The 58,948-nt window shown below is 40.1% G+C and overlaps 5 protein-coding genes, 2 long non-coding RNA genes and 9 other non-coding genes across 21 annotated transcripts; 14 read left to right on the forward strand and 2 right to left on the reverse strand.

Annotated features, from left to right (window-relative positions):
- Positions 1-4,408: 4,408 nt before the first annotated feature.
- Positions 4,409-4,490, forward strand: trnal-aag (transfer RNA leucine (anticodon AAG)). Its single transcript has one exon. It is a non-coding gene; the product is annotated as a tRNA-Leu (tRNA).
- A 1,037-nt stretch (positions 4,491-5,527) lies between these two features.
- On the forward strand, positions 5,528-16,890 carry naa40 (N-alpha-acetyltransferase 40, NatD catalytic subunit). 2 transcript variants are annotated; one of them, XM_028564673.1, is made up of 8 exons: positions 5,528-5,902; positions 8,003-8,098; positions 10,140-10,192; positions 10,450-10,545; positions 10,991-11,149; positions 11,277-11,360; positions 11,976-12,053; positions 13,139-16,890. In XM_028564673.1, the coding sequence occupies exons 1-8, from the start codon at positions 5,897-5,899 to the stop codon at positions 13,284-13,286; spliced, it is 720 nt and encodes a 239-aa protein (XP_028420474.1). In that variant the 5' UTR covers positions 5,528-5,896; the 3' UTR covers positions 13,287-16,890. The 2 variants fall into 2 exon arrangements, with proteins under 2 accessions (XP_028420474.1, XP_028420475.1); XM_028564674.1 differs by lacking the exon at positions 5,528-5,902 and adding an exon at positions 6,056-6,139.
- A 375-nt stretch (positions 16,891-17,265) lies between these two features.
- b3gat3 (beta-1,3-glucuronyltransferase 3 (glucuronosyltransferase I)) lies at positions 17,266-28,431 on the forward strand. Of its 3 annotated transcripts, XM_028564004.1 has the most exons (11): positions 17,266-17,486; positions 17,580-17,648; positions 17,991-18,090; positions 19,871-20,042; positions 20,186-20,369; positions 20,927-21,088; positions 21,212-21,298; positions 21,484-21,687; positions 21,934-22,026; positions 24,421-24,702; positions 28,380-28,431. In XM_028564004.1, exons 3-10 carry the CDS (start codon positions 17,997-17,999, stop codon positions 24,688-24,690), a joined length of 1,266 nt encoding a protein of 421 aa, XP_028419805.1. In that variant the 5' UTR covers positions 17,266-17,486; positions 17,580-17,648; positions 17,991-17,996; the 3' UTR covers positions 24,691-24,702; positions 28,380-28,431. The 3 variants fall into 3 exon arrangements, with proteins under 3 accessions (XP_028419805.1, XP_028419804.1, XP_028419806.1); XM_028564003.1 differs by lacking the exon at positions 17,580-17,648; XM_028564005.1 differs by lacking the exons at positions 17,580-17,648; positions 24,421-24,702; positions 28,380-28,431 and having other exon boundaries at positions 17,271-17,486; positions 21,934-23,174.
- Positions 28,432-28,455: 24 nt separating this feature from the next.
- sb:cb1058 (cilia- and flagella-associated protein 251) lies at positions 28,456-31,931 on the forward strand. Its single transcript, XM_028563689.1, has 2 exons — positions 28,456-29,133; positions 30,487-31,931. The coding sequence occupies exons 1-2, from the start codon at positions 28,456-28,458 to the stop codon at positions 30,640-30,642; spliced, it is 834 nt and encodes a 277-aa protein (XP_028419490.1). The 3' UTR covers positions 30,643-31,931.
- Positions 31,932-32,746: 815 nt separating this feature from the next.
- Positions 32,747-38,863, forward strand: LOC114546037 (uncharacterized). 3 transcript variants are annotated; one of them, XR_003690977.1, is made up of 18 exons: positions 32,748-32,811; positions 33,401-33,434; positions 33,618-33,645; positions 33,953-34,002; positions 34,178-34,229; positions 34,407-34,460; positions 34,658-34,705; positions 34,879-34,917; positions 35,099-35,148; positions 35,379-35,418; positions 35,788-35,828; positions 36,154-36,217; positions 36,392-36,442; positions 37,362-37,397; positions 37,601-37,652; positions 38,204-38,251; positions 38,435-38,467; positions 38,640-38,863. It is a non-coding gene; the product is annotated as an uncharacterized LOC114546037 (long non-coding RNA). The 3 variants fall into 3 exon arrangements; XR_003690979.1 differs by lacking the exon at positions 36,154-36,217 and having other exon boundaries at positions 32,747-32,811; positions 35,788-35,820; XR_003690978.1 differs by lacking the exon at positions 38,435-38,467.
- On the forward strand, positions 34,743-34,806 carry LOC114546252 (small nucleolar RNA SNORD29). Its single transcript, XR_003690998.1, has one exon. It is a non-coding gene; the product is annotated as a small nucleolar RNA SNORD29 (small nucleolar RNA).
- Positions 34,966-35,035, forward strand: LOC114546254 (small nucleolar RNA SNORD30). The gene has a single exon (XR_003691000.1). It is a non-coding gene; the product is annotated as a small nucleolar RNA SNORD30 (small nucleolar RNA).
- LOC114546253 (small nucleolar RNA SNORD30) lies at positions 35,242-35,311 on the forward strand. The gene has a single exon (XR_003690999.1). It is a non-coding gene; the product is annotated as a small nucleolar RNA SNORD30 (small nucleolar RNA).
- On the forward strand, positions 35,516-35,642 carry LOC114546261 (small nucleolar RNA SNORD22). The gene has a single exon (XR_003691006.1). It is a non-coding gene; the product is annotated as a small nucleolar RNA SNORD22 (small nucleolar RNA).
- LOC114546260 (small nucleolar RNA SNORD31) lies at positions 36,255-36,328 on the forward strand. The gene has a single exon (XR_003691005.1). It is a non-coding gene; the product is annotated as a small nucleolar RNA SNORD31 (small nucleolar RNA).
- Positions 37,465-37,538, forward strand: LOC114546258 (small nucleolar RNA SNORD31). Its single transcript, XR_003691003.1, has one exon. It is a non-coding gene; the product is annotated as a small nucleolar RNA SNORD31 (small nucleolar RNA).
- On the forward strand, positions 38,298-38,370 carry LOC114546257 (small nucleolar RNA SNORD31). The gene has a single exon (XR_003691002.1). It is a non-coding gene; the product is annotated as a small nucleolar RNA SNORD31 (small nucleolar RNA).
- LOC114546256 (small nucleolar RNA SNORD31) lies at positions 38,502-38,575 on the forward strand. Its single transcript, XR_003691001.1, has one exon. It is a non-coding gene; the product is annotated as a small nucleolar RNA SNORD31 (small nucleolar RNA).
- Positions 38,864-39,456: 593 nt separating the features above from the next.
- arl2 (ADP-ribosylation factor-like 2) lies at positions 39,457-42,121 on the reverse strand. The gene is made up of 5 exons (XM_028564122.1): positions 41,872-42,121; positions 41,417-41,527; positions 40,436-40,598; positions 40,159-40,239; positions 39,457-39,998 (listed from the first exon to the last, which is right to left on the reverse strand). The coding sequence occupies exons 1-5, from the start codon at positions 41,934-41,936 to the stop codon at positions 39,864-39,866; spliced, it is 555 nt and encodes a 184-aa protein (XP_028419923.1). The 5' UTR covers positions 41,937-42,121; the 3' UTR covers positions 39,457-39,863.
- Positions 42,122-44,643: 2,522 nt separating this feature from the next.
- batf2 (basic leucine zipper ATF-like transcription factor 2) lies at positions 44,644-51,838 on the forward strand. Its single transcript, XM_028564383.1, has 3 exons — positions 44,644-45,692; positions 47,193-47,312; positions 50,690-51,838. Exons 1-3 carry the CDS (start codon positions 45,609-45,611, stop codon positions 51,806-51,808), a joined length of 1,323 nt encoding a protein of 440 aa, XP_028420184.1. The 5' UTR covers positions 44,644-45,608; the 3' UTR covers positions 51,809-51,838.
- LOC114545836 (uncharacterized) lies at positions 45,406-58,646 on the reverse strand. Its single transcript, XR_003690934.1, has 3 exons — positions 58,566-58,646; positions 46,037-46,146; positions 45,406-45,593 (listed from the first exon to the last, which is right to left on the reverse strand). It is a non-coding gene; the product is annotated as an uncharacterized LOC114545836 (long non-coding RNA).
- Positions 58,647-58,948: the final 302 nt, after the last annotated feature.

Below are 58,948 nucleotides of genomic sequence, written 5' to 3' on the forward strand. Positions count from 1 at the left end.
GTGTAGTTCTGGGCTGATTTCTCACCTTTCTTAGGATCATTGAGACCCCACGAGGTGAGATCTTGCATGGAGCCCCAGTCCGAGGGAGATTGACAGTCATGTTTAGCTTCTTCCATTTTCTAATAATTGCTCCAACATTGGACCTTTTTTCACCAAACTGCTTGGCAATTTCCCCGTAGCCCTTTCCAGCCTTGTGGAGGTGTACAATTTTGTCTCTAGTGTCTTTGGACAGCTCTTTGGTCTTGGTCATGTTAGTAGTTGGATTCTTACTGATTGTATGGGGTGGACAGGTGTCTTTATGCAGCTAACTACCTCAAACAGGTGCATCTAATTTAGGATAATAAATGGAGTGGAGGTGGACATTTTAAAGGCAGACTAACAGGTCTTTAAGGGTCAGAATTCTAGCTGATAGACAGGTGTTCAAATACGTATTTGCAGCTGTATCATACAAATAAATAGTTAAAAAATCATATTGTGATTTCTGGATTTGTTTTTTAGATTATGTCTCTCACAGTGGACATGCTCCTACGATGACAATTTCAGACCCCTCAATGATTTCCAAGTGGGAGAACTTGCAGAATAGCAGGGTGTTCAAATACTTATTTCCCTCACTGTATATATATATATATATATATATATATATATATATATATATATATATATATATATATATATATATATATATATTAATAGAAATAAATATGCCCATAGGCCTACATTTAAAAAAAAACATAATAAAACTGTAAAATTATCAAACAATGTCCTACTATCCAAGCATCTTCCCAGTTTTAACATGTGGGTAAAGGTGACTGGTGGTAGGCTACATGTGCTTTACAAAGAGTAGAGCATCTAAAAGAAATTATATTGAAATAAGATTATAGTGAAATATGATAAATATCCGACAGATAGCAGTCTGTAATGGGTTCCAGCATCTCATTGAGTTTTATCAAATGTCTGTAGCGGAGCGCTTCCCGGACTCAAAAAATTAGCTTGAGGTGCTCTTTGGAAGGGATAATCATAATGTAGAAACCAAAAAGGAAACTCCAAGGCACTCTCTTTTAGAAAAATACAAAGCCTTTATTTATGGCTTAGTCATCATAAATCTTAAAGTACTCCGACGCGTTTCGGCATACAAGCCTTCGTCAGGGAGTCAATCAATTTCCCAAACAGGAAGAGACCTTCTTATACGCTTTCAAACAGACCAATCAAGAAACACAGCCAATGAAAAGCCTAAATTTTGGTAGAGGAGAGTTCAAAGGTGTAGGGTTATAGAATGACCAATAGATGTCCTCATTGGTCATAAATAGACCAGTGTATTTGACTACAAATCAAGGTAAAATTCAAAATTCAAAACATGTACAACACAAATACAAATAGAAATGGACCCAATTGAAAAATAAACAATATGGTTTTAAAGAAAAACACTGAGATCAAGTTCTTCATTTAAGCCTGGATAACTAGTAGCCTACAGTTTATCAATCCAGAAACTTTCTCTCTGGTTTAGTTGTTTTTGTCTGTCCCCTTTCCTCAGTGACAATGGAATATGATCAATTCCACAGATCTGTACGGTCGATGGATCACTATTATGGTGTTCCCTGTAGTGCCTTGCCATAGGATAGTTCATGTTGTCCGTGCGAATTGCATATTTATGTTCTGCCAAACGGTCCTGTAAACGCCTCTTAGTCCTTCCTATATAAAACACTTTGCACTCAGGGCATTCCAGTCTGTATATAACAAATACTGTTTTACAGCTTATGAAGTGGTTGATAGTAAACTGTTTTAGGGATACAGTATCAACAAAGGTTTTAGACTGTAATACATTTGTACAATGATTACAGTGTTGACATTTATATGACCCTTTGGGTTTAGATCCCAACCAAGTTTGTTGGCCTTCTGGTTTCAAATGGCTGCGGACCAGTTTGTCTCGAATTGTAGGACATCTCCTGAAAGTGACCAAAGGTGGCTCAGGAAACACCTGGCCAAGCACCTCATCACTTTCAATAACACCCCAATTTTTTCTTATTATTCTCTTAATCTGGTCTGCCTCTGTACTATATGTGGTAACAAAAATGGGTCTCTCTTTTGTTGGCTTAGGTGGATTTCTTTGTAGAAGTGATATCCTATTTGCAGACTTGGCCCGGCCGTATGCTTCCTGGATGGTTGTGTTTTTATAACCCCGTTCCTTAAAGCGTGACGTCATCTCTTTTGCTTTACACTCAAAAGAATTGTCTAGGTCACAAATTCTCCTGACTCGCTGGAATTGTCCGTATGGAACATTTTCCTTCAACCACTTAGGGTGGAAGCTTCTAGCATGGAGAATAGTGTGTCAGTAGGTTTTCTAAACACTGAAGTGCACCATGATCGTCTTTGAATATGGTAAGGTCAGGAAAATTAATATAATCTTTACTCCAAAGATAGTTTAATGTTGCGTTAATGTTATTCAAATAAATATGGAACTCTTTCAAATCTGACTCTGAACCAGACCAAAACAGACAAACATCATCAATGTAACGTCCCCACCAGATAATGTTTTTAAAGAAGGCATTCTTTTCCTGATTTAAGACAAAATCTTCCTCCCATTTTCCCAGAAATAGACCTGCATATGATGGGCTATAACAGGCCCCATAGCACAGCCTTTTATCTGTTTAAATGTCTTATCCTGGAAGATGACGATATTATTATTCAATGTCCATTTAGTTAATGACAATAAAAAATCAGTTGGTGGTATTTCCGATTCAGGTCTCCTACTTAAAAAATGTGTCAGAGCTGCAAGACCTTGTGTGTGTTCAATGTTTGTATACAATGCTTCTACATCCATAGTGACTAGATATGTATCAGAGCCTATGTTTTGTAGTTGTGTGATCTTGTTCAGCACATCTGTGGTGTCTTGGACAAATGCTGGGAGTGAAGACAGACAGGGTTTAATAAAATAGTCAATAAACTTAGAGACTGGTTCAGTCAAATTACAACAAGCTCATTGAGCTTGTTGTAATCAAATTATTTTAATTGTGTTAACAAAATGTTTCCGAAATGTCAGAGGCATTGACTTCCATTGATCCTTCCTGCTAGGCCAAAATATGAATTGTTTCAGCCTTTCATACGTGACAAGTATTCAAAATGTCTTGGACACAGTTGATTGTGAAACATGGAACCTGTATGCCAAGTCCTGCTCAGGAAAGATGTGTCTTGATTTCATCAAGACTAATTATGAATTTCTGAAATCTTGTCATCACAATCTTTGAACTCTCTGGAATAGCATCTTGGATGAATGTAAATAAAACCATCAAAGTTTTGAACGTAGGAAGACATGTGTAGTAGTTCACTTTTTTATCATCTCTAAAAGAGTCCACTGTTATTTTAGTATGGTCACACTTTTCTTTTAAATGCATGTTTTTAGTTAGTAATCTTTGATATTCAGGCTGCAAGGCTCTGCAGGTCTTAGACTGGCATGAAGCATCTGTCTCCCCACTGTCTTGGTCCTCTGTAGTGCCGAGGAGTTGCTGGCACTGCTCTGATGGAGTCTGTGCTGCTAACTCAAGAAGGGCCTCTGCTGCACTGCTCTCATCTTGACTAGTTGGGGCTCTTCTAGACCTTGCTCTCTTCAGGGAGATTCTGGTCCTTCTGTATCTAGGCTTGCTAGGGCTTGGAGTGTCAGGCCCCAGCTTGACACAGGGGGCCCAGTCAGGGTGTGTTTTATCATGAAGGTAAGCAGGTTTGCCTGGGGAGGGAGGCGAGTCACAGTGTCTGAGTTAAGATACATGTAAGATACATTGTAGTTTTAAACTGTAAAGTTTGTTAAACTAACTGTGTTATTTAATGTTCATAAAAGTCAAGTCAAGCCTACCTGTAGACCAGTGATTCGCACATAGATTACACAAGTAGTGAGTGACCATTTCCTCCTTAAAATCACTCATTATTAACCTAGACGCTGCCGTGCAGTTGCTTGGGCTTAACGGACGGTGGCGCTCTATCCATACCATTGATATATCTATGTATCCATACAATATGGCGGATCGCGTTTGCGTGACGTCATCGGAATACTACTTATAATATTACTCTCAACTCCCTGCATTTCTGTCGGTCATTATGATGGGTACATGATAATGTTTCAAAAAATATTCTGAGAAATCTCTTCATAGAATGTTAAGGCCAAAGGTTATGCTTCAACAACGTGAAGTAGGCCTATGGCGTGCTTCTTGGCCACAGACTATATGTTCTTGACCCTGTCCATATTATATATTCTGACTCCAGCCCAAAACATCCAACATCCATGATCCAGCCCTCTGAGGGTCTGTCGTCACTTTCTAAACAAGGAAACCATATTCGCGCTAAAGTAATGCTGCCTTCAAATGCTGTCGGAATAATGACGATCAGATCGAAGTCATATGAAATAAAAAACTTACTACACGGTAGCGTGGCCGAGCGGTCTAAGGCGCTGGATTAAGGCTCCAGTCTCTTCGGGGGCGTGGGTTCGAATCCCACCGCTGCCATGAACATTTTCTATGAAATTACTGTAGGCTAGTTTCTACAATTGTAAATATGACAGTTGACATACCGGTGGGAAGTAATCATATCTTGGGTGGCATGGCTTTGTTGCTGATACGCAGCTCGCATGTTGTTGCAAGGTGGTTTGGATAATAATGTAATTGCAAAGATGGGGAATTCCAAGATGGTTTGTTTTAATGCAACCCTAGGGAAGTCCTCTCAACATCAAGTGGAAGATTTTTAGGTTTATGTAATGGTATATGGTTATGATTTGGAATCGATTGACTTATATATATTTGTTTCTGTTTTTACTGGGACGTATTGTTTATAAAATAGTATAGTGAACAGTTGTACATTTTTGCTCCCCAACTTGCACATTAAGTTTATCAATATCTATTGAAACAGTTATACATTTTATTTCCAAATTGTATATAGGTTATTTTAAATATTGCTTGTGTAGTATTCAATTATTATTTCATGTATATTGTTCCCTATTATTTAATGTATACTCTGTATGTGTGCTGTGTGTCTGATATTTTGCTGCTGCAACACCGTTATTTTCCATTTTTTTATCTTATCAAAATCTATCTATCTATCTATCTATCTATCTATCTATCTATCTATCTATCTATCTATCTATCTATCTATGAACTATTATAGACTAGATTTAAAAATTTAAGTATTTGTAAAACTAGAAGCCTTTTGGGGGAAAAAATAATCTTTATTTTAATATATATCATGATAATGATTACGAATGAATCAAATCTAATAAAAGTTTTCACGGACCCCCTGGAAGAGTTTCACGGACCCCACTCTGTGAATCGCTGCTCTAAACAACATTCAGGAAACAGCTTTAACTTGCTTTGTAAAATATAAAATTGAAAAGCTCATCACAAATATTACAAATAATGTTAAACGTAAAATAAACAAGGTCTGTGTTTCTCAAAAATACTACTTTCCCCATAGTTTTGTAGTTTTGTAGTAGGCTAGATGTTCATTTAAATTCTTTGAGTCCATTTGCGACTCACGAGGGCCTCAGAAATCGGAGCTCGTTGAGAGCACGTGAATGTATCATAGTTGGACGCGACGGAGAGGAGAGGAGAGGAAAGAAAAGGGCAAGGAAGGGACCTGCAATAAATTCAGCCTTGTACTCTTGGCGCCAATCTGATTTAAAGAGAACAAAAAGAGCTATTTTTTCATTTGATGTTTTATCCAATTTGCGCCTACCTGCTGCTTCTCTTGCAGCCGTCAGTCGGTGCTGTAGCCAGCTAGCCTCGTTAGCACACTATCTATCATTGTCATATTAATCTGCCCCCTTCTGTAGTGAAGATACTAATAACTCAGCAACAGCAAAGGACAGGCACAATAGAGGTGTGTTTCTCCAGGGGATTGATAAAACACCGCTGCAAAAATGGGGGTGAGTTATATGTGTTTTGCTTTATGTCTCGATGCGAGGTAACGAAATGAAAGGTAGATGTTTTGGGCTCGCAAATGCGTGATGGTGAGAGGCGAGAAAGAAAGAAAGAAGGAAGGAAGGAGGGAGGAAGGGAAAGGAAGAGAGACCATGGTGGATGCATGTAACGTGTTAGTCAAAGGTGCTGGTCGGACTCGGCACAGGGGCTTATTTGGCTGTTAGCCGTTTAGCTGCCTCCAGGTAGCTTAGATAGCATTGTATCGTTAGCCCAAGCGTACACATAGCTTCATATGGCATTTTCAGCATTATTACGGCATTGTCCTTGCCGCTGTGCACCGTTAACTTCTGATGTGTGTTGTGCCATTGTTAGCGTGCTAGCTGTGTTAGCCACTTAGGAATGCCATATTAATGACGAGTGCTTTACTAGCTAGCTATCAGTGCTAACGTTACTCGTGTGTGTATATATTTTATTGCCAACAAACCAGAGTGGGTGTCTTAGCCCACTTGGTTATAACGCATTCAGACTTGTTGGATGTAAATAATGTACTCCTCAGCACCAGTCGGGCCTGCACTCATGCTGTAAAGCTAAGTTAGTTTAAATAACTAGAGCTCATCTCTTTAAACAGACTTGAGTTTATCCTCCACGGCACTTTCACTCCAGATAAACCAATCCACGTGTTTCCACAGTCTCAGCTCAGTCTGCAAGCCTCTCTGTGCTTGGTACAGAGTTAATGCTGTGAGCTATAGTTGGCAATGCAGTGCATTCCTTCCCATAATTGTTGCCTCTTCTGTTCAGGTCTGGATCTAATAAGGAGGAATGTAGCTTATTCCTACTTGTTTGTCTATGGTCATAGTTTGTTCATGAACCATCAACGCACTGTAAATGTCACTGAAAACTTGATTAACATATAAATGGATGGGGCGTCCCAAGATGGGTAGTGCATTTTAGCGGCATACAAAATGTCATACTGACAGTGATCGTTTTCCGTTATTCATTCATCTATAAAATGTCAGAAAATAATAAAAAATCTCCAATACTTTTTCCAAAGCCCAGGGTAATGTCAAACAGCTTTTTATATGACTCCCAGTCCAAAACCCAAATATATCTCATTTAGAAGTGTCAAGCTACTTCTACTGTGAGCATTACTTTTCTATATTAATTGCAGGTGTCAATGATTATAGACAGCTAATAACCACTATATATGGTAGTGCACCTGGTAGAGACATATTTATAGCAGCTTTTAAAGTGTGTGTTCTCATTTGCCAGCCATATATGCAATTAGAGTATTTTGTGTGAATTACGGCTGCACCAATTGCTGATCCTAGCGTTGGACATCAAGCCAAGAGCAGGAAGAAATATAGTATCAGAATTTTCTCCAATACTATTAGTCCCACACTGAGGGCAATATGCAACATCAGCGATATTAACACTCCCGTTTTACACAGCATTGACACATGGTGATCATGAAAGCTACTGATATCAATATGAATGCTATTTTTATTTTTTACTCACTGTTATCTTGTGCTATTGCGGCTTTTAGGATGATTGTGTGTGTGATAGTAATAAGATTTGTCTTATATCTATATTTAAGTGTACCTACTTTTGTTTGTACTACTTGTGATAAAATGTTTCTGCGAATGTTGTCTACTCTGCACACACAGAAACACAGAATCATAGATATATAGGCACAGAATATTACTGGTAATTTATATGGAGAGGTCTTTGTGTACATAGATGAATTACAAAAAAATAAAAACAAAGCTACAAAATCCAGGTGCAACTAATTTCCCATGTTTTTAAATCACTAATAATTAAACGGATGTAATTAATTGTCTGTCAGTGAATGGTGGCCTGACCAGAAAGTGGTTGAATACAGAGTAGTGGGGAAGAAATTATGTATTTCTGATACGCATGTCTTATATATTTTCCCTCCTTTCTTTCTTTTTTCCCCCTGCGTTATCATGTGTTGTGTCTCCTTTCAATCCTCCTCTCTTCCATATTGTCTGTCTCATCTGTTCATCTGTCCCTGCTTGTCTATTCTGCATGTCTGCTGCTAACACATCCCAACACATTCATCCATTTTCCTTATTTACTGTGTCCAGAGAAAGTCCAACAGAGCAAAGGAGAAGAAAGCCCGGCGTCTGGAAGAGAGGGCAGCTATGGATGCCGTGTGTGCCAAGGTGGACGCAGCCAATAAGGTAATTTGGATTGCAGATTAACCAGTGAGGTTGCTGTTGGCAGCCTTGGGAGTGGGCCAAATGGAGGGCTTTTGAGGGGACCTTTGGGGAGATGGGAGTTAAAACTATTAAAGGAATTGGGATCATCTTGTTGAAAAAACCGAGGTGCACTTTTTCCAGTTGTGTAGTTTTGACAGTTTATAATGGCATTGTAACTGATGTTAAAAACAGTTTTCAACTGTAACCAGTGCTTTTACATAAAATCATCCACCACTTGGCCCTTTTACACGCTGTTTCAGGCTACCCTGTGTATCCAGATTGCATCGAGCACAGCACTTAAAACCTCCGTTGTGAGCTAAGATTTGTCTCATTTGTTAACTTGCATTAATTGACATGGTTCCATGCACTGACACCAAAAGATGGGGATGTCCTCCTTACCCAGAATACACCCGTAATTGATTTTCACAAGGCAGGAAAAAAAGAAATGCAGTGCCATATGTTTCTTTATGCATAATTAATCGGCATCATTAAATCCTGGCCATGTAGTAGAACACGCAGCAGACAGTTCCTGAAGCTTGGAGGTGGGCGAGAGATAAACCTTATCGAAGGCCGGAGGAGAACAAAGCTCACCCCCATCACCTCGAGCTTAACCTTAGTTACTTCCTTGACTAAATCCGAACAGGCCTGACTGCGTTTATTACTTTTCTCTGTCACTTTGTCCCAGAATGGGGCACTGTGTGTTGCATGCTGTTCTCTCTCCCGCCCCTTTCCACTGTTGATGTGCCAACAGGGAAGGAATGCAAGAAATTCTCCTGACATAACATTTATTTTCATTTGTGATCTTGCCAACAGTGTTGAATCTTGACTGAGACTATTTTTTCAAATGAACAAATAGTGTATTCACCGCTTAAAATAACATTTTCTGGTAGATTCAGATTCTGTTAGGTTCTTTTTGGCCTTAAAATGGAGGAGAGGCTGAATTACTGAACAGGCCTCCTAGGCCCGGGAGGGTCAGAGGGCCCCCAAACAAGAGCTTCAGCTTGAATTGACTGCTGGATCCATTTGTCACTGGGAAAAAAATCAACTGGCTTATTCAGAAGTAGGGAAGTCCTGGTTTTGCTTTAAAATTCCGATCCTTAAAAATATCTGCTGATACCAAGTCTAAAGTGATTTATTTGTATTGTATGTTTTTTTCATCTTTCCCCTGATGCAGCTGCACAGTTCACATGTCTGTATCCAGGGGCCCAGATTTCTCAATCTGTGCAAGAAGAGGGGTATTCTTAATTTGACATTATGTATACTCTCATGGCCAAGGAAAATATGACTTTGTGGGTGCTTATTATGAGTGACTAATGGGGCAATAACCCTAAGAGCACTTGTAATTTTCCTGCCTGTATGGGCCCCGTTTGGCCTATTTAGGGCCTGTAGTTGTGCCAGAGGGTTGCTTGGATTAGAAGTGCAGTCTCTTTTACTATTTTTGTGGGGTATTTAATGTATTCACCAGTAAGAGTTTAATTTGATAATACAGCAGTGTAGAGCAACTAACATAAGAATCTGCCTTTAGCAAATAATCTGCCTTCTTAATCAATAAAATGTCAAAACAGTCAAAATGCCTACTTAAATTCCCCATAGTGACGTCTTCAAATATCTTGGTTTGTTCAAGCAACCGTTCAAAACCCAAATAGATTTAGTTTACTATCATTTAAGACCAAGAGAAATGGCCAACTTTTAAGGGTATTTGCTAAAAACGGCTAATATTTGTAATTCTTTGCTCGAAAAATGATTAATCGATTATTAAAAGTTGCTGATTTATTTTGATCAACTAACTTCACGATCCACTTACATTTTTAGCTGTACAGGCAAATTAAAAGCCACGGCCCCAGTGTCTTTTGAAATATGTGTTTCAATAAATGTCAAAGCAAAAGAGCCTTTGAACACTGAAATGGCAGTGTTTCAATGGGGGGGGGCAGTGTAGTAAGACTCGGACATGGAAGGGGAAAAGACTTGATTGTTTTGTGTATCTGAAAGGCCTTAAAGCTAATTTTGCCTCTTCTCATCACAGCTTGATGACCCGCTGGCTGCCTTCCCAGCCTTCAAAAAGTACGACAGAAATGGGTATGCAATGCTTTGTACGCCTACAAAGGACTCGCACAGTATTTCCAGAAATACATACTTGTTTCATTTTGGTTGGTCTGCTGGTGGTATTTCTGTCTGGTGTTCATTTAGTCTTTTTTCTCACTTTACTACAGACTCACACAGAGACACACACACACACACACACACACACACACACACACACACACACACACACACACAGAGACACACACACACACACACACTTATTGACCTTGTTTACTTGTCTTTCCATCCAGGCTAAACCTGCAGATAGAGTGTAAGAGAGTGACCACCCTGAACCCGCTGTCTGTGGAGTGGGCCTTCGAACTCACCAGAGCCAACATGCAGACACTGTAAGAAGTCTGTTTTAGTAGTTCAAGGGGTAGTTCAGGAACAGAGTGACCCAGCTTTAATGGGGATGAACAGGTTTGCGTAGATATGAGTGGTAAATCACGGCTGAAAATAGATGGAGGAAGAAGAAGTGCAGACAAGCCAGACATTCTTTGGAGAGTGACATAAAACGTACATTCTGTATAAGAGTATGAATTAAATCATAATGCAGACACATTTGAGGCAGAGAAGTTACAATTTATCTTCTTTCGCTGTGCCAGAATTTGAGTAGTGTTCAATTTAGGAAATGGCAGTCGAAACTAAATTTGTTCCATTTAGAAAACGTGTCCTTTGAGTGGCACTGCCAGGGCAGCCTGATGATGATGATGGGGAGAAATGCGAGTTTAAAATTAGCATGCCCGGTCAAGTTTGAGATGACCCATTTTCGTTTTATTTGCTGTGCTGCAGGTATGAGCAGAGCGAGTGGGGTTGGAAGGAGAGGGAAAAGAGGGATGAGATGAACGACGAGAGGGCGTGGTACCTACTGGCCCGCGACGGGGACTCCGCCCCTGTGGCCTTCTCTCACTTCCGATTCGACGTGGAGTGTGGGGAGGAGGTTTTATATTGGTAAGCACCCTGCCACAAGTTTGTGGATTTAAGTTTTTATTTATTTCCGCGACTGGAGAAAACCCGCATTTCTTTTCTTTCTTTTTATTTTTTTTTCATTCTGGTCTAACTTGTCTTACTTCTCCAGCTATGAGGTGCAGTTAGAGAGCAGAGTGCGGAGGAAAGGACTGGGAAAGTTCCTCATCCAGATACTACAGCTCATCGCTAACAGGTACAATCTACAGCTGCCATCATGGTGATCGTGATGTGTGGAATTCAGATGCTTTGTGGATAAATAACCAAGTGAATCTGGATTAGTGAGAATAGTATTCTAGCATTCTTGCAGCTAATAGCTTTAAAACAATATTTTGTAATGTTGGCTCCTCCATGGCTCAACAATTAGTATTTACATTTTGGTCCTATACTGCAGTTGTTGAGCTTGTTGTCAGACTGGTGACTCCATCAACCTTTGAACCTATTTACTGTAATCAAAATGTTTCATCACAATGAAGCATAATGTGGTATGTAGAATACTATTGGCCTTATTCGGTCTTCCTACTGGTAACAAATCCCATACAAATTCCAAGACTGTAGGCAAGCAAACGTGGATGTAAACAATATATGATTTTAAAATATTTTTTAAAAATCGCCTTCGCACTTTTTTTTATGATGCGGGAATCATTTCTTTTGAGTTTTAGACCTCAAAGATACAGAGAATGTGTTTTGGTGAGAAACACTGAATGCAAATCCATCTTTAGTTTGTTTTCAAGAAGCTCCACAGGCCATATGTCGGTCACATCTGTCAGTGAATATGTTTCCTTTCTGCTCTCTTGCTCTTTCTGTCCAGTACACAGATGAAGAAAGTGATGTTGACAGTTTTCAAACACAACCACGGGGCTTACCAGTTCTTCAGAGAAGCTTTACAGTGAGTATACTGTCTATACAAATGCTTTTTTTTTTTTTTTTTTTTAATTAAGATATAGAGAAATGGGAAGTTTAACGTTAAAGGTACACGCCGACTTATTGGGATTTTATTCACTGTAACCCCCACAGTTAGAGAAGTCCATACATCCCCTTCTCATCTCCGTGCGTGTTGTAACTCTGTCTGACACCCCCACCGCTAGCCTAGCTTAGCACAGATCCTGGAGGTAACCGGTTCCAACTAGCCTACTGCTCCCAATAAGTGACTAAATAACACCAACATGTTCCTATTTACATGTTGTTGTGATTTGTATAGTCACAAGGTGTACAAATAACAAGGTCACATGACACACAGCCATCTTCTAACCGTATACAAACTGGGAACTATATTCTCAGAAAGGTGACGCACTGCTACTTCTGCTACTTGGGCGGAGTGATTCGCTTGCAGCACATGAGAAGCGCCGTGGCGAGGAGCAGAGAATAGCAGTGTTTCGCCTTTCTAAGAATATAGTTCCCAGTTTATATACGGTGAGATAGAAGATGGCTGTGTCTCATGTGACCATGTTATTTGTACACGCTGTGACTATACAAATCACAACATGTAAATAGGAACATGTTGGTGTTATTTAGTCACTTATTGGGAGCAGTAGGCTAGTTGGAGCCGGTTACCTCCAGGATCTGGGCTAAGCGAGGCTAGCGGTGGGGGCGTCAGACAGAGTTACAACACGCACGGAGATGAGAAGGGTATGTATGGACTTGTCTAACTCTGGGGGATACGGTGAATAAGACAAAGTCCCAATAAGTCGGCGTGTTCCTTTTTTAAAGGAAAGACCTGGATTGGTATTAATTAAAAATAAATAACGTTAGTCTTTTGAATCTTTTAAGCTGAGAAATCTTTTGAATCTTAATGCTTTCTGTTGATGGGAAGTAATTGTTCTAGTTATAATTGGGCTAATACATGCAGAAGAAGACGTTTTGGAAATGGTGGCTGCCTTCACACTGTGCAAAAATGACTCTCCTACTTCATACAGAAAATCTTCTCCGACCTCCTTCACCCTTGTTAACTGACCCCTCTCTCCACACATTTAGGTTTGAGATCGATGAGACTTCGCCAAGCATGTCCGGTTGCTGCGGCGACGACTGCTCTTACGAGATCCTCAGCCGGCGGACCAAACACGGCGAGGCCTCGGCCGGACACACCCACGGGGGTGGGCACTGCGGGGGCTGCTGCCACTGATCCGCTCCCCTTCTACTTTTTTTTTTTTTTTTTTTTTTTCTTTCTTTCTGATTGGTTAAAAGCCAGCAACTTACATGGCTGTGTGTGAAAGCTTGAGCTGCCTCCTACTCTGCAAGCGTTTTGAGTTTGACCGGCTGTAGAGTGCCGTTTTAAAAAATGAACCGATTGCGGAATATCTGGCTACAGATGTTGGGTGTCGCATTATGGATTGAGATTTGTTTTATTTTTATTTTTTCTCATGTATTCCAGCTCCAAAAGCAGTATGTAGTGTGAGCTTTCACACATAGCTCCTGTTCTTTCTTTCTTACTTGTTGGTTCAATGTCCAAGCCGTCTTTTCTCATTCTCTTATCCCAGTTAATGATGACAGTTAGTATTCCCCAGTCGAGAAAAAGCTAAGGTATTGCTGACATTCTCTACTCTCCACTGCAATGAACCCCATCCCACCCTGCTCATCTCCTCACGTGCTGTACCGTATTCAAACCTTCTGCAGCGCTTCTTAAACTATGGCTCGGGACCTGGCCTAAAGCTGTATTATAGAAACTTCCTACCTCATGTCAAGATTTCATAGTACCTTTTTTTTTTTCTTTTCCTCAAATAGATCATGCCCTCACTCAAGTGACCATGTATAAGAAGAGCTAGTCAGTTTCTGTTATACAGCCCCTGCTTTCTTTGGGCCCTCACACTGAGACTACCGGCAGTGTCCCAGGATTAGGCTGAATGTACTCCATTTGGGTCCCAGAAAAACAGTATGAGGAGCCCTGCTGTACTGTAAAATCACCTGTCATATGCACGTATGGCTTGCAAGTCATTTTCTAGCAGCAACTGCACTGTTTTTGACCATATTGTCCCATTATACTACCGTTACCATACCCTCATAGCACCATTCATCTTCTCTATTCAGGTGATACAGTTATCTGTAGGCCTCTCCCCCGCTTTTAATTTTGATAACGTATGAGACAAGATGTCCAAGATTGCCCTTTTTCTCCAACTTCCCAGTGAGTGAGACTCATTTCAAGATCTGTTTCTGTCTATCTGCATCCAACCCAGAAAGTAATCCGAGCATGACCCTCTTGCTCATTCAGATGTTCATCTTGCTTTACCTCGGCCATATTTCCTTATCAGAGGTACATGTCATGAGCTGAAACTCTGTTTTCTGCTTCACTGAAGACATGGGGTTTTAACTCCATGAAGTCATTCGCCCGCTTTCTTCCCACCTTCTCTTTCTTGTTTCGATGCTTCACTTCTGTAAAATTTCATCCGCCTTTCCTTTCTCCTGTTCTTTCCGCCTCTGTTCTCCCTCCATGTCCGAAAGGCGGCGAACAATGACCGCATGCCCCTTCATGTCGCTCTCGTCTTTAGTCCTCTTTGTACAATCGCTCACGCCTGCTCGCCTCTTCGTTCGCTTCGTTTCCAAGAGGTACTAATGATAAACAAGTTGATGTTGACGATACCTTTTTTAGCTGTATTTAAAAAAATACTACAACCATCCTCCATCCCTTCTCTTACACATTTTGTTAGCATGAGCAAATCATATTGATTTAACATGGATGAGGATTGGTAGAAGTCACCGTTTCATTAAGTGGCCATCTGAAGCTGATGAATGCTATTAACTTGGAGGAGGGAACATAGATTTGATGGATGGGTGATCAAAAAATAATTGCAGAGCACACTGTTATTCTTCTTTTTCTCCTCCTATATCACAAATTTCCCCAGCCCACTGTCATTAGTTTGTATGTTAAAAAAAAAAAAAAAAAAAACTTTAGACAGGTTAAACAAAACTTGTGATGTAAATCATGATTGATCAACAGCTTCTGAACGTTTGAACGCGCATCTAAGATCCTCATGTTGGTGTAATGGCATTACTTTAATATTTCATACCTTCTCCCATGAACATCAGTGCATGTTAGAAGTATGTGATGGGGGATGTTGTGTGAAATTTTAAAAGGCTTTAGTTTGGTATTCCTTAAAGCGTCTTGGCACCAAGTCAGTACTGTAAGATATGTACTGTACATCTGCTGCCCATTCCCTTAAAGTTGGTCCGGAATAATCTTACTGCCAAGATTCTTGTAGGAGTCCCACTTTGGATTTTAGATACCACATTACTAGTCAATGTAGAAAGGCTTCGATCTGGTTGATTCCATATCTGTTTACAAAACCTTCAGGGTATTATTGGACAGTTTTGAGTGCCAGTCGGCTATAGCCCTAATCTAGAAACCACCATAAAACCCTTTAATTCCAGGACTGTAGTCAGTTTGTACATATTTTACTTGCGGGCTGGAGGTGTCAAAAGATATTACTTCACACTGCTGTGGATGTAAATATTCCTCTATCGAGTGGCTGTGAAGGGCTTCAATTAGTACGTTTTGAAATGTTCTTTTAAAACCAGTCGTATTAAGGCCCAATTTGAGATTTCCTACAGATTAATGCCTGGTCAAAGTATGTGAAACAGGGGAGACTGAAATGTGAAGTTGACAGACCCTTTCTTACACCTCGATGCTGTAATAATCCCTGTTACAACAGAACAAAATGTTATTTATCACCAAAAAAAGAAAAACCCAAAAATCCCTTTTTGGATGACTAAATCCAGATCCTGGGGTAAAAGTTTCTGGTTGTTTCCAGACTGGGTATAGACAAAAAGAAATCTTCAGCACCTGGAGAGGACATATTGGTGTCTCATGCTTGTTTGATCATGAACAACAAAACCGTTAAACAACTGCTTGTTTTAGTTCTAGACTACCTTCTGATAAGTACAGTAAGTCATGTTTTCGTACTGCACAGGTTACAATACAAAGAGGATGTTGTACATAGTGGTAGTATATCAACCGACTGACAGTCTCTCTCTCAGGTTACTCAAACGGATTCAAACCTCATCTGTTTTATTTAAACAGCCATGCTCGCTGGGTAGGATTGACCACAGCTCTGAACTAGAGCCAGTTTTTGTTTGCGTGTCATGCCATAGTATTTAAATTAACTGGTCTGAAGAATGTGATGACACCACTGTTGAGGAGGTGATTATTTTTTTTATTTTTTACTTTAAAAGGAAAAAGCTCCTCTGTTGCCTTGGAAATGTGAATTTGCATGAAAGTGAATATGACACAAAGTTTGAACTGACCCTAGAGCAGTGCTCAGTTGTTACATACAATCCAGATAGGTGGGCTGTTTTAAAAAAAATAAAAAAACAAAAGCTCACTGAAAGTAAAAAAAAAAAAAAAAAAAAGAAATGCTTTTGTGAAAATATCTTTAATTTAGTAAGTGAGCCTAAACTTAACCCGTTTATTTTAAGTCATTAAGTACTTTTATTTTAGAAAATGGTTACATACTCTCACAAAACCACAGATCCTTCTCTTGGTCTTTTCTCTCTGTGTGTGTGTGTGTATATATACAGTATAAGCTGTTGTGGATCCATCTTCATTTTCATTTCTTGGCCTTTTACAGGTAAAACACTTTTTAAACATGATGCTAAAAGTAAAACTCCATGTTTGAGAGTGAGTGTTACACTCCTGTCCATAAACGACAATGAAAGGGAAAACTAAGTCATTCTGCCTTGTAAGTGTTTTATTTGTATGTTACAAATAAAGGAAAGTTGTTTGACTTTTCAAGACATGCTGTTTTGTTTTATTGTCATTTGTGATTTTTAATTTCGATTTTTGTTGTAATAAACAGAGGAATATATAAGGGCCCATCTTACCCTGGAAAAGGAAATTCAAAATATATAATTTTACCTTAGTATCGCATATTTTGACTTTACCATAGACGTCGGGTTTTTTTGTGCCTACCTAACTTTCTAAAAACAATGTATCTTCTTGGTGGAAGTGGCTTCCTACAGTTTTAAACCCTTATGTTTTCATGATTTTTACAAGGGGAAGCATTAACATTTTTTTAATTTGCCTTCTACAAGGCATATATATTATATTGGCCATCGTTTCTGAAAAACTGGCGATTGTGCAGGATTCCTGTGGAACTACTTGTGATTGCACACGTTCTGAGGGGACTCCTTACTGTGTTGCACTGAAACCGGAAGCTGTTGGTACATTTCTGCAAAAAAAATCAAAATGCCCTAGCTGAGCTGTTAGCTAGCCGAATGAATGGTTGCTCTGATGCACTGAGGTGCCTTTGCTCACATCTTTCCAAGATGACATAAATCTGTAAGGTCATAACTCAACTCTGCCGCTTCTGTCGTTCACGATTTCCCTCCTTTGGTAAGTGCATGGGAATTATAGTCGACATTTTTTCTGTTAAAACCAATTGTCAGGCTAACATACCTTAGCTAACTGTTGTTTTTTTTAATCAAGCATATTCAAATTAGCCGACCTTCTCAGGAATAGCGTACACAAGCCGACCCTCTGCTTCAACGTTTTACAGTAAGCCTCCGAAAATGTATGGTTACAATTGAATGGGAATGCTTTCCCTCTTAGTTAGTTAGCTAAATGTTGACTGCCAGTTGAGAAACTGAATTTTGGTACTTGTTTATTTATTTTTTTATTCATTAAGAACAACCAAGTTACATACTTACATGAAATACATTTGTTTTACTTTTTCATTTCCAAAATAGACGGCCTCCCCCAGTTACAATCTCTACAGTCACGAGACAAAATAACAACTGATAAGAATTAAAAAAATATATATCAAAAAACCCTTATAGTAATGCTTTGTGACAAGTAATGCTTTCTCTGTCTCATATTGTCATCCTTTCGGCTGGTTAGGGTACCATGGCAACAAGGATGAAGCTGAAGCTGAAGACTGTGTTTGTGCTCTACTTCATGGTCTCCCTCCTGGGCCTCGTCTATGCACTGATGCAGCTTGGTAAGTGGTCACCACACAGTCTCAGTGGAGCTTTTTTTGCATAGCAGACATTTTGACCTGTCACGGTAAGGAAAACACAGGTGAAATTTATGTCTCACTGCCATTAAGTGTCCCAGAAAGCTATTCCAGTAAGCAAGCATGCACAATACCAGGTGTAGCATTTATTAAATGTCCACAATGTAGGTTATTTATCTGGACTAGGTTTCAGAAGATTTAGATAAGTAGGAGGTAGTGGACTGAAACAATAACCGTAATGACACAATTATTAAAGAAATAATGAAAATATTTATATATTTGTGGGCATGAATAGTATACAGCATGAATATAAAACCCTAGGGTGCACCCTGTAAGTAGCCTAAGGTGTTTATATTAGAGATGTTCCGATACCGATACTGGTATTGGCTCCGATACTGCCTAAAACGCTGGTATCAGTATCGGGAAGTACTGGAGTTTATGCACCGATCCGATACCAAGTAATAAAGCCCTAAAGAAAATCTACGTTAAAGTGGTTTAGTTATGTTCTTTTTCCGTTATAACTGACTGTCAAACTGGAGAATAAAAGAAAGTTCTACGACATTCATTGTTTGTTAATGTTTCACAAAGAGTTTAACCTGAGCCAGACCGACAACAAAGATAGAGATCATATCACATCCATACAGGGATAGTAGTATACACTTGTTATAACATAATAAAATATATGACACACTGGTATCGGATCGGTACTCGGTATCGGCCGATATGCAAGTTCAGGAATTGGTATCGGGAAGCAAAAAATAGTATCAGGCCATCTCTAGTTTATATAATGTATACAATGAAAATAAAATAAATAAAATACAATATTCAAAAGTGTTTCTTTACAAGGGTCTCGCTCTTGTCTTTAGTCCATGGCATAAAATAAAATAAAATACCGTCCTTTAAGACTTTGTAGCTCTAGTTGGGTGGCTCGCCATCAAACTTCAAATATTTCAAAGGAACCCAAAAAACCTGACCAAGTTTCACGTCGGATAAAACGCAACGAAAATACCACACAACGAAAATCCCTCAGCGGTACAGTTCCCAACGTGTTTAGATGACATATGCATTTATATTTAGATGTTAATCTCCTCGCATCGGCCAGGCTGGCTGTGTGCTGTGTGTGTGGCAGAGAAGCATCCGCTGTCACCTATCAATCAAGGCGGGATCAACTCTTGAACCAATGTTTTAATTGGTGCATAATGACTATACGGCCGCCAACAGACTGGCTGTCTGCGTCGCAGAGAAGCCTCCGCTGTCACCCTATCAATCAAGGCGGGATCAACTCTTGGTTCATAATAACTATATTCATTTATAATAGATTAACTATTATATTATTTTATTATAATAATAATATAATATATTCATATTTATGGAGGAAGCTCTACACAGAGCTTCCTCCAGAATGCAGCTTTTGTAAATGCTATTAACCCCTGGGATTTTCCTACTATGACATGTCATAATGTGCGCTGTGAAATAGGTCTATCAAGACTTGATCCATCAATATAATATGTCTGTTTTAGATCGATAGATTCGACAATAATAAAGGTAAACACTCTGTCCTGACATACAATAAGAAATGCTTAGGATAAAAACGTTGTAAGGGTAAAAGTGTATTTTCATTATGTTCCTCGTTAGGGAGAGTAAATAGTAATATGCCTGATCTTAAAGTTGGGGCAAGAGAGGTTAACAAACACACAAAGTGAAACAAAAATCCCTTTTTTGCTTTTGTACTTTCAAACGGTCATGTCTGTTGAACCCTTTGCAGGTCAGCGCTGCGACTGCTCAGAGCATGACTTGCCTAAAGACCGTACCATATCTCGTCTGCGGGGGGAGCTGCACCGTCTTCAGGAGCAGATGAAGAAGTCCGATGCGACCAAGCAACCACAGAAACAACCAGCCAAGCCCACCGTCTTTGTCATCACCCCAACATACGCAAGGTAGGCCAGGGGAGGCCGGTTTCCTTACCTCACTTCCTGCTCGCATTTGCTTACTTCATCTCCATCGTCCTCTGTTATCCGCTGTCTATTTTGCTTTCACACGCAACCACACGGTTCCTCTGATTTCTGCCTGTCCTTGTCAGGCTGGTGCAGAAGGCCGAGCTGACTCGTCTGTCCCAGACGTTCCTCCATGTTCCTCAGCTCCACTGGATCGTGGTGGAGGACTCACCGCACAAGACACCGCTAGTAACTGACCTCCTGGTGAAGAGTGGCCTGACCTACACACACCTGTACATGCTCACCGCCAAGGACCGTAAACTGCAGGAGGTGGGTAGAGACTAGGGATGCACCGAAATGAAAATTCTTGGCCGAAACCGAAAACCGGAAAAGAGGAAACCAAGACCGAAACACCGAAAGAAATTATGCCAATTATTAGTTCCATAGCATTTATGGCTATGACTGTGTACTAACTTTACTCAAATCAAGGCATTGCAATTGTATAAATTAATATTAAAGTTTAATTAAAAAAATATCTAGCAGAAATATGGCTACAATCTGATAGTCACATAAAGTATATAGTAGCCTAAGAACAGAATAGCTTACCTATTGTTATTATTATTATTATTATTTGAGGCACTTTCTTGCAGGATTTCACTGAACATATCAGACAACGAGGGTGCATGCCCCTCATCTGGTGCAGAGAGAGACGGGTCATTTTTTCTGCGCTATGAAAAATCAAATCAGTCCATCTACATTTTTTGTCTTCTTTGGTTTGAATCAAACACATAGTCTTGGAATGTGTGATTCAATATTTGTCCTCATTTTAGTATGAACAAAAGAGCTGTTTTTAGACGTTGGGTCTGAATGCTCACTCTCCACCTCAGGGTGACCCCAGCTGGCTGAAACCTCGGGGAGTTGAGCAGAGGAACGAGGGTCTACGGTGGCTCCGAGAGGACAGAAGGGCTCAGCCAGGAGGAGACAACCAGCAGGGAGTGGTTTATTTTGCTGACGACGATAACACATACAGCCTGCAGATATTTGAAGAGGTGAGGGTTGGAGTGTGAATGCATTTTTACTGATGTCTGCAAAGTCTCCAGCTGAGGAAGTGTCCATTTTAAATGTGCCATGATTAAAGAAGAAAAACAAATGTCCTCTATGTCTTGTGTCAGATGAGGAGTACCCAGCGAGTGTCCGTGTGGCCGGTGGGACTGGTTGGAGGGATGAAATATGAGAGGCCCGTGGTTGAAGGAGGAAAGGTAGGTGCTTGGGATGAATAATGCTGACAAGCCTGCATTTTGGTTCATTTAAGAAAACCATGAATGTATTGGCCAAATTACAGACAACAAAAATAATAGTTTTTTGTGCCTGTCATCAGAACCACTTCAACTTCATTATTACCAATACACAATATTGTATTTGTGTTTTTGATGATTCTTTGAAGGTGGTTCGCTTCCATACCGGCTGGCGTCCCAGTCGCCCCTTCCCGATGGACATGGCCGGCTTCGCTGTGTCCCTCAAACTTGTCCTGGCCAATCCAGAGGCCTGTTTTGACGGAGAAGCACCAATGGGCTTCCTGGAGAGCAGCTTCCTTCAGGGATTGGTTACCATGGACGAACTGGAGCCTAAAGCGGACAACTGCTCTAAAGTAGGAGTGTGTTATGTGTGTGTCAGAGAGAGAGAATGTGTGTGTGTGTGTGTGTGTGTGTGTGTGTGTGTGTGTGTGTGTGTGTGTGTGTGTGTGTGTGTGTGTGTGTGTGTGTGTGTGTGTGTGTGTGTGCACGCTGAACCAAAGAAGAGCCTTTGTCATATATTATAGTTTAGAGAACATTTTCTAATGTAAATTTCAGATAGACTCTAGTTGCAGTATTTTATTTTTGTGTGTGTTGTCTAGGTGCTGGTGTGGCACACACGGACAGAGAAACCCAAGATGAAGAGAGAGGAGGCTCTGCAGGCTCAGGGACTGGGCTCAGACCGCGCAGTGGAGGTCTGAGGAACACACACACACACACACACACACACACACACACACACACACACACACACATTGTAAAGTGTACTCTGCTGTTTCATGCTGCATATGTAACTCTGCATTGTAAATACTGTAAAACAGAAAAAATATCAGTTTGAGGTCACATTTAAATGTATCTGGTCTTTGTTTTTGTGTCAGGTAGTAAATGTACATGTGTGTATATATTGAGTGAGTGTTGTTACAACAGTGTACGTTAGTGTATGTACTGTATCAGGGTGTTCTCAGTGAGTTAGGTGTGTTTGGCCAGCGGTAAAGTGGAGGAGGAGTCTGGAGTTTAAACAGTTGCCTGACGGGGGCGCCAGTTTTAAATTTTGTAAAGCCATGCTGTTACACCAGCAATATGTTTTCCTTAACGCTGGAGGAAGGAAGGATGCATGTTATTACAGACGTCCATGCTTGCATCATTTGTAGCGATCCACATGTTGACTTGTGCTCAGTTTAAATCCTGCAGTGTGAGCATTCCTAATGGCACTTAGATGTTGTTATTGCTGTGCTCCAGCCGGTCTTGCTCCAGCCTCCTGTCTCTGTTTCCTTTGCTGGTTGGATCTGATCTGTAACCAGTTTCATCAGTGCAGCCGCTAACCTCTTGATACAGATGCAATGGAGCACTTTACTCATGCATGGATTCTATTTTTGCGTGATCAGTGTCCGTAAGTCCATATTCAGCCATATAGATGGTTTTTTTTTTCAGTCACCATCATAGGCATGATAATAATATTTATACAACCTATCAAATCAAAATTTCTGCATTTCGTATCAATGTAATAGTATTGTGGAGTGAAGATTTTTTTTTATTTTTTAAAGTAAACAATATTTATTTATTCATTTATTCACAAAACTAACAAACTTAATTAAGAAAAATGCTCAATATTTGTTGCCTTGTATTTATTATGCTCTCATACACAAACAAGTGGTGCCACTTGGCAACACTGTGCTGCAACACCGACCACAACAAATACAGAGAAGCAATGGTTCCACACCCAGTGTAGCTTTAGTGTTGAAGCTCAGAGTGCAAATGCTGGTTTTCTTTTGAGATAATTTTTTTGGGGCATTTTTAGGCCTTTATTGACAGGACAGCTGAAGAAATGAAAGGGGAGAGAGGGGAGTATGACATGCGGCAAAGGGCCGCAGGTCGGAATCGAACCCGGACCCGCTGCGTCGAGGAGTAAACCCTCTATATATACCAACTGAGCTATCTGGGCGCCCCAAATGCTGGTTTTCAATAGTATCATAACAGCTAGTTCTAGCCAGCATTTTAATATGTACATTTTTAGTGTTGCTTTTTAAAAACATAAGGCTTAGGGAATCCATGTAAAAGTCCTGAATAAGGGAACAACACTACTTAAACTCATAGACATTCCTTATGCAATAAGCAAAGACAAAACACAAAACACACCGTCACGGTTATATTTCCATACGCTGATGACAAGGAAAAGACTTGAATTTGCCTTTAAAAGGCAGAGAATCCCTGGTACTTTACAGTAACCATGTTTCAGTAGTATATTTGGGAGAAAAAAAGCTTCAAATATAAATTGAAGTACTCGAGCTGTGCTTGATTATCTTCCATGACATCCTCAGAAGTTGGAAGAATAAAGAGCAAAGTGAAAGCATAGCTCAAAGGAGCTACTGTTGTATGATACTGTAAAAACAGCTAGTGCCTGCTTAAGTGTAATTAGTGCCTGTAAGTCAATTCTCTACTGGTGTATTATGTATTTATTACTGTAAGAATATTGTTCTTTACATTGTACAATGTGATAATGTCTGTCCTTATCCTTGAAAATAAACCTAGATCATGTAAACTATTTATTGTATTTTGGTCTTTTTTAAACTTCAGTGTTTCATGCTTATCTTTCAATTGTTTTAAACTTTTCTCTCTAACTGTAAAAACAATTATGGGTCTTATATTTGCTACATGTGCTGATATGGGATCATTGTTTAGGAGGAATTTGCTGAATGCCGAAAGAGCCCTCATGCTGTATAGTACGTTTTTCTTCGCTGCAGATGAAATATGACCATGTCCAACCTTTGTTTACAGTTAGTTGGCTGTTGTTGTCCCTTTCATGTCTTTAAGGACTTTTCTCTCGCAAGACAGTTTGTATTCTGACACCGACTAGTTTCAGAAAGGCTGACTTGACGGAGAAGTTGAATGACTGACTGTCTCGACTGACTGCCTAAAGTGATTTGAAACGCAGCCAAAAGCACATCTGTTCTGAGCGTATCAGGTAATACTTACCAGTGTCGCACTTTACAGACTTGTCATGCAGTATGTCTGTGCCTTTTATTAGAGGCGTTTGTCTGCCTTTTTATGTTCCCACTAACGTCTCTAATTTTATCTTTTATGTTTTCCAGATTTTCTCAAATTTTACCACCTCAAAATCAATCGTCCGACTACAGTTGCGAAACCCTAACCTATCCCTGCTTGATGGTGACCATGGGAACCTGCTTCCAGCATCCAACAATAATTACCCACATGGGTGGGGATTCTCTGCCCTCAAACAGACCTCTGTGATTGACAGCTGTTACGCCCTCTCTTCAGGCAAGTCGCCTATCGGTGACTATATATGGAGTGTTCTTACCTCACCACCCAGCACACACTCACACAGGGCTTGGCAGATGTAGGCGCACTGGGAGGTGAGTAACAGGAGCTGAAGTCATAGACGTGCACCATCTTTTGATCCAAAATAATTTGGTCGCTCACTCACACGCACACCTGTTGGCTAGACCAGTGGTTCCCAAACTTTAAATTCAAGGACCCCTGAACAGACCCCCGTTTGATAAGATTTTGCTAGAGTCCCAGAGTCCCTCATCTGGTAGTTTAGATTTTGGATGTTTTATTACAGAAAGTTTAGAAACCCATGACCAAAATATAGTCATATATTCTATCATTGTGTTACTTATGAATGGAATTATATTGAAAAAATAATATTCCCCTCAAGGACCCCTGGGGGTCCCGGGACCCCACTTTAGGAACCACTGGGCTAGACTTCTCGTACCATTAGAAAGTAATTTCATTCAGTCTTGTTTTTACCCTTAAATAACACTTATAACACTCCATTTTGTGTGTGTGCGCGTGTGCGTGCACTTTCCTGATGTTGGCGTGTCCTCACAGTATGCATGTGTATGCATGTATAAGAAGGTGAGCACTATGCATCCCGAAGATGACTAAAGGAAATGGGAGATAATTACCCAACACACACACACACACACACACACACACACACACACACACACACACAGACACAGCTGAGCAGCTCTCTCTGTCCCACCCAGACACAGTGTTTACCATCCAAACAGTAAGATAACATTCAGTGACTTAAACTAATCTATTTAATCTCAACACACGCACACCTTCCGTCAGGGTTTAGCGACAGCTTATCAGGAGAGAGTTCTGTTTTGGACACATTCGTGGAAATGAAGAGAGGCAGCCATTTTGAACTTGGGTCACACTAATGCCTCCAACCAAAACATCTCATGAATGCTATCTATTTTGTTGTTAAATTAGGATTCATAATTTATCATTTCAAAGTAATGATCTTATCTTTATTCATGGAGGGGTACCACGGGAGCACGGGATTTTGTCATGCCACTGATAGATGGTTTGCAGGGTCATTAATGGTTTGTTAATGAGAAAGCCCCTCAGGGATAGTTTGTGATATTGGGCTAAATAAATAAAATTAAAATTGACTTGAGAAAAGGCCTTTTGCAATGACCTCTGTCCTATTAATTTCACCATTAAAAAGACTTACTTTTATAAAGTTGGTAATTAAACTAAAAGTACTCACGTCCATGCACTTTAATTCCAAACCCCATGAGCCTATTGAAATGTCTTTTAAAATGAGAAAAACTTTTGAATGACTAAGATCATTTAATTTTACCGAGACCAATAGGTGAGCTTAAATGATCAGCCGATGGGGTTATGACAGATATATTGATAAGGGTAAGGTTGAGGGTGGGGGTGTGGCCTTGACCAACTGCCACTTTGCTTGAAAGCCATGATGTCTCTCTCTCTCTCATGGGCCAGCCAAATTCTCTGGGCGGGCAAAGCAGAGAAAGGGGAAGTAACTTTGCTCCTTATAAGGAGCAAGATTCCAGATCGGCCCATCTGAGCTTTCATTTTCTCAAAGGCAGAGCAGGATACCCAGGGCTCGGTTTACACCTATCACCATTTCTAGCCACTGGGGGACCAGGCTGGGGGAACGCATATTAATGTTAAAAAACCTCATAATAAGTAAAATGTTCATGCCATGGGACCTTTAATATGGACAAACATTTTTACTAAGGGTGATCCCTTCAATAAGTTTTTTTTAAAGAAGTGTGCCCATGTTAAGTACTGAGTGGGACATTTTATAGTTGACAAACAGGACTAAGTCTTCAGCCATGCTAGCAGCTTTAAGAGGCTATACACAATATTGCTTTGAGCTAAATGCTAAAAAGCTGATCTTAACCTATATGCTAGCATTTTAGCACTAAACACAAACACACAAATGGCATTCGTCATTTGGGAGATACATCTAACCTATCAGTTATATCGTCACATTATTTAGAATACATTTATGAATTGTCCTCATCCCTATGTGTTATGGACTGTAGAAGTTGGATTGTACATATGATGAAGGTGGTTGAACGCTCAGCCTTTGAGGTTATAGCTGAATTGAAAGCCCCATCTGTGCTCTGCAGGTTTGTCTGTGACAGCTGAGGACAGTCACAGTTAATGATTGATAGCTGCTGATATCAGAATAGGATGTTTGTTCTGGTGGAAGGATGTTTTGTGAGCTGAAATATTAGGCAGTTTTTCAGTAGGCCTCGATGAGTGTGTGCCCGTGTATAGCCACGTGCAACTTACAATCTAGTCAATGTGTGTTTAAGGATGTAAAGAAGAGATGTAGTTAAGTAGAAAGAGTCCCAAGAAGGGAGACAGACAAAGAGTCCTTGAGAGTGAGAGGACTTTGCTGCTTGTGTATGTGCTCTTTTTGCATGTGTGTGTTTGCCTTGGTGACGACAGAACTGCAGGTTGGGGCAGGGTGAGCGTGTGACGCTGTGTGTAAGGGGAGTATCCTGAGCTCAGTCATTCACTCAGACACACACAAACACACAGGAGATATTGTGCACCGGTGCTCACAAACACACACACAGAAAGACAGAGGAGACAAGAGCAAGATATCAGGTAAGACTCGCATCTCTTTCTTAAGAGTTTCTCCATTTGTCTTATTTGCTACACTACCACATTCTTTTAAGAGTAATTATCATGTGTCTATAAGTTAGTTTCTGTAAGAAAAGAAGTCACAGCTCTCTTTCTTCTAACAATAAAAGGCAGGATGTTCAGTTCATTCATTTTCAGTCCTGTTTGTCTGATTTTCTCGTACTTGTTGCTCTATTAATCACTTTGTTTGCTTTCTATACATTCTTGTGTCATGCCATTTTAGATGTCTTCCTTGTCTTTCTGCTTGTCACATTCACCCTCTGTTTCCTTTTGTATTTTCCTCCTTTTAATGGTTGGCGACAACCCAATCAGTGATGTCACAGAAGGTGTTTTACCCTTGATGGAAAATAACCTGCTGTGACACTGAAAATCTCTCTCTCTCTCTCTCTCTCTCTCTCTCTCTCATATGTGTCAAAATTGGTGAATTTGATCCAACAACCTTTTAATATTACAGAAAACAAGCCAACAGTCAAGCTAGTCAATATGAAGTCATTGATTTTGGCTTCTGTACAGCATCCAACTGGTTTAATTAGTACCAAAGTCTGAGTCTGTGTGCGCATGTGTGTGTGTTTGTCTCCAGTTTAAGGAACATTGTGTCTTTAGCAAATTATCATCAAAACCCTGATATCACTGACCTACACACACACACACACACACACACACACACACACACACACACACACAATCACACACAATCACAGACACACAATCACACCAACACACTGGAACTACTGGTACAAAACCTGTATTGTCTGTTTTTTTAAGTTTTTAGTTTCATCAACCTCATGTGACTGCAAGGCAGATACTGTTGTAGTTCAGTGCATACCATTTACAGCAACATTTACACATGCTGACCGTCACGCATTCCCATGACACTGGTTATCTATGCTGGTCTCATTTCATTGCATTTTCGTTCCACATTTCTCTGATTTTATTTCATCTGTCACCTTTCCGGAACTTTGGCTTATATGAGATTCTCTGGGAGCTGCTATGAAAGAGAGAGAGAGAGTGTGTGTGTGTGTGTGTGAGACCCAAAGAGTGGAGGTGAGGGCAGTGTTATGTAACGGCATTAATCTCTAATCTCTCTTTTGCCCCCTATTCTTCATAGGTGACCAAAAAAAAGGAGTTTGTGAAGCACGAAAACAAAAAGAGTGAAAGAAAAACAAGATACTGAAAGAGAAAACATGACAATTGGCAAGAACTCCAGGAAAAGCTCTGCGCGGAGCTCCATCCGGGCCCCAAAGTTTCTGGACAAATCCAGTGGCTTCTACGGTCGCCTTGATGAGCCTGAGGCCGCTGGAGAAGGAGAGAAGGTGAGGGGAAAAGAAGTGGAGGAGACATTCAACTGGACAGAGGACAGCATCAGAGAGGGGGGAGTTGCCAGCAGCCCCAGCCCAAGTGAGGTGCGCATTTCTGGGGCAGATGAGAAGGAAGAAGTTGAGGCGTTTGATCTCAATGAAGGGATGATGGAAGACGACGGGGAGACTCTCCTCCAGAGGAAACCCAGCCGCTGCAGCAGCCGCTGGAGAAGAAGCTCCAGGAGGAAGCAGAAGGAGGGGAGAGCCGAGGAGGACACGGCCCGGGATGAGAGGCCCAGCCTGGGCACAGAGAGTCCCGTTGACCCACACGTCCTGAAGGACACCAAGGTAATGATCGAAGTGAATAAGATGGAAGAAAAGGATGGGAAGGCAGGAAAGGGGAAGGAGCCAACGCTTGTTCACTTCCCGGTTCGGGAGGATGCGGACGACCAGGTCCTGATCAGAGACAGGAAGAGGGAGGAAGAGGAGGAGAGGAAGATGAAGAGGGAGCAAGAGGAGGGGAAGAAGGTGGTGAAGAGGAACACGGGGAAGAATTATCGCAAGGTGAGAGAGCCTTATGTTGTTTCTGTCAATTTGGGGTTTTTAGCATGTTTTATTGACTTCTGCTTTCTGTGTCTTACATTAACATAAATTCCATATTCAGCGTCACCCCACCTGGTTAAACTTTAAGCCAAGGTTACATAACTGAGTACTCTGACTTTGTGGAACAGAGGGGTAAAGTTCTCCCTCAATATCCTCCACATACTGGGCTATTAATCACCATGGAGACTATCACCTTAATAATAGGCTGCCAGCAGGGTCAAGGTACAGCAGCCACTGGTGCATGTCACCAACTCATTAGGTAACTTCCTCTGATAGGATTTTTCCTTTATGTCACATTTAACAACATTGAAAAATGAAGCAGAAACAGAGGTTTGGCTAAAGGGCTTTTAGCTGTACAAGTAAACCGGGCAGCTGTGTAAACGGACTGCATGGCCCCTCACCTGACTCACACGTTCCCAAAGATTTTCTGCTTCATTTGAAACACATGCACAGAGGTGACATTCCTGAGCCTCCTTTATCGTGTCCCTTGATCAATGGAACGAAGTAGGGCAAGTGTTGACCCGCCTACTAGACCCACACCATTAAAACATTCCACTGCTGTTAACCAATCAGCTCAACATATTGTCATGAACGGATTAGTATGATATCTTACGAAAACGTGTGCACAACTCTGACCTCTGAGTTTGCAAAATATTTGTTTTATGTATTAGAGCGACAGATAGAATACATGAGTATACGAGAATTCCTGTTGCTTCTAGTCTCTGTAAGTGCTGGTTCAATATTCTCGCTATAGTCACTATAGTGACAGACTTGGAACAGTGGTTCCCAACCAGGGGGTCCCAAGATAACTCTAAGGGGTACACAAAGACAGACAACACATAATTTTACAGGACTTTAATTTCCTGGGAGGTTCCCTGGAAACAACTGTGTAATTTTGCACCACCCACAGAGACAAGATAGAAAAATAATTTGTATACTTTCACTTATTTCCATTGAGCGGCTGGTGTAAACTGAAGAGCCTTTTAGTCAGTACACAGCAGGTCAGCTGAACATGCAAAAATGTGAGCTTCCTCATCAAGGAAGCAAAGAATTCCACATACATGGAGAATAAAGCTTCCAATAATAAATAGATATAAATAAATTGTTAGTTGAGTTTAAAATTATAAGTTTAACTGCTTAAAACAAAGCAACAAAACTCAAATTAAAATAAAAGTCTCAGAACGGATTCTCTATTTTTTATAAACTACAGAGTTCTTTCCAGAAAACCTCCTAAGAAATTAGGGGAAATTACTCATGTACCAATCATTTTGAGGTCAACCGTTTTGCTAACCTTTACCTTTTTGTTCCCATCAGGCCTTGGACCGAGCCTTTCGTCGCGGCTGGGAGGCCTTCATCACCAACATATACAGCGTCACGCTCACACCTGTGACATCATCCTCACCGCCATCTTCTTCACCTTCGCCAAAGAAGAAACAGCAATCTAACTTGGTGTTGGCTGAGTTTCTGTAGAACTGGAGAGCGACATGGACGAGGAAATCAAATTTTTATTCAAATCATGATTACGCACTGTGTGCCATTTGGCATAACGTTAGTGGGGACGTTTATAATTACATGATGTGTTTGAGTCGTGTAGTAGGCCTCCGAAACAGTCATTATTTATCTACGTTAATGAATCTTAATCCCTTCTCATAAAGTTTACTGCCTTGTCTCATCTTGATGCACAGGGATTCATTTTTACTTCACGAGCTGAGGGAGCCACGCTGTTGATTCTACAGTGAAGCACTATGGGACTGGCTTATATTGGAAAAACCCAGTCTCTATGTGACTGAGTTCAGCTGCTTCTGGTTCCCTTCAACTGTGATGCTAATTTGGGATTATGTCTTAACATTTTAGCTCCTTACATCCGGTCCACTATTAGGAGCCTGAAACAGAAATAATCTTTCTATCCTTTTGTTTAGCACTATGAAACTACTAAAGTGTTGATGTGCAACCAATAGGAATGTTTTATTGTCAAACATGTTGCGATGATTTATTAGTGGACTTTGGTTCTGGAGATATTCCTACTTGTATGTTAGTCAGTGCCATTTATTGCTTTTTGACAGCTAATCAATTGTTGTTAATGAAAGGAGGACAAACACCCACCCACCCACCCCCCCACACAGCTAATTTGTATTTTGATATTGTGATAGTGATTAACACACACATTTGTATGTTAATATTTGTGGAAAAAATTCAGTTTTGACCAATTTTAACACATTTACACAGGGGGTTTCCCCATCTGTGTGTGCACAGAAATACAGAGTTTGACTTCCTCACTGTGTGTTCTGATAAAGGTTATTTAACCTGAAGAGACAGGGCAGGAGAGTGTATGCATGTGTGTGCAACTGAGAGAGAAAGAGATATATTTATAGCCTGGTTATAAAACAGCATGTCTTTTAATTGTTACCAATGTAGCTGCCCATCACGTTTCTCTTAGTAGTCTAAAACACCACTCATTGGCACTTTAAATGTCAAAATAGAACTATAAACGTTCAACCGGGGACAGGAAGACATGATAGAAGGGATTCAGAAGGTTTAAACAGTGTATTAATGATTGGTTGACTTGTTAGAATGAAAAATGTAATGTTTACAACAGACCTGTAATTTCCTGTCATCCACTATGTATATGGTTTGGATATTACCTCCAGTGTATTCTTGCAGACTGAATAGGTGGGAAAACTTGTAATGATTGTCTAAAGAATGTGTTAATTTAAAAAGAAGATCTTTTTGTATCCTAATCAAAGCATCTGAAGTCTTGAACCATAACAAGAAGCACTTTTCTGAGTAAATAAAGACTTAATTTATTGTAGTGGTTGTATTTTCATGTTTCAGGATAAAGACAGAATAGATCTGTCTTGATTTGAATTACCTAATGTCAGCGTCATTGTTGCCATGATATTATGAGCAACGTGAAAAACTAACCAAATAAATGATTAAGATAAAGGTTTAACCTGCTAAACTTATGTAAATATATAGTTAAAACAAAACTATATACGTATGTGTGTGTGTTTGTGTTCATTTATATAAACATAAAGGTATATTCATGTTCATTTAGAAGCAACTTTATTGCAATTGAAAACAATTTGAATATTTTTGCAGAGAAGAAATGCATGTCAAATTGAAAGAAAGAAAACATAGTTAATATTGTTGAAACTATTATTTTAATTTAAAAAAATATTATTAATAATACCTATATTATAATACTAGTTTCCACTGCATGGTGGTCAATAAATCTAAAATTGGTTTATAGGAAAGAAAATGTTTAGCAATCAGTTCTATTCAGTCTATTCTGTTTTGGTATCTTTGCTACCACCGCGTGGCTGTGAAAAATACTTTTCTAACGGAAATGACGAAATAAAATAAATAATGTGCACTTTCTTTAAATTATGTTCAGCTAAAAGTCCTCACTCTACAAACGGTGAGTTTATTATAAATAAAACTGTTGTTTTTGCCAACTTCAATTTGTCTAACGCTAAATGTAGCTAGTGGAAAGAGTCGTATGGTCGTTTTCCCGGTAAAAGTTTCCCGGGTGGGAATTATTATATTATTATGTCAATGGGTGGGAGGAGTCTTTCAGGCGGGACATAAAACCCGGACGGACCGGTTTCCTCGTTCACTTCCTTCTCTGCTCTGTTCGAGGTAAGATCGCTCACATTGCGTTGCTTGTTAGCATCATTCAATTGCAAGTCTTAACCGTGTAATATTAAACATAGGACATATGTTGCATTGACAATGTAGTTCATCGGCGTTTGAGGCCTCCCTTTCCATCGTATTTACAAGTTTCAGTGTTTTAGCTACCATCTTATGTGTTACGTTAGCATTTCATTGCTGCACCGACCACAGCAATCCTTAACCATCCGCTAGTAAAACATTTACATTTCATTTGATTAGTTGTCTTAACATAAACGAGAACATGCTTTCTAAATGCTGCATGTAGTATTTGTTGGGAAACACAAGTTGAACTCGTGTTAGACTCTTGCAGAAATGGCCGCTGCTAGCTGGTGTGGCTGCAAGACAAGCCGTGTCTCTCAATGATGATAATTACACAGACCTGTACTGAATGACTGTGATTGCATTAAATTATTCTGATGTGAGACACTTAATATTTTTTTACTGACTCGTGCGGTTCCGAACACGTTGCATTGAGCGGTCACGTGTTGGCTAGCAACTTGGAATGTTGCTACGGTTAGCTGCTTTCCTGCTAAAGCAATTTCTATTTGTTTTCTAGGTGGCGTAAGAGTCGGAAACAACTTACTGCAAAGGTAAGTTCTTCACGCAATGTGACACGTTAGTATGGGGTCTCATGCCGCAGTGATGTTTTATTTGAACTCTCTCACTGAAAATCTTTGAGGACATTTTATCTCAAATTCTGAGTAGCATGAAACCTCTTGTGTCTAGTGCACGTAAAGTGACTAAAACTCATGACATGTTTTTTTTGTCTACAGGTGTGAGGACTGGTGAACACCACATAAGGTAATTAGAATTTGTATTTAGACCACTTGGGTATTTCAGTAGTTTTGCTTAGAAACGCTACTGTTACAGATCAGCCATTAACTGGCGCGGTGGCTTGAGGAGCTCAGTGTTGCAGTGATGATTCTCTGAACTTTCTCTTACCGAATCAGCCTTTGAAGAAACTTCTTTACCAGATTCTGAGTAGCATATGAGCTCCACCTAATTCCCTCTAAAACTATTTCTTACTACAGTACACTCGTAGTGGCATACAATGAAATGTGAAAATTAAATGACATTACACTTAAACTGTAATGTTTTTGTCCTAAAGGTGTACCTATGCCAATCAAGATGACTGAAAAGAATGAAGGACTTTGGCAGGTGAGCTGACCTCAAGCTAAAACCTAAATTCCACAAGGGCTGTAATTGATGAGTTTTCAAACAGACAAGCATATGCCTGATTATTGTGATGCTAGTATATTAATCTGATCAGCTCTTAAAAGTACAAAAGCTCAAATGACTCCATGAGTTTATGGCTAACCACTGATCTTCTTAGGTTGGTCTGCCCTGCCCTCTCACTAATCTCAAAGCAGCTGCAAAGTGCAGAGGTGAGTAAAAGGTGGCTTTAGAGTATATTCAGTAGTGGGGTTTAAACATGATGATTAAAATTAATGACAAGCATATGCCTGATTCGAGTGATGCAAGCCTTTAATCTGATTACCCATAGCTGAACAGATGTACATTTGGTTTGTACACCAGTGATTTACTTATTGTTTCTCTGCTAGGTGGGGGTTTGAACAAGAAGTTGGGGAAAGGATGCCACATGGACACCTCAACATGTAAGTCTTTAAACATGTTTAAAAGGCAAGGTGTTTCTGACTGTTTGAAAGGATGAAATGGGGTAAAACCCATCAAACACCTGGACGACTAATGTCACATGGCAGTTTATCACCAAAGCTCTGATCAAACAGCTGAATCTTAATATGCCACAAATGGTTATTGTTGAACACAAACTAAGTGCCAATTAACTTTGCAGAGCCATGAGTGGATTCTTGAAGAGGAAGGCATCCATTGAAGCCTCATGGTAATTTTTCTCATTTAACACAAATGTCGTTAAGCAGTTCCAATGATGATGAACTTAGCTCACTTTGAACCAATGTGAAACGACAAGAACATCTGAGCAACTGCCTTACAACTGTTCGGTTGAAACATTAGGCTTTTTGAATAAATTAGTAAATGTAACTGTTTTCTTCCTAGTGACTGCACAAACGGCATGCTGAGGCCTTTTCATCAAAGGTAAGAAATCTCTGTTCACAGTACCAGTGTCTTATTCCCAGACCTGCTGAAAATGATGAGATGTATTTGGAATCTCGTTCGTCTGAACTGCTGTTGAGAAATAAAATATCTGACATCAGTAGAAGTTAATGGCTTGAGACTTCCATTTGGTGCTTGGACCTAACTATATAATCTGTTGCAGGTACCTACTGGGTTATGGAAGTTGCTGCCTTTTCGCCAGAGTTTACCCAGGTGAGAACTGTAGGAGCTTTCAGCATGTTTAAGGCCTTCTCAAAAGTAAATTTAAGTCACTACTTTCATAGTGCCTATATTTCCAGACCTGCTGAAAATGATGAGATATATTTGGAATCTCGTTCGTCTGAATTGCTGTTGAGAAATTGAATATCTGACTTCAGTGAAGGTTAACAGATAACACGAATACAGTTTTGTGCCAAGACTTGACTGTATATAATCTGTTGCAGGTACCTAGCTTTGGAAGATGCCATCTTCTCTACAACAAAGGTGAGTCTTTAAGCATTTACAGTCATTAATGTCAACATTGTGCTAATGTGCTACACCACCTGGTCTGAATTAGTTTACAATTTCAAAAATTCAACTTCCTTCATGATGACACCCGCACATGTCTTACGCCTTGGTTCAATGCCAGAACCTGAAAAGGTGAACCCACTGGTGTTGCCTTGGCAATAAGGGGAAGCCCTGTTGGGGTTACCAACAGTCTGAATGGAAACACAGATCACATTTATTGTGATAACTCTAGACTTACTAGATGTTGTGTAATTTTATTTTTTCTTGCGGTTGTTGCTGAACATCATGACTGGAAATTACTTTAAGGATGTGATTTCCTATAACTGTCATGTCTATACCCATTAGGGCTGCCTTTGGATGGAACTACCTAGAAACAAGGTGACTAGGTATGTAGAACTTCCAAACATAGTAAAATTACTTGAGTGTGGAAGGATGACACAGACCACACAGTCTGTCCCAACCTCCCTTGGTACAAACTTTCCAAATTTGCCATCGACTCCCTGTTGGCCCGATACGACACTGAGAACCCTGGAACAAGCTTTCAGGTGTAAAGTGATCTTCGGCTCCCTGAAGGAGGGTTCTGATTGGTTGGACAGTTTGTTACCTTGACATATGACTGAGGACAAAAATGCTGATCACATTCCTCAACTGCAGTTCTGTACACCAGTAGGTAAACTGTTGACAACTTTTTTTTTTTCCCCCTTATCTTAGGTCTGAACTTCAATGTGTGAACTGAAGACATAGTTATCGCAAAAACAAAGCTCAAACAATTGAGGTTGGTATCTTGTTAGTTCAGTGTTTACTTGCAATTATGTAGAAGTGATGAGTTTCTTATTACCGCCCCAGTCTGAGAATTCATGACTGATTGGTATCCCCTCTGATTGCACAGCACTAAACGTCGTCATTCATACTTCTCAAACTTGATTGACTAACTCTTCCCTTGTTGCAGGTTTGATGCTTTCAGACTGTGTGGAACAGCACCCACCTGGGACTGCAGCAGGTAAATGAGCAATAAAGTTATGTTTTGGGATTGACATGACCTTACCTTCCATTTGAGTCCTGTCCGCATACAGGCATCCCTTAATCAGTTGGTTCCCACCCCTGTTGACCCTATACAGGACTGAGAACCCTGATTTCTGTTATGAGGATAGTCCAGCTCAAGGAAACTGGCATGCTGTGGTAGTGTTAACCCTTCAGCCATCTAGTTATGAAGGTGTTAGGTTAAGAGACAGTTTGAGTTGGGTTACAAGATGAGGAGTTTTCATGCAAGTTGCTTACTATAGCAGAGTTCAAATAACTGACGCCTGCGCTCTACACCAGTGGGTACATTCTAGCACCTACCTTTCAAGTGTAAAGTGACCTGCTGGACTTCCGTTGGCTGAGGGCATGACTGAAACGGGACTCTGATTACAGCCCAGAAGCTTAATCCCATGTTCTGACACTTGTAATTTGTATAACTTCATAGCATGTAACCATGGTATGAAGAACATTTGAACTACAACTGTACATTAACTGAAATAACATGGTGTTTCAGGTGACTATTTTGTAGAATCCTAAGGGGAAAATTTGACTTTACTTTAAACTGTGTAAAAGTTTCTAAAGATCTGACTCTCTCAAATGTAATTGGCAATGTAGTTTAAATGTAACCGACCAATGCATCAAGTTACTGTAATATGAAACAAAGGAATCTTAACAGTGTATGCTGTGATGTGTTGTATATAAATGTACTGAGATTTAGCCTTTTAGCTCTGTAGGAGGATGTTCCAGAGGGATGGTTAGGTATAATCTGGTGCAGGAATGGATATGTAAAAGTGTTAAACATTGACAGCCAGGAAACTAATCAACAATTCACAACACCACATTGTTAAATGTGGACAATGCATATCAAACTTGGCTAATTATGACTATCTTTATTTTAGGTGTGGCAGCATGAAATCTTTGGCTTGATCTTGTTGGTGAGTATTAGAACATTGTGGCTAGATATTTGGATATGTTTGATTTTCAATATACTTGGCTTATTAAATGTAGAAGTGATGAGTTTTATTACCGCCCCAGTCTGAAAATGCATGACTGATTGGTTACCCCTCTGATCACACAATGATAAAAAGGGTAAATTACACCAATCAAACTGAATTGACTAACACCACACCTGTTGCAGGTTTGACGCATCGGACTTGAGTGCGAGAACCAGACACCTGGGAGTGCTACAGGTAAATGAGCGAGTAAAGTTTCTGGGATTGTGGATATGATGATGCAAGTCCTCAGTTGGATGAAATCAGCCATCCTTACTCCTCCAGTTGGCCTCCCCTCCTGACTCAGTATGGCACTGAGAACCCATGACCACCCCTTCAGGTGTAAGGTGACCTGCTGAAGGAGAGGGAGTGCTGGCTGTGAGGCCATGACTGAAACACTTTCTGATTCCATCCCAGAAACTAATTCTTTTACACAGCCCACAATTTTTAAACTGTCAAAAGCATGTAACTAAAAGGTGGGATTAAGGAACATACACTTTACTGTGGTACTAAAGTGGGATTAAGGAACATACACTTTACTGTGGTACTAATAGACTTTCAGTGTACTGTACATTAACTGACACTTGGTGCAGTATTGCAGCTAGGAATTCATGATGCTGGAAGCAAATATTTTGCAGCATGTTAATTTACAAGAATCACACTTTGCAATTGTAATGGCAATTGCCAAGTGAAATGCGTATGGAAAGTTTAGCCCATAAACTTTGCTGCCTTTCATTTTTCTGTGACAGGATGAAGTCATCACTTGGCCTTGATCTTATGCTCACTGTGATATGTTGGTGAGTATTGGAACAATGTTTCACTAGAATACAGTACTAGATATCCATTAAAGTGATGAGTTTCTTATTACCGCCCCAGTCTGAAAATTCATGACTGATTGGTATCCCCTCTGATTATGAGACAACATTTAGGTTTCTTAATTGTATTGGTTACACATTTTTATGAAGTGTTTTGATCCCCAGAATTCATCTGGATCTGCTGCATTGGGATCTATGGTAAGAATTTTTAAAATATTTTTGAAATGTTGGGTCTTTAAGTGATGAGTTTCTTATTACCGCCCCAGTCTGAAGATTCATGACTGATTGGTACCCCTCTGATTAAAACTATATAACTTGTTCAGTTAAATATGGCCTTTGCCACCCATTTCTAAGATGTGTGTCTTTGCAGAACTTGGGTGCCTTATCCAGCAGCAGTGTTCAACTGCCAACAGGATTGCTGTGGTTCCTCTAGAGCTCAAGGGATGGTCCAGAAAATGGAATGTGAATCTTCCAACTGCTGCACTGATTACATTGTAATGATTATCCTGAGTTCATTATTCCATGGTTGTCTTAAAACATGATCTCATTCAGATAACTGCAAGGATTTTTTTCCAAATAAAGCTATTAAAACTGCTTTTGTGTGGTCTAATGTATACAGTTTCAGGGGCTTCCCAGTTTTTGACAACTGGAAAATAAGCAGTGTGCATAATTTATAGCTGCCAAACTAAGCCTTCAGTTTTCAATTGCTTAAGGTGCGGTCAATATGAAATTCAAAACCATTACCTTCAACTATCAGTGTTGATCAGTTGCTGATTTTCTGCAGTTTACATTGCTCTAGTTCAGAGTGCCAGATCAAACTCAACATTACCTTCTGTGAACTAGTCTTCAGGAAGTGAAATGTGCTTAGTTTATCATGAATGTGAAATCAGGCATTCAGATAAAAATTTGAATAGATGAATGCAGTGTACACATTAACCTTAGAAAAGCATTTAACATTTTAAGTTGTAAAGTTTCTTTAAATTTTCAGTACTTTCTACATCCCATATTTTAAATTGAAAACCAGTCAATTTGACCCTAAGTCAACACAAGGGTGAGTGTACTTTGGGCACACAAAGTGGGTGTCCATGTGCAGAAGTTTACTCTGATGCAGCAGCCCTTTGCCCCATGTCATTCCCCTTCTAAGTCTAAACTGGCCTATACAAATAAAGCCCTAAAGTGTCCAAAAATAGTGATTGTACTGTTCAGTAGGTATACATTTATTAGAATACATTTGAGCACGGCAAAAAAATCTGACAATCTGATGCACTAAAGTTAGAATCAAATGTAAGAAGGTTCATGTCGACAACATACTGAAGCCTAAATTACTTCCATTTACAGTGTGTGAATTTGACATCTTTCTCAACTGTCAATATCAAATAAATAAAATGAAAAAAGCCAGTGACACCTGTAAACATTGATCCAGACAGCAAAGATGTGTTCATGTCTGAACTTAAAACAGCTGATGGAACAGAGACATTTGAGTTAATATTTGGATACTTCAGACCTACATGTAATGAGCCCTGCAGTGTCAGAGCTCACCAACCATGAAAGGCTACTGTTTAAAAAAAGTACAATAACATTCAGGGACACACACTCAGTCTGTGGTGAAGATCCTTGCAGCGATATCATCCAATAGCCAGTCCACTCCAGCTAACAAGTTCTCTCCTGTTACTGCACTGCATCCAATGATACACCAGTGATGACTTTTGATCTCATCCAGAGCCAGCGCCTGCAAGAAAACACGAGAACATACATTGTGATGTACACTTTATGCACAAGTAAACTGCAATATGAAAAAGAATTTAAAGCAGCAATAGTGAAAATAAAAATGGAGATGACTTTTGCATTACTGAAAAAAAGTATCACAATAACGTGGGAGTAAATCTCACCTCTCGGATTGCCTCTTTTGACAGGGCTCCTGGTAAATCCTGTTTGTTGGCAAACACCAGCAGTGTTGCACCAGCTAACCTCTGGATGAAGCAAAGGACACATTCACAGATTATCACTCACAGTCTCTTTGTAGCTGACTACAAAATTAAAAGGAACACAGCCACAGATGGTATGGAGCACCAAAATAATATAAATAATGCAATTAACCACTAAACCTACATGTACTGCCCTATAACTCCTGTGTGTGTATATATATATATATATATATATATATACCTCCTCCAGCAACAGTGAGCTGAGCTCCTGCCTGCAGTCCTCCAGTCTGAGTCTGTCAGCACTGTCCACCACCCACACCAGCCCATCTGTGCTCTCAAAGTAGTTCCTCCAGTAGGAGCGCAGTGACTTCTGACCCCCTACATCCCAAATATTCAATTTAAACCTAGGAAACACAGAGAGGGGGGAATGTGGAGTAAAACTGGAAAAAATATTAGCCTCGTGAGACCGTCCTGATCTCGCGAGCTCCAGTTTTCCACTCGCAGGAGCAATCCATCTAGCGGAGTCAGGTTAGAAAAATATAACCTGATAATGGATCCTGGCTCAGAAAAATACATTAGTGCCTCAATGTGGGACAAACTATGATTTCAATAATAGAGGGCACAGAAGAGTAAGACAAATATAAACAAATAACTGACACTGACTAAATTAGTACCACCGTTTTTATCTCAGTTGCTTATTGAAGTTGGATTCACTTGGCTTTAGGGGATAGTGGACTTTATAACTGGGTTACTTTTTGTATGCAATCATAAGTTGTATTGAGTGAATAAGGGCCTTTTGCAAGACAAATGCAAAGCACTGATTGCACTTAATGTTGAGAGAATTCCACAGTGCTGAAAATGTTGGCCCCAGCTTTTCAGAGCAGACATCATTGACTTGTCCACGTCGGAAAAAGCAGTGTTAGTAACAGTAACAATTCGATTAAAGTATCCCAGTAAGCCATGACAGTGACAGGGAGGCAGCATGCACAACCAGGACCCTGAAACTGAAAAAAAGAAGCTAGCATTCATTTTTAGCAGCATTTTACGTGTTTCCTACTGTGACAAAAACTGTCTAACCAAAAGTCTTCAATGGGTATTGCCTTTTGAGAAAACTACAATGTGCTGTGTAAAAAAGAAAATTTACGTGTGAAAGTGCGTCATATGCTTTACTTTAGCAGGCTACATCATATATGTGTGTGTGTGTGTGTACATGCGCGCGTACCCTCTGTGCTCCAATGTTTTGATGTTGAAGCCCAGCGTCGGGGAGATGGTGCTGACGTCTTCTCCGTTAAACTTCTTCAGGATGGTCGTCTTCCCCGCGTTGTCCAGACCTCTGCACGAGCCAGGTTAAAGACCAAACTCTCACACATCTCGTTGTTAAATATCCTAGTTAATGAGAGATTAATAACTCTCTCTGATTCACCCAGAGTTTGCAGAGTTACCAGAATTTAACAGCTAGCCAGGTAGCATCATATCAGCAGCACATAATGCGCAAATAAAACTTCACAAGCACACAGCTGGTATCCTTTTTTATATCTATAGACTGATATAGCGATACATTGCAGATAGCGGGTCCTATGTTATTGACACAGATACAGTTAAAATGCCGTTGGTAACGTTACATGCTTTGTTGTTCCCAGCTAAGCTAACTTTAGAAAATCGTTCCATGCAGGATACAACATGAGCAGCCTCATCTCCCGCTCCTTTTGCTTCATCTTCTTTAAAATCGTCAGCAAACCCATCGCGACGGTGTTACTCTCAACTGCAGTTATAATACATAGGCTACTTTTACTGATTTATATTTTTGTATGAAAGATATTTAGCATCCATAAACAGCATTGCGAGCCAGGAAGAGGGTGTAATGGTAATCCCACCCCACGCAGGCGACGCAGCCACCAATTGGACTGTTGGTAAAGAGGGAGCGTTGATTGGTTGTTGCAGACGTTCGATGCTGGTTGATTGGCCAGTGAGTCATTTTAAGGTGTGACCGTGCTGTACACGGCTGTACAGGCGTTTGGCGCCCCTGTGTGTCTGTTGTGGGAATGACGTATTTTACTGAAGCAGACTGGGAATGTTCTGCATGTATTTGTCAAAGCTGGTTTCCAAAAAAGTATTAAAACAGTATATAGTCTTTCCAAAAATACAAATATTTTTATTTGCACTATATTTCAAAACACTCATATTAAACATGGCATTTGTGCACCTACGGTATATATCTGTACTAACTGTATTTAGTTTTTCTTTATTTTATTTCTTTAGCGTCCTATAGTATTGCATATTTAATTGTTTGTATTCTAATCTAATTCAATTTAATATCTGTTTATACACGTGTGTAGCATGATGGCGGGGGATACGCTACAACTACATTATGTTGAGCAATCCTGTATTGTACACTAATGATAATAATAAAACCTTGAATCCTTGAATATGCAGAGAATACAATACAATGAATATTATTTTCAAGAGAAAACATGTACATTTAGTAGAGATGGCCCGATAAAAATTTTTTGCTTCCCGATACCGATTCCGATACCTGAACTTGCGTATCGGCCGATACCGAGTACCGATCCGATACCAGTGTGTAATATATTTTATTATGTTTTAACAACTGTATGCTACTATCCCTGTATGGATGTGATATGTTTTCTATTTTTGTTGTCGGTCTGGCTCAGGTTAAACTCTTTGTGAAACATGAACAAACACAAACAATGAACGCCGTAGAACTTTCTTTTATTATCCAGTTTGACAGTCAGTTATAACGGAAAAAGAACATAAATAAACTACTTTAATGTAGATTTTCTTTAGGGCTTTATTACATGGTATTGGATCGGTGCATAAACTCCAGTACTTCCCGATACCAGCGTTTTAGGCAGTATTGGAGCCGATACTGCCAATACCATCTCTAACATTTAGTCAAGCAAGGGTGAAAAGTTCACTCCAGACTTTGAAAAAGTAGTTTGAAAATACAATATACAAGAATTTTCCCGGAGCTTTTAAAGGTCCCATGGCATGAAATTTTCACTTTATGAGGTTTTTTAACATTAATATGCGTACCCCCAGCCTGCCTATGGTCCCCCAGTGGCTAGAAATGGTGATAGGTGTAAACCGAGCCCTGGGTATCCTGCTCTGCCTTTGAGAAAATGAAAGCTCAGATGGGCCGATCTGGAATCTTGCTCCTTATAAGAGTTATCGAGCCGGCAAGTCTGTGTGTGTGGGGAGTGGGTGATAGAGCGAGGGAGAATTAAGTGAGAGAGTGACGGCGAGCGAGTACGACTCTAGAGTCATAGTGAGAGAAACAAAGTGTCTCCCCTGTGTTTTCTGACCACTGTGGCAAATCTTTAGCAGGAAACGCTTTGGCATTTTGTGTGCAATGCTGCTCCGCTGTCTGCTCTGGTCCTTGTGTATGTGCGTGTCGCAGCCTCTGGGGAATTACGTCACACAACAAAGTACAGTAGCATTGTGTACAAAGCGTCAGTCAATTTAAGTACACGCATAATGGTCCCATGAAAAACATTTTCATTAATTTATAAAAAAAAACAAAAAAAAACGGATGTCCCGGACAGTATGTAAAAAGTGGACGTTTGGTCACCCTAGTAAACGGAGCAGAACAGAGTATCCTGCTCTGCCTTTGAGAAAATGAAAGCTCAGATGGGCCGATCTGGAATCTTCTCCTTATGAGGTCATAAGGAGCAAGGTTACCTCTCCTTTCTCTGCTTTGCCCGCCCAGAGAATTTGGCCCACCCATGAGAGAGAGACATTATGGCTTTCAAACAAGCAAAGTGGCAGTTGGTCAAGGCCACCCCCCCACCCTCCACCTTAGATACAATATTAGGGGACCACTAAGGTCTATATAAAAGCATCCAAAAAGCACCATGTCATGGGACCTTTAACTGCATTTGTCTGGGCAAAACCCATGAGGACAGTGGTGAGCTCCAGAAAACCCTGAGTTACAGGGTGTGAAATGATCAATGGAAATATATATATATATATATATATATATATATGTGTATGTATGTATATGTATGTGTATATATATATATATATATATATATATATATATATATATATATATATATATATATGTATGTATGTATATGTATATGTATGTATGTATATATATATGTATGTATATATATATATATAATTTTTTTTAAAGAAATTAAAACTGTTAAGATGGCTGAGTATTGATTTTATTAGAATTTCTGTTAGTCCCCTTTAGAAATTTCAAAACGGTGCAAAAACATCCTGCAATCCAAAACTTTTTTCAGGTTTTTCACATTCATACTAAAAAGTTGTTTTGTCGCAGGGTTTCCTCCTGAAAATGTTTTTATTTACTTTGCTGGGATCGATTTAGCCATACGCATAGTAAAAAGAATAACACTGTGTGATTTAAGTTACATCATATCCTGGAGAGAACCGGTAAACGCTGTTGGCTAGTCGGCTGCTGTCTGGAGGTTCTGCCACTTATTTCCTGGCAGAAGTACTTGAGAAATCCCCTGCACGTGAAGGGGCTGCAACCCTTATATGGTCATTCAGCCCTGAGTTGTTCCTGTCTGTCTCCAAACATCTTTTCCCATCCACGTATCATGATGCGTTTATGTGCTATGGAAGTATTATGTAATACAACGTAATAAAACCAGGGTTTATCAATAGAAGAGTCCCAGTAGAATAAAAACACTCTTATAGATTAGCGGGAGATCTGACAAAATATGCATAAAAGTATATTCTATTAAAACAAACACCAGCAGAGAAATGTACAAATAAAAGCAGTAGCCCGACCTGTAATTGCGGGGAAAACATCAGTAACATTCAAGACGTGTCTTCGTTCTGTTCATTTTGCTTCCTTTTTGGTTGTTCTCCTTCTTTCAAGCAGCCGCTTGAAAAAAGCCACAGCTTTTATCACTGGGTCAACTTTCAAACATTTCTGCTTTGGGCGCTTTTTGTGCCGTTACAGACTTGGACACTGAAACTCCCATACTACAAGTGAAGGCAACACAGAGCCCACATATCTTACCTCGCAATGGGTCAGTTTAAAAGAAAGAGAAACTGAAAGCAGTCGAAGCATCATGTTGCATCATCGGCTGTCTGTCGCCAAACCCCGTTCGCTCAAAAGCCATCAGACACACGGGCTGAGCGCTTCACTCCGGCTGCACATTTACAGAACCAACAAGTCATCAAGCACCAGACATTAGTTTGCACGGAGACATAGCATTGCCTGTGTCACAGCCCATACTTTTATTTTTCATCGTGAGTCATTCAAAGTGTACATCAAGCTGCAGAGGCGCGCTGCTTTCGCGTCAACGTCAGACTTTGAATGGCAGCGCTTTGACCTGCGGGCGCGCAGCACGGATGATCCGGGCTACCGGTGGGCAAAGACAGCCAACCGGCCAGCCACTGTGCTGCAGGGGGAAGAGATGTCTCCGTTATTCATGGACACTGGGCTGGAGTCCAACAGCCCTGGCTCGGGGTCAGCTAACGGGAGCAACACCGCTGGATCGGTAAGTACTCCTTATCTATTAATCAATCAATCAATCAATCAATCAATCAATCAATCAATCAATCAATCATCCAAAGATAGACAGTAACCACATCATATCATCTCATCCCGGCTGCACTGCGATATAAATATAGGGTAACTCTTGTACTAGAACCATCACATATTCCATGTAAATAGTAAAAATAAATGTTACAATAAAATGTTATGTGGGAATAAAATAGAATACTCGTACATACTTTTCACATTAAATGTTCATTATTTACATGTATCTATCCAACAATCTATTATATTTGTCTTTTTCAAAGTGCTATACAGATAAAGTTATTATTATAAAGTCACTCTTACCAATCAAGAATAGGTCCATTGCCTTTGGGTGTCCTGTTGGGCTACTGGTCGAGACACAGCTGGGGACATTTATTGCCCACCTCTGTCTCCCCTCGTGTTCTGTCACCCAACTGTCAGGAGGAAAACATGCACCAAACATACTTAGAATATAAGCAGTCAATTATCTAAAAGTGGTTTTAAAAAAAAAACTGTAAAGAACAAAAAAAAGTGCATTGGAATTCCAAGTACTTGAGACAAGAATCCCTTTTACGTAATATTATATGGCGCTGTTAGAATAGTTGGCACCAATTGTATATTATGTCTGATAATGATTGTCACTTGGCTTCAACTTGGATTCCGTCAGCTTGTTCATGCTTTGCTGCTGTTCATCCATTCTCTTATATGGGTAAATGGAAAAGTGCACATATCTACATCTCATTTGTTAAAAAATAAATAAAAAATGTTCCTGTACTGTAGCAATGAATATGCTTTTAGTTGTTTATCTGAGAGGCATGCACCTCCAAATTGACATCTAGCTCTTGTTCCTGTTCAATTTGAATTACCTACTGTATGTTTCTTTGGACAAAAGTGTCAAATGCCAAATCAATGTAATGCAATCTGGTTTTCAGAGCAGATGACCTGCCATTTGGGATAAACATTTTAATATAGACAAAATTAGTGCTTGTGGTCCCATTTTTGGTCCGCTTGAGGCAAACCCAGTGATTGATGAAATCAATAGATGCAGCTTTGAAAGCTTTGTATGTTTTATGCCCATGCCCTGCTCCTGAATTTGAGCCTGGGAACCAGACGAATCTGCGAGCTCATGTTTTATTTCCTCTGAATAAAAAGATAATTTGCATTTGCAATTTGGTCAATGGCAATGTGAGCTACCTGAGTGTGCTACAACACAACAACTTCCTGCTTTAATTACAAGACCACATGTGATTTCATGCGATAGGTTTGCCTCATCACCTAACGAACCATGACATCCTTTTAAAACACCATGCAATTTCAAAAAGCTATTAATGTCTTCCTTAAAAAAAAGATTCCTTAAATGGCAGTAGGGGATGCCCAAAAGAGCGTTATGCACTTGAAAAACACACACAGACTCAGAATATACTGTAATTAAACCTTGGATGAGTGTGGCTAACCGTCTCTTTTGCATTCATCTTTACAGGAGAGAGAAGGAGAGGGCCAACAGATGGGAAACCGAGGAAGGAAAAGACAAGAGAAGAACAGAGACGCTGCGAGAAAGAGCCGGAAAAAACAAACCGAGAGAGCGGACGAACTTCATGAGGTTCGAAACATTCATTCTCTTATGTTTGTTCTCCCCTTCTTCCTTAAACCATCATACAGTGACTTTCTGTCTCCCTTTCAGTCATTGCCGCACACACACACACACACACACACACACACACACACACACACACACACACACACACACACACACAGAGACTGTGTGACTTGTGGGGTGTGTGTGTGTGTCTTGTGTAATCTGACAACATGCTCAAAGCCGTTTCTTGTAAATACTCTGCTTTAGGAGAAGGGCTCCCTCTGCTATGCCATCCCCATTGGCCCTCCCTCCCTCTCTCTCTCACACACACACACACACACACACACACACACACACTTACACTCACACTCTCCAACCTTTTTTTTTTTTTTTTCTCTGTCTGTACTGCTTGTTCTTTTCCCCTGAGGTGCAAATTCCACAGGTTGACACACACACACACCGAGCCAACTTTATGATTGGATTAAATTAAGCAAAAGGTGTCCTGACTCAGAAACTTCAACGTGCACTGTTGAAAAGTATTTATGGATATATTTATTTTGAAATCCGATATAATTAGATCCAACAAGAGCTACTGTCATGCCTCTGGTTCTTTTAAGGACTTTTTTTTACACATATGTTGTTGAAGGATAGAGCTCTGCATTTTCTGGTGATACTGGAGTTTGGTTTTATATTGAAATGTGTGTTGTCATTATTAATACGATTCACCACAAATTCTCAGTATATTTTGTTTTGTCAGGAGTAAGAGTAAAAATGCCGCTAAAAGAATGTTTGGACATGTTGAGAAATACACGTATTCTCTCTTGCCGAGTGTTAGATGAGACGACTGATACCACTACTGTACAGATATGATGTGGTGGTGTTGATTATCATCATCGTTCACATGACTTATTACTTTCAGGCCATTAATACGTCATAATACACACACACCCATAAAATCTGTTATGACTGTTCTTATTGACAATATAAAATCCAAACCTGTAGTTCACTGCCCTGCACCTAGCCACATGGTTAAAGATATTTCTCTTTGACACTAATTACCTGCACAGTTGGCAGTTATACAGTTAACCTGTTATAACTGGTTGGATAAGTGTGTGATTTTACTGAATTTATGAATGGGTGTGTGCGTTGGAAGGAGTACAGGCTTTTGGTTTCTCTCTCTCTCTCTTCTCTTTCAGTTCTGCTCCTCCCAGGTTTATTTTTACCACAAATCAGTTTGACTCGGTGTCAGCAGTTCATGGTTTAAAGGGTGAGCACGCGTGACACACAACTGCATAGCCCTGATCCTTTGACTGGGACCTCCGTGACCTCGGTAGAATATAGTAGAAATGGAATCCTTCTGAAGGGAATCCCCGTTCTGCTGAGCATTATTCAAGTCTGTACTCGCAGTCATTGGTGCTCAGTGGAGATCAGTGGTGGAATGTAACAAAGTACAAATACTTCGTTACAAGTACATTTTTCTCGTATCTGTACTTCACTTAAGTAGAATCAATAGTGCATACTTTTGACTTTGTTACATTTTGCAGCAATACTTTCCACTCCGCTACATTTTTACAACGTTCTGTTACATTTTCATTACATTTTCTGATTGGATCTGTTTTCCCCCCTGCCAAAACGTCTTCCTGACCGTCATGTACGGCACGAGCTGGCCCGAGCCGGCCCGAGCCGGCCCGAAATGGGAGTGGGGGAGCAGGTCAGGGATGGCAAGTGACGGTGATCCCCATAGCTCCCCGCGGGGTAGTGGAGCTGCTGAAGCCCTAACTGCTGCTGCTACGGGCGGAGATGAGAGCTCAGCTGCTCTGAGGCTTTATGAATGGTTTATAGCACGTGTCAAACTCAAGACTCAAATCCGGCCCCTTGCAGATTTAGATCCGGCCCGTATATCAGTTTGGGTTCACAATAAATTTTGGCCCGCCTAGTTGTGCGCCAAACCAAAAACACAGGAAAGTGTTTTTTAAACTGCAATTACCTGACATTCAAAGCAGAATTTGGCAGATTTGCCGACTCCGAGCGTTTTCATATTCAGGCTGTGAAACAGGTTGTTGTTAAAAAAAAATGTATCATTGTTTTGCTTGATTTGCTAAATTCTATGATGGCTAAGGAACTCTTTTGATGACTTTTGTAGGGCTTCATGTCAACAAAAATGCGACAAAAAGCAACAAATTTACAAATAGGTGACAAATGTCTGAGAAAGCCACGAAAAAGTCGGAACAAAAATTATGAAAAAAGTGACAAGCAGCAACAAAAGCACGTCAATAAACTCTACATGTCTGGCCCTTGGTGTGATTTCTCTTTTTCCAGTGTGGCCCCTAGTGAAAATGAGTTTGACACCCCTGGTTTACAGTCTGGTTGTCATTTCCTGAATGTTTGTCTCGAAAAGCGACTCCGTCAAGAGAGGGTGGTTCATTACATGGAGGACAGACCAGAATTTAGTTTTTAGTTTATTTTTCAGAGATATATATATATATATATATACCAGCTGCTGTGGAGCAGGGGTGTCACGATACATCAGTCTGGATCCATATATAGATTCAATCATCAACGATCTAATCTTATCGGTGCAAAGTGAAAATATTGATACACATCATCATCTTTAAGATGAAATTCCCACTTTATGTTTATTCGTTTTATTCAAAAGAGTGATTTGTTTCTCATTTAAATGTTTGGAAGAGCTTAGCAATGGAATTGCCAAATCATATTTTAGATGGAACTGCTTGTGGGTTGGTATGAATGTAACTGATTGTAGTAAATAGGCGTATGGTATGGTCTCATATCGGCTCCAGGGCCCTGAATGGAATCAAATCGAACTCGTGCCGTGGCAGGCTTTATCAGTAAATACTTTATTGTTGTCCAAAGAATCAATATAATATCATATCATAATAAAACATGTCATTTACACCCCTACCAGGAGAAAACCATTCTAGAAACTCGAAATAGGAACAGGTTTATTTTTAGCCAATTTTTGACTCTTTATTTTACAGATAAAATTTACCCACTCTGCATTGACCTGCATGGAATCACATTTGTTGCTCTCTCCACCCTCTGCTTTCATGCAGAACTTTCAGTACTGTCACCTAAGAGCAATATTTCAGTTCTCCTTTGAGGTTCAGACTTTGGCCGCACATTTTGTGCTTTCTATTACAGCTTAAAGGAGAGCGTGACTAGTGTTGCTTAGATGTAGTGTTTCATTCTCGCAGGCCAGCTTTGATATTACAGTATGTGTGTGAGTGGGATGTCTTTTGATTCATGTCTGTAATCAGTTTTTATGGTTATTGAGTGGCACTCTTAGGGATAATAAAGATAGACTTGACCAAACTTCACATTAACTCTTGTCATTTCTGTATACCTCCCTTATCTGTTTCCCTTCCCCCTCTTCTCTTAAGGAGCTCCAGTGTCTGGAGCGTTCCAATTCAGCCCTTAAAAAGGAGATTGCCGCATTGAAAAAAGACTTCCACCTTTATACGACGACATTGGAGTGCCACAAGCCTTTTTGCTGCCTCAAAGACTCCATTTCCAGCTCCAGCTCTACAACCTGCCTCTCGGTTTCCCCCGAGGCCAGCTGTCGGGCTGGCCCCAGCCCTCCTGCTGTCCCTCCCCAGGCCTCAGGCTCCACTTTTGCTGCTGCCCCTCCGCTTTCTACCTCCTCAACCCATAGCCTGGGTCTTCAAACCCGCGACTGTGTTGGAAGCACACCTCTCTCCTCTTCAACTGCTACTCCTCCAACAACCACGACATTAGCCTCACCTAGCGGCTCGTCTGCTGAACTCGCCACTACGTCCAGCTCTGTAACGGCCCCTTACTCTGCCTCTTTCTCTGCTGACGCGGCTCCTCACTCTTTGTTCAGCCAACATCCTCCTTCTCTAATCACGTCAAGGCAGACAAACGTTCCGCCTGTCTGCACCAGCCTTGTTTCAAACCCCGCACCCTCCATTTCTCTCACTGCAGCTGCTCAGCCTCAATCTGGCCAAAGCATCATCAATGAAAGCTCTGCAATGTCATCAAATGCTGATTTCTCTCCACTTCATTCTGGTGCACTGGATGCCTTTCTAATGAAACAGGCCACTTTTATAACCGATTCATCTAATGTAGTGCCCCCTTACTCCCATTTAGGGGCAGAAAACACAGGTCTAGTAGCGCAAGGTTGCTCCATGGATGTGCCCCAGCTTCATCCATGTCAGTTCAGCAGAAATCCAATGGATTCAAGTCCACCAACGTTTCAAGCTCCTGCTCTTCAGTCCCTCTCAGCGCCGCCTCCTGACTCTGCTTTTGCCTTAAAGCCGAGTTATAGCCAACAGGTCACACTCAATCCTGCGCCTCTGCTTTCCCTGCTCACTGTCCCGAGTCCCCTTTATGTACCTCAGACTACCTCCAGCATCTTTGATGGACCTCTCTATCAACCTTCACCTTCACTGCCACAACTGGGGGATATCTCAAAAGATCTCTCCCTTTCTGAGCTCCTGGAGGTCAATGATTGGATACTAAATGGGACTAGTCACCAGTAGCACTACATTGCAAACAAAGACCAGCTTTATTTTGCCAAAATGTTCCTTTTAATATATATATATATATATATATATACATATACATATACATATACATATATATATATATATATATATATATATATATATATATATATATATATATATATAGCTGAGATTTCAGAGACTGGAGTAATAATATGTATATATGTGTGTGTGTGTGTGTGTGTGTGTATATATGTATATGAGCCGAGATGTGTGTGCGTTAAAACACGCAGCACCTGACTGGGAACGATACAGAGAGAGTTACCAACGGCCGCTGGGGCAGATGAACTCAGTCTCTTTTCTGTAAATAAGCTACAATTAAACCTTTGTGAGTAAAAATAATTATTGTCAATACTCAATGCACTCACCTGTGTAGACCGTCATAAACATTTAGAAAGCGATATTTCAATCTGCTCTGTCTGCTCAGTCCACTACTACTACCTCTACTCTGCAAATAGCGAATTTTTACAAACAAGCTAAAACAAAAGCTGTCAGTTTTTAGTCTAACTGTTTATCTTAGTTTGCTGGGAATCTGGAAATTTGGACAAATTCTTGTAAACCTCACTGCTGGCTGAACAAACCAAACCCTCTGCTGTAGCGGACAATCTATGGAAGTAATATAAGACCAAAACAGATACATCTGGCTACTTAATATGCACGTGAATGATGCGATCGTTATGTTTGAGTTCTTCATTCCTGATGATGTTAATGCTGGTTGTATTATTTTGAAACCGCATCTTTCATTGCAAATGAGGCATACATGACGAGTGCATAGCCTGCTTATCAGTCCATTCATCATTAAAGCTGGGCTTTTCCGGACCGGATCAGAATATGAAAAACAGCCAAAACGAATGTCAAAAATGGTCAAAGCCAATGCAGCAGAAGCAGAGATATCCCAGCTTTTAGTCCCTAGGTTAAGTCAAGCTCCAAAAACACTGGATCCTACACGTCCCACAATGCAACTAATAGCATATTTTTGGTTGGATGCTGGTAAATGCTTGGTAAATGTCTTTCAAGCTCCATGCCTCCAGTTCCTGTAACGCAGGCTTTCTGTTACACATTTGTACCCTTCCAGCCCAAAAAGGGAAGCTCTAAGAGCCCTTATGATGCACCGTGGTTCTTTTCACAGAATTGACAAAGTTCCTCGAGTGCTGACAATTACCAACGCCTAGCTGAGATTTCAGAGACTGGAGTAATAATAAATCCGCTGTTATCATTTCTAAAATCCAGAGATGAGACACCAAAAAAAACAAACAAGACTCATCATTTCAAACTTTGACTTGTAATTTTAGATGGGGTGGAATACTCACTTCCTTGCAACTTTAAGGAAATGTCATTAGGAGAAATGTCCAACTGTTGTGTGAAGTGCCAGAGTTATCTACACAGCCATGACCCAGCTGCTTATTTTAGCCATTATTATAATTTTATGGCAGAATATTCTTTATTTTTCTTTTCTTTTTACCTCCTTTTTAAAATACATAATCAAAACACACAGACGCTCCTCACAGAGTCCTGTGTATTTTACTGCTAATACAAATTTTAATTTTGTTTGTTTTTTAAAGTTACAATTATTTATTTTTCTACATTTCAGATGATGTAATTGATGTAATTTCTTCACTTCCAATAATAGGATTGCATTATTTATACTTACTGTGATTATGCTACTATATGATAATTATTCATTTAGGTATTTTTTAGGCTTTTCTTACAACGGTGGATCTCCAACCAGATAAAGTGGCAACTGCCCAGGGCCCCAAACGCTCGATGGTGTTTTAAGCCCCCACCGTCGACTTCAAGGCAGCGCTGCGACCGTCTACTTCAAGGAACCTAACCCTAACCCCTGCCTAATCCTAGTTCCTTCCATGCAGCGCTGCCTGGAAGACGACGTTGGGGGCTTAAAACACCAAACACCGCCCCCAAACCCTCAGGGGCCCCACAGTCCCCATTGAATGTGTGTCTGTTAGTTTGTGGTAATTTGATACATTGCTAATAATGGTGCAAACATTTTTGTAATTGGTGCTACATGACCAGAGAAAATGAAGATAAGAAGCTTTGATATTCCCTTTCGCTCAAAAGAAACCCAGCGCTGCACCGGACCGGACCGATAAATGCTCGCGGCGGGTGACATAATGCGAGCTCATCCAGATCGTCAGTATTGACACAGAATAGCGGCGGGCTGGTACAAACAATCTCATAGAACAGTTAAACAGTTGGCTGATTTTTTCCCCTGGGCCTCATAGTGGTTAAATCCAGGCATGATTACATGGACAATCCAGCGACAACTCAAGATCTAATGGCCCACCCCTGTGGGTCTAAACCTATGATAATAATTGTGATTAATAATTCCCTTATTGTGTTTATTTCAAGTGACTAAAATTAGAGAAATTCTTGTATTTGACTTCCTCTCCCTGTAACTGACAATAAGAGAACCTGTTGTATAGGGACTACTGCTGGTAAGAAATGAGGAGTGGATTGTATTATTTTTTTAAGTTAGGTAAACATAGCTAAGCCTACGCACATTGATTGTATTGAAATGACGACTTTGGTTTTTCAAAGGATGATTCATGTTGATTATTCTGCTTTATATACTCTATATCTGCAGGTATAGGATATATAGGAGGGTGTGCTCCACACACACGTTAGGGATTCAGTGTGGGGTGTATGAGTTGTGATTATTTTTTATTTATCATGCATTAGATTAATATATTTATGCTTTAACACTGGTTGCAGTAGAAAAGTTAATTACAAATAAAAACATTTTAATAACGTGTTATTTCACTTTTTCACTTTTTCTCAATTAACAATTCAGTTCTATATGTAAAACAATATCCTCTATCTACAATTAAAGTGAAGCTGTGTAACTTTTGAAAGAACATATAACCCATTACATTTCTTACAAATTTCAAGTATTAATTAGCAATAAAACACCCTTGATCTGTACTACAGCCTTATTTGGTTTGGTATGATTGGTAGATTTTGGTGGCGAATGTTGGCAAACCTCATGTTGCTGTATAACTTTACGGACTAACTTTACGGACCTGAGGAATCTTTTCTTTTCCACATATGCAAGCAAGTGTTGCACTACAATTTAGCATTTTAACATAAATGTTACGTGGCCACAAGTGACATTCAACAAGAGTTAGTCAAAGTTTGGTAGATAGTACACTGTTGTTCATGGGACATCAATATTGCAGATTATGGCTTACGTATAGACCGTTTTGTCCATGCAAGTGGTGTGGCTCTGCGATGCAACCTCACCCTGTCTCGGTCAGGCCACCTTTGTTCACATTTATTTGTTTATTTGACAGGGACAGTGCTCATTATTCAAATGCAAACTAACTGTAAATGAGCCAGAGTTAGCTCAGCAGGCTAATTTTCATTTGTTGTCCCTGGCCAGTTTTAAAATGGAAACCTAAAAAATAAAATACAATAAACTGATTTAATACAGTCGGTACGTAAAAGCAACGTACACAGACCAACATTCGGACAGGCACAATGCACAACAACATGTAACGACATACAACACATCAGACACACAACACATCAGACAGCAAACGACGAAACAAGACAAATCTGCAGGCAGGCAGCAAAAGTCAGCAGGCAGTCAGCAGTCTAATGTGCACATATCTGGTTATCAATAAGCCAGTTCTTCAACTGACCAGTGAAAGACCGATAAGTATTTACTTCTTATCTGCACTGGCAACATATCCCAGTTTTTAGATGCTGTTACAGAGAACGCTGGCTGACCAAAAGCACTTCTTTGAGTGGGTATGATACAGTCCCCTCTTGTGGTGCCTCAGTCTGGTAACATGAGAGCCTGCTCTCTGAACAACAAATGTTTTCAGTGGTGGCTGAGCAGTGTTATGTAAGATCTTATAAACTAGACAAAGGTTACCATATTTAATCAGGTTTTCCCAACTTAAAAGTATAAAAAATTTGACAGTTGTGATAACTGTTGGGTTTCTGATCTAGAACTTTGAGAGTACGTTTATATAGAGTTCCAAATGGTTTCCTTGTGGATTTGTTAGCCTGAGCCCAGCTAGTAAAACAATATTGTATGTAAAATGCGAGATAATCATGGCATTCATAAATATCATAGCAGTTTTAAAGCTGAGTGATTGTCTGACAAATCTAAAGTTACTCAACTTAAATCTAACTCTTTACTTTTAACATGAGATTGAAATATCTCAATAAACACCCATTGGATGGATTGTCATGAAATTTTGTGCAGATGTTCACGGTCCCCAGAGGAGAATCCTGACGACTTGGGTGACTTTTTTTTTTTAGCGCCACCATCGGGGGCCTGTTTCACAAAACCAATCGTGGATGAATTTAGCCTTGACTCGGTTTCACGAAAGCGGAGGCACATAAATCACCATGGAGATTTATTCTGTGCAGCTAGCCTGCTCCCGATCAGGCTAACAGCCAGGCTAACAGCTAGCCTGCTCCCAACCAGGCTAACAGCCAGGATTTCTTTAATCCTGGAGCCTTTTATGATCACCCAGCAGTGGTTTTACCCTATTGTTTTCAGCCTGGATTAAAATACAACAGGTGCATATTGCTGTTCATTTAAGTACTGATATTATTTAAAGTTGTGACCATTATTTTTTTTTTAAATAATTACTCATGCGACAGTCATTGGTGCTGTTATATTGCTGTATGAAGACTGCTGTTCACATATTGTTGTTAGAAGTTTGATGAATATGTTATATATTATGGCAGTTGTTGAGATAATTAGAAAAGGCTGATACAATTTCAAATGTGTTTTAAATGAAGTCTGTTGCTAAGGGCAATACATACAATGCTGTACATTTCTATAGTTGACCAATGCACCTTGAATTATTTTAGTTGATTTTTTTTTTTTAAATTCTTTAACAATAAGGATCATGTTTGTTCCTCTTCCATGTACATTGTATTTGGCATTCTTAGCACACAATTTGTGTTGTCCAGTAAACTGGGACTATAATTTGGGAGGATTGTACAATTTTAAGAACATATTCTAATTGTACAATCCTCCCAAATGAGAGTCTTAGTACACTGGACCAGTAACTATCTAGTGATGTATGCTACTGTACATTCATGTAACAACAGCGAGAGGACACCCCAATGGTTTTTGACCTTATATTTTGCTGGGGATGAATATACTCTGTTGCATTCATGTTTACAGCGTGCATGGAATTTATCACTTAATTATCTTTATATTTTCTAGATTTTAGAGTCCATTTTCTTCAGTGTCTTTATTTTCTATGTCCATACATATGAGGGAGTAAGGCATATAATATGTAGAGAAGGAAACTCGTCCTCTTTAAAAAATAAAACAAACGCGAAAAAAGTGTGGCAGATAATAGCGGACAGACTGAATGATAGTTTAAAAATATACATTTATGAACTACTGCTCTTAACTGAAAGCATTCAGTGAGTCACTGTCATTTGCAAAAACGAACAGTTGTACACTTAGCATCAAAAGCGAGCATTGGAAGTTAATATGACTTAGGAAATTTATATTTTAGCCCATGAGAGAGAGAGAGAGAGAGAGAGAGAGAGAGAGGAACAGAGTGAAAGAGATATTTACGCATCATATTCTAGCGTTATAGAAAATTGATCTTCATGGTAAATTGAAGTGAGTAACATTATCTTCTGCTCACTTTTAAGGAAAAGAGTACAACTGTAAATTTGTGCAAATGATTAGTAGCCTAATCCTTGAATGGAATGATTACGATGGCTTCAATTCAGAGCCGTGGTCAGTTAATGTATATATTTAGGCTACAATTACGCATTCAGTCGGTCCCTGATCGTCCGCCTCGCCTTCTCTCGCTGTTTCACAGCGGCCGTGTTTCTTTTCTTTTTATACAAATAATGTGTTTCACATCATAATACTTCCACAAGAATCTGCTGCTCACTGTGTATAAAGTATGTACAATGCGTATTCTCCATTTTGGCATCAGTAAATCTGTGATCGACCTCGCGGTCTTTTGAGGAATGCCGTGGACGCGCATCTATCTGAATGACTTCAGCCTGGCTCGACCTAGTCGCTCCTCCTCAGCCTGGTCTTCATGAAACGCACCAAGCCAGGATGCACAGATTAGACTAGGTCAAGCCTCGCTTTATCAGTTCTCCTATATTTATATATTCTGCTTTTGTGAAACAGGCCCCAGGTGTGCTTTTGAGTGAAATGTCTTAACAACTGTAGGATGGATGGCCATGACATTTGTTGCAGACGTTCCCGCTTCCCTCAGGAAGAATTGTCATAACTTCGGTGATCCTCTGACTTTTCCTCTTCTCTTAATTTGTCTAATACTTTGGTTTATGAGCAACTACTTTTCCAAAGCTAATGACATTTTCAGCCCCAGCTGTACTTTGTGCATGTTCTGCGCTAATTAGGAAATCTTAGCACACTAACATGCTAAACTAAGAGGGTCCAGCATGATAACATTGCCATTGTGAGCATGTCTGCACGCAGATGTTAGCATTTTTGCTCAAAGCGCTGCAGCCTCACAGAGCCGATAGCATTTAGTCTCGTTAATAGATTATACAGTCTATTAATTAGAATGTGAACGAATGTTGCCAGATTGAATATAGACTTGAAAAGATGTTTAATAGATTCTCTCCCAGTTCTTATAGAGTACGATGCAATAATAGAGTGCTGTTAACCAGAGTGTTTCTAAATGTCAGGTCGGTATTAACAGCCAGTAAATGAGTTCGCAGACCGGCAGCAACGCTCCCAGCCACTTACCGGACTACCGGTCCCCCCGGTATTTTGACCCAGAAGGCAACCGGCTGAGCTCATCTGCGACACAACATAGAGGAGGGGGAGGAGAGAAAGGGGCGCAGGCGCGTGGTATTACGCACGCCCTTGTACTGAATATAAGATGATAAGGCTGGAGTTTTTTTTTTTTTTTTTTTTTTTTGTATGGTGAGAAGAGCAGTAAGGAGGGTTCAAGGCTGGCAGCGCAAACACACCACCAAAACACATCCACTGCCAGCCAAGGTGTGACTTTGAGAGGGAGACGATAGCGCGTGGATAATTGCGCTTCGGAGTGCGCGAGCGTGCGCGTGAGAGAGATAGAACAAGTGGCTTATACTAGTGAAGGCAAGAACAATGGATGGGATTTGATC

This window comes from Perca flavescens, chromosome 19 (assembly GCF_004354835.1).
Source record: "Perca flavescens isolate YP-PL-M2 chromosome 19, PFLA_1.0, whole genome shotgun sequence".
In the NCBI taxonomy this organism is placed as follows: domain Eukaryota; kingdom Metazoa; phylum Chordata; class Actinopteri; order Perciformes; family Percidae; genus Perca; species Perca flavescens.

Excerpts from the sequence above, each read along its gene's own strand:
- batf2 (XM_028564383.1), top strand. The coding sequence starts at position 45,609 with ATGTCTCCGTTATTCATGGACACTGGGCTGGAGTCCAACAGCCCTGGC. Across the intron at positions 45,693-47,192 it reads GGAGCAACACCGCTGGATCG|GAGAGAGAAGGAGAGGGCCA; the intron begins GTAAGTACTCCT and ends TCATCTTTACAG. Across the intron at positions 47,313-50,689 it reads GAGCGGACGAACTTCATGAG|GAGCTCCAGTGTCTGGAGCG; the intron begins GTTCGAAACATT and ends TCTTCTCTTAAG.
- sb:cb1058 (XM_028563689.1), top strand. The coding sequence starts at position 28,456 with ATGACAATTGGCAAGAACTCCAGGAAAAGCTCTGCGCGGAGCTCCATC. Across the intron at positions 29,134-30,486 it reads CGGGGAAGAATTATCGCAAG|GCCTTGGACCGAGCCTTTCG; the intron begins GTGAGAGAGCCT and ends TGTTCCCATCAG.
- arl2 (XM_028564122.1), bottom strand. The coding sequence starts at position 41,936 with ATGGGTTTGCTGACGATTTTAAAGAAGATGAAGCAAAAGGAGCGGGAG. Across the intron at positions 40,240-40,435 it reads GCTCACTGTTGCTGGAGGAG|AGGTTAGCTGGTGCAACACT; the intron begins GTATATATATAT and ends TGCTTCATCCAG. Across the intron at positions 39,999-40,158 it reads CAAAAGAGGCAATCCGAGAG|GCGCTGGCTCTGGATGAGAT; the intron begins GTGAGATTTACT and ends GTTTTCTTGCAG.
- b3gat3 (XM_028564004.1), top strand. The coding sequence starts at position 17,997 with ATGGCAACAAGGATGAAGCTGAAGCTGAAGACTGTGTTTGTGCTCTAC. Across the intron at positions 20,043-20,185 it reads ATCACCCCAACATACGCAAG|GCTGGTGCAGAAGGCCGAGC; the intron begins GTAGGCCAGGGG and ends TGTCCTTGTCAG. Across the intron at positions 20,370-20,926 it reads AGGACCGTAAACTGCAGGAG|GGTGACCCCAGCTGGCTGAA; the intron begins GTGGGTAGAGAC and ends TCTCCACCTCAG.
- naa40 (XM_028564673.1), top strand. Across the intron at positions 11,150-11,276 it reads GGGGAGGAGGTTTTATATTG|CTATGAGGTGCAGTTAGAGA; the intron begins GTAAGCACCCTG and ends TTACTTCTCCAG. Across the intron at positions 12,054-13,138 it reads TTCTTCAGAGAAGCTTTACA|GTTTGAGATCGATGAGACTT; the intron begins GTGAGTATACTG and ends CCACACATTTAG.